The sequence below is a fragment of the Nelumbo nucifera genome, chromosome 8, assembly GCF_055504915.1.
Source record: "Nelumbo nucifera cultivar China Antique chromosome 8, China Antique-T2T, whole genome shotgun sequence".
Classification (NCBI taxonomy): Eukaryota; Viridiplantae; Streptophyta; class Magnoliopsida; order Proteales; family Nelumbonaceae; genus Nelumbo; species Nelumbo nucifera.
Genome location: NC_142656.1, coordinates 4,214,280 through 4,286,368, shown reverse-complemented (window position 1 = coordinate 4,286,368; position 72,089 = coordinate 4,214,280). Strand labels below are relative to the sequence as shown.

General features: G+C 39.0%; 4 protein-coding genes across 36 annotated transcripts; 2 read left to right on the top strand and 2 right to left on the bottom strand.

The window, feature by feature from the left end:
- The first annotated feature begins 11,187 nt into the window (after positions 1-11,187).
- LOC104600650 (protein C-terminal S-isoprenylcysteine carboxyl O-methyltransferase) lies at positions 11,188-17,256 on the top strand. Of its 7 annotated transcripts, none has more exons than XM_088893517.1 (5): positions 11,188-11,357; positions 11,464-11,573; positions 13,300-13,400; positions 15,635-15,706; positions 15,802-17,256. In XM_088893517.1, the coding sequence occupies exon 5, from the start codon at positions 15,825-15,827 to the stop codon at positions 17,067-17,069; it is 1,245 nt and encodes a 414-aa protein (XP_088749643.1). In that variant the 5' UTR covers positions 11,188-11,357; positions 11,464-11,573; positions 13,300-13,400; positions 15,635-15,706; positions 15,802-15,824; the 3' UTR covers positions 17,070-17,256. The 7 variants fall into 7 exon arrangements, with proteins under 7 accessions (XP_088749643.1, XP_010262025.1, XP_088749644.1 ...); XM_088893518.1 differs by having other exon boundaries at positions 11,216-11,357; positions 13,288-13,400; XM_088893516.1 differs by having other exon boundaries at positions 11,217-11,357; positions 11,438-11,573.
- Positions 17,257-30,092: 12,836 nt separating this feature from the next.
- LOC104600648 (26S proteasome non-ATPase regulatory subunit 2 homolog A-like) lies at positions 30,093-41,093 on the top strand. 19 transcript variants are annotated; one of them, XM_088892828.1, is made up of 12 exons: positions 30,093-30,119; positions 30,718-30,807; positions 37,789-37,855; positions 37,970-38,029; positions 38,133-38,184; positions 38,302-39,138; positions 39,213-39,280; positions 39,397-39,632; positions 39,736-39,787; positions 39,905-39,990; positions 40,144-40,260; positions 40,388-41,093. In XM_088892828.1, exons 8-12 carry the CDS (start codon positions 39,577-39,579, stop codon positions 40,494-40,496), a joined length of 420 nt encoding a protein of 139 aa, XP_088748954.1. In that variant the 5' UTR covers positions 30,093-30,119; positions 30,718-30,807; positions 37,789-37,855; positions 37,970-38,029; positions 38,133-38,184; positions 38,302-39,138; positions 39,213-39,280; positions 39,397-39,576; the 3' UTR covers positions 40,497-41,093. The 19 variants fall into 19 exon arrangements, with proteins under 19 accessions (XP_088748954.1, XP_088748957.1, XP_088748951.1 ...); XM_088892831.1 differs by having other exon boundaries at positions 30,103-30,597; positions 40,144-40,265; XM_088892825.1 differs by lacking the exon at positions 30,093-30,119 and adding an exon at positions 30,176-30,597.
- Positions 41,094-44,884: 3,791 nt separating this feature from the next.
- On the bottom strand, positions 44,885-47,279 carry LOC104600647 (protein ANTAGONIST OF LIKE HETEROCHROMATIN PROTEIN 1). Its single transcript, XM_010263718.3, has one exon. It carries the CDS (start codon positions 46,716-46,718, stop codon positions 45,135-45,137), a length of 1,584 nt encoding a protein of 527 aa, XP_010262020.1. The 5' UTR covers positions 46,719-47,279; the 3' UTR covers positions 44,885-45,134.
- Positions 47,280-54,334: 7,055 nt separating this feature from the next.
- Positions 54,335-62,586, bottom strand: LOC104600646 (large ribosomal subunit protein uL10c-like). Of its 9 annotated transcripts, none has more exons than XR_735706.3 (5): positions 61,721-62,586; positions 59,539-59,786; positions 58,616-58,684; positions 58,350-58,398; positions 54,335-56,205 (listed from the first exon to the last, which is right to left on the bottom strand). XR_735706.3 is itself a non-coding variant. In XM_010263717.3 (2 exons), the coding sequence occupies exon 1, from the start codon at positions 62,431-62,433 to the stop codon at positions 61,747-61,749; it is 687 nt and encodes a 228-aa protein (XP_010262019.1). In that variant the 5' UTR covers positions 62,434-62,586; the 3' UTR covers positions 54,335-56,205; positions 61,721-61,746. The 9 variants fall into 9 exon arrangements, 1 of the variants encoding a protein (XP_010262019.1); XR_016079169.1 differs by lacking the exon at positions 54,335-56,205 and adding an exon at positions 56,315-57,386; XR_016079170.1 differs by lacking the exon at positions 58,350-58,398.
- Between the last annotated feature and the right edge of the window lie 9,503 nt (positions 62,587-72,089).

The window sequence follows — 72,089 nt, the reverse complement described above, 5'->3', positions numbered from 1 at the left end:
TATGTTCATTTACTGGTTTATTTATTTATTTTTGCTAGATTTTCCATTTTTTCCTTTTGTCATTTTTAAGGGTTCTACTATATTTTTCCTTATTTATCATATTCTAACCTAGAAAATTGCTACAAATTAAGCCAACCTCTCGACCTAGGCAAACCTATCACTACAAATTTCTAATATTGCTATTTCTCTTTTATGTTTGTCTTGCTTCATGTTTTATATATTTTATTTTTTCTCTCTATTTTTTTTCATGATTCTACTATCTATTATTATCATTATTTTATTATTATACCTACCTCACTAACCAACTCTTTCCTCTTTTTGTTAGCCTATTTATTAAGAAATTAATTCAGCTTCTCTTATCTTTCTAATACCTATTTCTCTCCTTATTTAAATCTTAATATCACATATCATAGATACAAAGCATTCACTATAGCAATTCAGGGCAAATCCGAAGAGAATTCAAAATTTCAATCTATATGCAAGAGCATATATATAATTTAGAACTAGCCAAAAATGAAATATAAAAATTAATAATAAACAGTTCAACTTTTGGGTTAAAATGTGTTAACCTTTAATGTAATTAATAAATAATAAAATTTAATAAAATATAAAAATACATAAGTTTTGCATCATTCAGGCACATGTATAATATCATATATTTATCATATTAAATAAAAAAGTAAGTGTGATATACTATAATTATTTTTACACACAAAAATACAAAAAAAAAATGTAGAAAAAATTGAGCACATCTATAATTCTATATTTACACTATTATTAAAAATATGAATAAGATTGTGGTTTGACTAAAATACTTATTTTTGAATTTAGTCCATATTTAATTATAAGGTTTAAATTATAAATTAAACTACTAATTTTCACCTCATTCAATTTCTTCTATTTAAATTTTACATTTTGTAATAAATGAGTAGAAGAAAAATGATCAATCAAAAAGATAAAACACTACAAAATGAACTGTCTAGCCAAGTAGGTAGGATTGTCAATGATACTTGAAACTTTACAACTTGATATAATTATCACATATTTGGATGAGGTGTTTATTAATCAGATTTGGATTTTGCAATCTCCATCCAATTACTAATAGAAAAACAATACATAAAAATTTATAAAATAATTTTGATATATTATCACTAACTTAAAATTACCACGTGCAAAGCACGTGCATGCTTACTAGTTTTTCATAAATGTATTAAAATATTAATGTTTAAGTTAAAACTTTTCTTTTAAACAATTTAATTCAAAACTAAAATATTGAAATAAACTAGTAAAAAATAAAAAATAAGAGATATAATGAAAGCAAAGCAATAGAATTTAATAATTCATAAAAAAAATCTTATTATAATTATAAAAAATATTTTAATATTAAGCGAATACTATATCAAGATGGGTTGAGAAAATATAAATTATTCTTTACCAATTTGAATAGATCTTGATTGATCCATTTTGATATGCCAAATTTTCTCTCTCTCTCTATATATATATATATGTGTGTGTGTGTATATAGAAAATATGTCTTGAAAACTAAATAATATAAACACTATTAATTAATATGTTTTTGTTAAAATATTAAATTTACTATTGATTAAATTTTGAATAAACTGTTTTTTCTATTATTTTTTGTTAAAATTTCACTATTTTTTCATAGATTATGTGAAAATTTCACTGGTAATTTTATAAAAATATTATTAGTATTTTTTAATTAATAGAAAATATTAATAAAATAAGGATTATTAAAACAAATAAAAAATAACAAGAAATTAGAAACTTAATTTTTTAAATTAACAAGTAAAATAAGAGAAAATTTTACTCAAACTAATAGATTTTTTTAATATATATTAGAAGTATTATTTATTGAGAAAATATTAAAATTTTGTGAGTAACAAAAAATATCTGAAATACTAATAAGAGAAAATAGATGATACAATAAAAGAAATAATAAAAGTAAAGCAATAAAAATTAATAATTAATAAAAAATATTATTATAATAATAAACAATATTTTAATATTGGCAATGTAAAATCGATCTCTCCATGGAATGTTTTGGGCCCCACACAACACTATTTGTATGATTCCAAAATTTGGTGAACATTATAGCAAGAAGATTGGTCTAGAAAAAATAAATTTTTAGTTACCAAATTGAGCAAATCTTGATTGGTTTGGTTTGGTCTACCAAATCTACTATATAAATTTTTAGAAAATATGTCTTTCAAACAAATATAAAAAACATTATTAATGAGCATATTTGTATTAAAATATTAATTTTGTGATAAATTAAATTTTGTATAAAAATATTTTTCGTTATATTTTCACTATTTTTGTTAAAAATTCATTATTTTTCTATAAATTTATGTGAAAAGTTCACTACTAATTTTTCTAAAAATATTTTTCTACGAACATGAATTGTCTCTTTTGTTTTATAGCTTCATTGCATTGAACTTAAGTTTTAGATTAAATTGCTTCCTCAACCGTGCTAATTTCTTAGGGAAAGAAAAAATGAACTAGGGGCCTACAATTCACTATGCATCAAGAAGATGAAGTTTATGGGCCAGGTTATTTGAATATCTGAAACCGTTTGACTCGCTAGCTTCAATTACTTGTCATACTAAAGTGGACCGATTTGGGTTTATTAGTTTGATTAATTATGCAATTTTGAAAATAAAAGGAGCAAATAAGATATTTTTATTTAAAAGTAATTCTATTATTCATAAAAATATCAGAAAAAACAAAGAAATAAGGGAAGATAATAGAAAAAAATTATTAATAACTTTGTTAATTAATAAAAACCTGATAAAAATGGGAACCCTTTTTTGGGAAATAAAAAAATAACAAGAAATAGAAGTTTAATTTTTAATTAATTGGTAAAATAAGAAATTTTCACTAAAAATAATATAAAAATTTTAATATTTTACAAGCATTATTTATCAAGGAAATATTAAAAATTAGAAAGTAACAAAAAATGTTAATAAGAGAAAAGTTAAAATCAGCATCTTACTTTAATTTTATAAAAATGTTAAATGATTAATGAAAAAATAACATAACTAAAACAGTACAAACTTGTTAACTTACTATAAATATAGTAAAATTAATTTTATAAAAATGTTAAATGATTAATGAAAAATTAACATAACTAAAACAGTACAAACTTAGCAAAAATTATTTTATTAGTTAATATTGATACAGATTAACGAAAACATAATTTAAATTATATATATATATATATATATATATATAGTTTAGCCTAATAAAAAAGTAACTCTTCTTTTCCCTAATCTCTTCAAGATCTCCCTTTTTGTAATTCATTAGACAATACATAAACTAAGAATAATATTAAGATGGATAGGGTTGAGCTTGGTCCAATTAAAAATATTCCAAGACTCCTACTTAAATGTCGCTTAACAATGCCTATCCATAACATTTATAACATTTAAGAATAATAAAATGTAATAAAATTAATAAAATTAAGATCAATAATAAAAACAACACAATTTTATTTAACATGTAATCCAAAAAGTGGTTTGGGTTGGACTTGATACCATGGTTTTTGAACTACCGTTGACAAATGATTGGACCATTCAACTTGAGAACCGTTTAGGCACCGAATTCTGTTTTACCCCAAACCTAGCCCTTAATGAAAAACTGTTGAATAGGTTAATGACCCATTGGTCCAGGTGATCGAACCGTCGACCCGTTTGACCCATTCATCAATTTTGATCGTTTTTAAATTTTAATTATTTTTTAATTTATTTTGTCAAAACAGGCCACTCGTTCGGACTGGACGGTCGAATCGTTGACCCAAAAACCGGTGGCCATAATGGTTCCAGTTTTGGGTCATTTTTAAAAACATTGCTTAATACTGCTTTACCCAATTGATATTGTCATGAGGCTTGTACCATAATATTTTAACAACACTTGTGCATGACATGAGGCCCGAACTGGTATATGTATACAAACAATAGTAATATAAAATTATGCGTATGCCTCATTGCACAAATAACGTGGGTGTTTGGTATTGATGTCATTTTCTAAGAAAATGGCGCCAGGTAGGTGCCACATCAGAGAAAGCGGTGCTTTAAACAACATCCTTTTGTTTGGTACTGTTTTATAGAAAAAGCGTTGCTCTATACCACACATTGGAAATTGGGAAAGTATGGTATGGAGCAATGCCAAATTCAATGTTTCCTGAGAAAACGACGCATTGCTGCCAGTAGTGCAATGATGTGGCATCATCTTGGACGTTGGATAATATAGATCAATGTTGAAAACATTGCTGCCAGCATTGGTACCAAACAAAACCAATACTGTTTTCTCGGAAAATGTCAATGTGGCAGCACTGGTTCCAAACAAAAAATAGGTTTTTACAACTTTATATGCCTAGTACCATTTTTATGAGAAATTGGTGCAATATTCCTAGCACTAGTGCCAAACACCTACAACATCTCTACGCATGAGGTAGAGATGGTACATATCTATCCCAACCCAATCCAACTCTCAAACCCGAGTTGAAGAATGTACACATATCAGACTTGGGCTTGTGGGCCAAGTTAATTCAACAGAGCCCGCCCAAATTACACTCCAAGTTGATTTTATGATTGGATTGGGTAAGTGTTATGAACCTATCAATACGTCAAGCTAGGTTGTGGTTGTAACCCTAGAGCGAACACTTTCAACTAATATTGAGATGAGAGCTCGACAACAATTCACCGGTCCAATGGTACTCAATCGGTAGAGGTGTAAATCAGGTCGGGCCGTGGGAGGTGTAAATTGAGCCCTGACATAACGGCATGTGGGCGAGATCAACTTTTATCAGGGCAAATTCGTGCCCACACCATTCTAACAACCTTTTGCAAACTTACATTGGGAATATCTCCCCATGAAATAAAGCACACAAGTATAGAGATATTCTCAATGCATGGCATTAAAAGCTGCTTGAATGGGCTTTGCCCTGACTGAAGTCGAACTCCATGCGGGTTGTGCCAGGCCCGACACGACAGTCTGGGCCATGTTGGGCCTGGGGTTTTAAGTCCGCGGGCCGGGCCAACACGGCCTATATATATTATTTATATATAATATCATATAAATTATAATTATATAATAATATATAGTATATAATATATTAGTAAAATAAACAATTGTTTTCACTTTTATTATACTAATTTATTTAATTATTGTATATATAAGCAATTGTATACATCAAAATTCATATAAAATTAAATTTTAAGTTTTTTTATCAATTTTTTAAATAAATAGCTCTGGTCCGGCCCATGACCCAACTTGGCCCACGAACTAACTCGGTCCGCGGCACTGCACAAGCCAGCACAGGCTTGAGTCGTAGGCCGTGCCAGGGCCGACCCCCCAAGTTATCCTAGGGGAGGGCGACACGACCCATTTTACACCTCTACTAATTGACCATGATGTCTGCAAGGGGACTTGGGGTTGAATACAAAACCATATTCGTACTATCCTGTAGGGGTGCAAGTCGGGCGGGTTGGACTGGCTTTATGGTCAACCCAGGCCTGGCTCTACAATTTGGGCTTAAGGCTCGAGCTCGAGGTCAAGCCCAATTTTCCCAACACAAGCCCAACCCACCCTGTAATTTGATGCACTCGAGTTGGGTTCGGGGCTGGGTTGGGCTTGGGTTGGTCAATGAACCTTCTCTAAAATTACACATATATAAATGTATTTATGCAAATATATATTCATATATTTATGTATGTATATAAATATGTATGAAAAATATCTATACAAATGTTATATATACAAATATGCATGTAGGGGTGAGCAAAAAAAATCGAAAAACCAAAATGACCAAAAAACTAACCAAAACCAAACAAAAAAACCGGTTAACCGAACTAGTCGATTCAGTTTCGGTTCAACGTTTTCAAAAAACCGACAATTTCGGTTAACCATTTAAAAAAATGGCAATTAACTGAATCGACCGATATATACAATAATATATATTTACATAGTATTATATATTATATAGTATTATATTAATATTATATATTATATTTTGCTTTATTTTATTTTTGAAAATCTAATAAATGCAAATTGAGAGTTTTCAGTTCGCCAGTCTAGCAATCGCGGACTGGCGAAGTCGAACAACCATTTTTTGGCTTTTTCCTTTCTTAATCTTTCCCTCTCTCTCTGAGCTTTCTCAACTCTCACTCTCAGTCTCTCTAAGACTCCCACTCTTTAGTCTCTCCCAGTCCTAGTTCTTCCCCAATGAACCAATGGGCGACGGCCTTCGGCACTCCGATCAAGTCATTGACAGCCTTCGGTGATCCCTCCTTCGACGACACTGGCGAATGGCGATCCTTCCTGCTTCCACAACAACCTGACACATTTCCCTCTCTCTCTCTCTCTCTCTTTCGGATTCTCACTCTCTCAAACTCACACTCTCCCAGTTCTCTTCGTTCTTCCCCAATAGACCGACACCGACAGCCTTTGACACTTCACCCTCCGACGTCGGAGGTGATCCCTCCTGCTTTAGCAACATTCTCTCAGATTCCCCCTCTTCCTGTCTCGTAGTTCCTTTTTTTTATTTTGAGAGCATAAAAATTTGAAAAATCGAACCACGGTTAACTGGTCCACCGATCGGCCGATTAACCGATTCCATTGATTCGATTAAATGTAAAAACCAAACAAATTGGTCCGGTCCAAAAAATTACCCCATGGTTCGGTTTCGATTAATCGAACCATGAGCACCCCTATATGTATGTATGTATACACACACACACATATATATGTATAAATGTATGTAATTGGGCTGGGTTCGGACCAGGTTAGGGCTACCTAAGGACTAGGGTTGAGCCTGACCCAAAAAATAAAAAAAATCTGACTTCTTGGGCTCGAGCCCATCCCGAGGACTGAAAATCCAAGCCCAACCCATGTAAAATTCTGGATTGGGCCAGTTCAGGCTCGGATTGGGCCTGCCCAAGTTGCACCAGCCCGAACTGGGCTTGCCCAAGTTGCACCCCAACTGTCATGTCACTTGCAATTATGAATTGGGAATACCTCTATAAATAAAAAGCATACAAATAATAAAAACATATAAAGATGCTTCCAAGTTTGTATTATTTTTTATTACTTTTTGAAGGAGTATACAACGGGGTACCCCATCCCCCAACCTAGGTGAAGGAGGGATTTGATTCCAAGTGTCTGCTATAGTGAGCACTTTATAGGACTATTAAAAGTTGTCTTCAATCTTTTTCAATGATAGGTTGGGGGTATTTCAAGGGGGAGGTGTCAAAAAAATTTGAAAATGTTCATTTAATATGCTTATAATGGCGAACCTACCTAATTCGGATATGGGTGCAAATGGACCAGATCTTCGAATCACCCCTGTTCGGATCTTTGGATCGGATAAGATAATGTGATTCAATAAAAAATTGGATCTGATTCGGATCACCCCCTATCTGATCCGAGAATATTCAATCCGATTATATAATACATATATATATATATATATATATATGTATGCTATTTATTTATAAATATATTTTTATAAATTTGTTATATTATTTATTTTTTATAAAAATATGTATATATATGACGAAAATAATTTAAAAATACTTGTATTTTTTGTTTCTACTTTATTTAAATTAGTATAATTTTATTTTTCTTTCAATAATTTATTAATTTTTTTTCAAAAAAAAACAAGTTGGATTGGATCATATTAGAATATCCGACTTACCGATAGGATTCAAATTCAAATCAAATCCTATCAGATCCGATCGAATCTTTGGATCAAATAGGATCCGACATTAACTTTTTGAAGGGGGTGCTCCAGAGCCAAATTCTTTCATATGCATTAGGGTGTACATTGATAAATGATTAAGTGAGGTCATCGGCCGACTCATTTACAATGAAAGATGGAAGCAAGGTTCAAAATATTGACACAGGCCGGGTGTATCAACTTGTATAAGTGTTTTTTTTATGTTTCATTTGTTTTTTTTTCCAAAATTGATTTAGAGGGATTGGTTTAAGTCCCAACTACCCTTTAAACCATGGTCTGACCTAATACAACCCCTGTAGGGGCGTATCAGAAAGCCATTGGCACGATACGCATCGACACTTTGAACCTTGTATAGGAGATAATTCAACGAAGATGCATAAATTGGAAATAACTAAAGCCTTTCTCCATTATTCAATAATTATTCAAGGGTCAAAGAACTGAGGTCATGTCTCAACTAACTCTGCAACTCTCGTATTCATTCTTCACATGTCATGTGTGATACGGAAAAAAAGTCAAGGGCATGTTTGATTGCACTGCAAATTCATTTGCACAAGGAATGACATTGTACAAATTGTCCTATTCATTTCCGAACTCGTCTATGTATCCCTAATTCCAAATCCATCCAAAATTTATCTAACTTTTTCTCTCAATTTTCCAAACCCGTCCCATACCACCCATTAAACCCTCTGATTCAACGTTTTATACTAAAAACAAGTCTATTAATGCTTATAATGTGACTTGATACCAAATCAATTTATAATAACATTAAATCTCTTAGCATTACTTTAAGCCACCAAGTCATCTCGCCTTTTGTATCATTTAATGAAATAAAATGTATGATTAACAATTCTAACTTAAAGTTAAAAGAAATAATATTTAAAATTAGCATTTTATAACTAAACAAAATAAACAATCTATCAAATCCAAATTTACATCTAATGATGATTTTAATCCCAATAAATTTATACAAATAGAATATTAATAATAGAATAATTATCTTAGTACTTAATATTTATAAATTTGTTCATGATATATAATATAATAGGTTCATATTTATGTATCCCAGGTATCGGGTATTAGATACCCTAAAGTCAAAACCCAAACCCGTACCAAACCATATAGGGTTTTAATCTAAAATCCCAAATCCTACAATTTTTAATAAATGAGTCCTATTAGGGTCAAAATGGGCTAGATACCCAAAAATTCCTACAAAATTGTCATCCCTAATTTGCACTGATGCAAGACTATTGTAGTGCAAATGATTGGGCTGCAAATTTTGATTTATTTTTATTTCAAATTTTACTTTACTTTATTTGACTGCATTAAAAATGAAGCAAAATAAGACCTAAAGTAGAATAAAATCAAAATCAAAATAAAATTAAACCAAAATTTACATTTTTTTCATTTATACTCTCTCATACATTTGTACCAATGCAAATAAAATTACGTTGCAACCAAACACAGCGAAATTAAAATAAACAAATGTGAAGTGGTTCGGTTACATTGACCTCGCAATTTGCACAATTTATATATTTGAAAGCAAACTCGGTCCCCAAGTCACTAGCTAGACCGAGTGAAACAAGTTCATAATATTCATTACTAGAATATTGTACCGCTACTACATGGATATATAAGATAAACATCTCATGAACCTTGAAAGCATAAATTCAATTATGGGTATGTTTGGTTGCACACACATTGAAAGAAGATCAATGATCATTTACTTGAAAAATAATATTCAATAGAAAAATGACTTATATTTCTAATTTTTGTGGTACTTCATACAACTTAAAATGGTTGATTAATACATGAATATTGCAATATATGAACCAAATTTGGTCTTTAAAAATTATAACTTGTAGAATAAAATAAAGGAATTCATAAACCTGCAATGAGTACTTGCTTCATTATCTTTTAATCACATTCAACCAACACCATTACAGTAAAATTTTTTAAGGCTGTGTTTGGTTGCAGTGCAATTTTATTTGCACTAATACAAATATATGGAAATGCAAATGAAAAAATACAAATTCTTTTGAAATTTTGTTTTGGGTTTTACTTTATTCTGTTTCATGTCTTAATTTACTTCATTTGTATTGCAATCAAACAAAATAAGCTAAAATCTGAAACAAAAATAAGTCGGAATTTACACTCAAATCATTTGCACGGTCATAATTTTGCATCAGTGCAAATTCATTTGCATTGCAACCAAACACAACCTAAAAAAATTATTTATACAAATATAAATACAAGTATATACAGTATAAATATATACAAAAAAAATACAAGGATTTGTATTTGTACTTCTTCCAAACCAAGCCTTATTTTCATTGAAAGTGCTCTCAAATGCATGCTACATCTAAGAATATGTATAGAAGATGAAAATGTATAGAGGTTGACAAGTGAAAAAACTAGACCAATTGGGTTCAGGTTGGGTCAAGTTTCGGGTTAGGTTGTCAAATGCCAGACCCTAACCTTAAATGTTCGAGTTAGAATTGACCCATGGCTTATCATCCCAAAATAATTGAAATTTAAAAACATAAAAAAAATACATGAAAAACACCAAAATTAAAAGAATTAATCTTAAAATTCCAAATATAAAATAAAAACTTGAACATGTAACAATTCAAAAAATAAACAATAAAAAATTAAAGAATAAAAATTTCTAACAATACATAAATAATCCCAATTAGAACTGACAATCAACGGATTAACCCACGGCTTAGCGGATGCGAGCTCATGGATTTCACCCTTTCTCACATTCTTCCTTCCAAGGCCACTCAATATTGTAAGACGGCTTCGTTTTTGACACCTGGCAACCAAGAATATATGATTCAACTCATATTGACACGGTTTGGTGCAAAATTAAATTGACAACTCAACAGTCATATAACATGGATCTTGGATAGACTGGGACGCAGGTGACACGACTTGATGGATCCGGTCAGTCCATTTAATAGAGCCTCCAGTGCAGTTTATCCATTCAGAGCGAAGATGAGTCCTTTGCCACGTGGCAGGTGATTATTGAGCTTGTGGATTACTGAATACGTGGAGAATCTCGTAGTCATACGGTCATACCCCCAATTTTATCTCTTTTAACCAATCCGAATTTACTTCTCACAGTCACAGAGTCGGTGAAAAATCGGCTAACAGCCCGAGTCGGTGCAATGGCTCGGACTCCTTTCACCCCGCCCACAGCAGAACATATATGCCACGTCAGAGAATGGCTGGGCCCAGGACTCACTAAGTGGGCGACGTATGTCCTACACGAGTGAGAGTAGGGGTATCAATGGATCGATTTCGGGTTGAACCCCGTCCAAATCGGAAGTGTTATGGACGGACTGAATAGTCTTAAAAATGATATAGATTCGGACCGATTCGAATATGAATCGTTTATGCATAAAATGGACCGAAAGTGGACAAAGCCGATTAGTTCGAATAAGTCCGCTGGTTCGTAATCCGTTCATTTCGTTTGAAGCGGAAACTTTCGAAGGCAGTGCGACACTATCACTCCATCCTCAGAGTCTAAAGATGAACGAACTTCTGTGGTAGTCTGTTTTTCTTCGGCGATATTCTCCCAACTCCGGTGGTAGTCCAGATGGTATTTCTCTCTCTCCAGCGATTTATCATTGTTTATTTTTCCTCGCCCTCTCACTTTCTCCAACGATAGCACTCCTCCAGTGACAGCCCCCTTTTCTTAGCGACAGCACTCCGGTGGTAGTCTCGGTGGTATTTTGGTCCATTTTTCTCTTACATCTGTCTCTCAAGCGATAGGCTGCTTTGACCTCTGACCTCTGCGATTATTAGGTTCATTCAGGTATTTTCTCTCTTGTTCATTTCTCTCTTCCCTAGACTCTTATTTTTTGTTTTAGTTGTAGAAGATTCTAGGATACAGAGATTTATTTTGAATAATTCAATCTATAGTTTTAGAGCTCTGTTTTAATTCCTATAAATATTTGACATTTTGATACGCAGCAAGCTATAGAGGTTCCAAACTTCCAATTAAATTGGACAGTTAGGTTCTTTACTTTAATATCAACTGATATTATGTTTTTGAATTATATTCTTGCTTGGTTTCACAATAGGTGAAATTTCCCATTTAGATTGCTTGTTAAAACCCCCGAAACCCTTAAAAATTGCAGACACCTCTTGTTCACTAAGTGTATGTTATGCATTACTGATTACATAAAGACAAAATTGGTGCCCTCGTCATTGTTCATGCAGAGGATGACGGATCCCATATCATCATACTGAGTTTTGAGGGAAAGCCTTAATCTATTCAAGATGTGTAACCCTGAATTATAGAGCATAGTTATCAAACACATAACCTGCCTTCATTTTCTTTGCTTTAAAGTGGGAACTAGATCATTCTACTTCCCATTTTACTTCTCAAAAACAAAGAAAATGATGCAGTCATGAAAACAAGGAAAGCTTTTCTTCATTTTCATGTAAATTCTTTATACATGCCTTAGTAGCAAACAGTTGGAAACTGCTAGTGTTTGAAGCTTGAACTTGGTTGAAGATTTGATAGCAGCAAAAAGTTGCACTGTTGACTGTAGTCACTGTAATTCTCCAAGCTTCAAAGTCACTTTCCTGTGTTTCAAAATCAGGCTTTAACCAACAAAGGCCACAAAGATAAGGATTAACTATGAGTTCAAGGAGACTAAGCCCATAGATCAGAAAATGTTTAAGAATTACATGATATTATGAGTTGGCCAGATTTAAATTCCTGTCAACCAGCTTGGCAAGCCTGCCCCACCTATGCCTCCTGGTTGATGTGTTCACTGACTAGCCAACAATCACAAATGGGGCCTCCAATGTTGCTCCTACAGTGATTACCTAGCCATTTTTTTTGCAACCTCTAATCTATGCATAGCATGCCAAGATTTTTTTGTTTCTTCCCTGTTGATTCTATGTTTAGGATCAAGAATAAGGCTTTGTACGTCTATGTACTGTTGCACCTTCATTTTACTTGATGAAATGCATGTTTTCATTGCTGATAGAAAATTACGTTGTGAATCTAATTGACAGAAATATTCTCTGTTTCTTTGTACTGATTCCCTTTCTGTTTGGTATGTGGGGACTTGACATTCATAACAGCAAGGGGGATTTCCTTAATGTATCATGTAGAACTTAATAAATATATGTGGTCCTATATTGGATTGAACTGAAATCCTAGAGATTTGTATACAAAGATCTGTACAACAATGTTTTGAATAAATACATATAATAAATATATGTATTTCCATAAAAGTAGCATCTCTATTAAATATAACACTATTCTTGATAGAATTTACTTGATGCCTCCAACATTTTTGTAACATCTCTATTAAATATAACAGAAAGGGTAGGGTTAGGAGCTGCTCATGCTGTCATCCCTGTATCTCTGTGTTGGGTGATAAAATAGAAAATACTGCTGCACCTTAACCCTTTCTTGAATTGAAGCACGCCTAAATCTTAGTTCAGATGCCCCACAATATTTCCTTTACATCTTCATTGAATTTTGTGACCTACTTCTTACATGCTAGTAGTTACTTGTGCAGAGAAACAGAGAAACGAAGTTTATTACTTTTGACAGAGAAACAGAAAACAGCCTACATTTAGCATCCCTCATGTGATTGACTGATTGGTGACTGGTGAAGCGGTGAGAGGAGCTGCCTAGAACCAAAATGCTCTTTTGCATCAAATAATGGAAGCCCAATAGCCCACTAAGAATCTGGGATTATAGACTGTAGGCTTTCATTTAAGATGAATTAAATCTTTTGCATAGAAAATGCTCTTTTCAGTATGTTGTTTGAGCATGGATAATGGTACTTGGAATTATCAGTAAGCTTGATATTATGCTTATTGGTGACTAAAACTAGAAGTTGGATTGAATCAAACGTTTTATTAGATGTAAGTGTTGGTTATTTCTTGTAACTTTGTGGTTTAATTGGCTGATAGAGTAGTCAATCTAGGATGAAGTAGACCTTTCTAACGTTTAGAGTTTAGAGTAAGCACCAAGAAGCAAGGCTTTAATGCGAGGCTCACGATGGGAATTTGTGGAGTCTGATAGTCTGAGACGAGTTCGTTCAGTCTCACTTGTCAAGGTTTTGCCTGGTAAGTGGTACCTGCCCAGCCACAGAGATTCACTGAGATGGCCCAAGTCCAATTGCAGTGATGCCGTGATGGGTCTATTCACAAACAGTCTAATCCCAATTGTGAAGATTTTAGTATACTTCTACATTTTTTTTCTATATTTTTGGGCTTTCATGTAATTTTCAAACTTCATTTAGTTTGGACTGGATTGGGTCCAATCCGGTCCATTTGCATTTCGATTGGACTGGACTGGATCCGGTTTGTATAGGGTTTGGACCGGGGACCAATGTTGGATTGGATCGGATTGGACCAAATCCAGTCCAATTGACAGCCCTAGTCATAGATGGGGAACTCATTTTGTTGAGTTGTAAGCCTGTAATGCTTACATTAAGTAGGTAGACTCTATAAAGTGTGAATGCCCGTCTATAGATAAACTCTCTTATCTCTTTGTTAATTGTTAATATATATCTAAATGTAGACACTCACAGGATTGTCCTGTTAAGCATGTTAAAAATCTGATATTTTTTTGGTCTAAAGAGCCTCCCCAATAGATGGTAGCCCTGTCTATTATATTTTGGCTTAATTATGAATGAATGGTTTCTTTTACCATGCAAAAAAAACCATTAATTCAGTCAAAAACATCAGACTGGAATTCATTGGGTAACCAATAGTTTCTTTTACCAATCCACTGGAATTCATTCAAATTCACATGGATTTCTGACTATAAAATAATTTTCTTGTATCACAGGAATTATCCATTTGAACATATATGGAGTTGGTTACATGAATCCCATTTTTCCATTTAATTTTATTAACTAAAGCTTGAAATCGAATCTTGGAAACATGTTTGTTTTGCTCCTCTGAAATTGTAGATATAATTTAATGGCAAATTCATGGCAATGTACATTACAATTTTTGTACTGGTAGAACAATCTTTTTCATGGATTTAGTAAACTAAGGCAAACCCATGGTTTCACTTCAACTGGTCAATCAATTTAAATTAAAATATATGCAATTAATTGTTTCTATTAATATCATAGCAACTTGGTGTAGGTTTCCTTCCTTTATTGCAGACCATGTGGAAACCACCCACCAGTCACTACTTTAAAGGGACACTACTTCCTCCATCAACATCCAACTGTCAACTACATGAATTGTTTTAGTGATATTGTACCCTGAAATTGTCGGTTTCATTGAGGAAGAGAAAGACCAGTTCCCCTCTGTTGAAGTTCAATATGTTTTTAATTCTCCACCCGAACTTGTCGTGTTGGCTCAATAAATATTGACACAAAATGGGCCATTTGGACTGCTGAAAATTGGCTTATGGCATTTAGTGGAAGCCCTCCTCTGTTTGGTACCTGTTCATTAATCTTTAGGGGGGCTTTCTTGACAATCCAAAAACAAGCAGTATAGGTCTTTGTTTAAATAAATCAAGCATGGAATTGATTTAATGTAGGGTCTCTCAAACCTAACACTGGCACATTAACCTATAGCCTCTATGATAAAAGCCAACTTTGTTTTTTTCCTTCTCATCCATGTTAATCTTGTTGCCATTTGCTTACCTTTTAATCCCCTTTTTACATGTGGGTTTACTTCAGCAGTTCAGCTGGTTCCATTAGTTTTCTTTTTTCTTATTTTTTGATGGCTTAATACTGAACTCTAATATTTATGATGGTGTGGTTTTATTCATATTGGATTGATTTAGTTCACATAAACTCAGGGGTTTACTGGGTCTTTATGGGGTTGTAGATGTTTCTAACTTAATACTCCTAGTATGATAAATTCTGACTTAATACTCAGGCTTGCACCTGAAGCACATCTGTTGGATGGTCATCTTTCTAGTGGACTGAGCGCTCCGCCCAGCATTGCACGGTATGAAATAAGCAGATTGTTATGTCTCCATATTTCACCTTTTAGGTTATGTTTCTTTTTTCAAATAATTGGGTTAACATCTATCATTTCTGCAGGGCTTCTCTTTCTTCAATCTATTATGGAGGCCACTTCAGTTTTCCTTCACTCGAAAGCAATCCCGTTTGGTTTCTCTTTCGCAAAAACCAATCGGTTCTCTCTCAGACAACGAAATAAACACCTACAAGCTCATCTTCTTAATGAACGCTCTTGGAACTTGAGGAATTTTGGAATCATCAAAACCCCTTTGGAATGCTCGTACTCATGTATATCTCAAAATTCATTAAGCAAAATCCTGATAAATCCTGTTTTTTTATCACCATTATCAACGAAAAAGACAGGGGGAAGAAACGAATCCTTTTATCCTCTTAAATGCTCTTATTCCGACAACTCTGAATTCCAAAACCCATTAGCCAGAACCCTCAAGAACCTTTCTGTTTCTTCGTTGAAGAGTACCATTTCTAATCTTACCCCTCTGGACGTCTGCAAATGGTCTGCTATTCTCTCCATCTCCATTGCAGCAACAAAATGGACTGTAAATCTCCTATTGAATCCTTTCTTCTGGATGTATTTCAGCTGGACCTGGCTTTTCTGGCCTTGGTTCCTAGCCATCAGTCTTGCACTCTATGGACTTTATTGCCTACGAAAACACTTTCATGGTGAAGCAAACATCTTCGAACAGCTAGTCATAGTGACCTCAACATTTACTTGGCTCACTCTTGTTCCACCCGCCCATTTTAACGGCTATCTGGAAGGTTGGCCATTTGTTTTCTTCTTTGTTTACCACTATTTTTTTTTCTTCAATGTCAGTGTCAGGAAACGCCTGTATGGCGACTACTATCCTCGATCCCATGATCCCAAATGGGATGTTAGTCCACCTAATTCTCATCGGCTTGGGTTTTGTGTTGGAGTTATGGCTAGCCACTGGCTGGCAGCATCTGAAGGACTGGCATTGCATCTCACGCCTGGAGGATGGAGTAATCTCGGGATTTGGATTTTGATCATGTCGACACTATTTATGCAGTATCACTCCACATTGTACCTTGCAAAGTATTCAGAGAAGGTGGTGGTGCCAACTTCTGTTGTGCAATTTGGGCCATATAGATGGGTCCGCCATCCGATATATGCATCCACAGTGCTTCTCTTTTCAACTTACTGTGTTGCACTCCGGGCGCCACTCAGCTTTCTATTTATGGTAGTGGTTTGTTTGTTGTATTATGGATACAAGGCCAAATCGGAGGAGGAGTTGATGGTGGAGACTTTTGGAGAAAGATATATGGAATACATGAGTAAAGTTAGGTACAAATTGATTCCTTTTGTCTATTAGTCTGCTATTTAACAAACTTTGTTTGCTATGCAACAAAACTGAAATTTGTAGGATTCATTAATTGAATCAATTGATTAAGCTTTAGCACCAATGCCTTATATAAAAAATGTGATGCGTTAGATTGGGCTTAACAGAGCGTTTTGTTTTCATGGTCCTCAATTCTGTTATGCCTTTTATGATTCTCAATTTGGTGTCTTCTGCATTCTCTTATGTTGCCTAAGTTGGTGACATGCTTATTTCTTATGTGGCTTCGTCAATTTGTGTTTGTTTATATTTGCCGCCAACATCATCGGAACCTTGATAAGCTGCACGCTAGTGATTTTTCATCCATCACTTATACTACTTCATTTGTGATGAGTCTTTGTATTGTAATCATTTTGGTTCGTCATTCTTAGAATATCAGATACTTAATTGAAACTTCTACAGGTTATGCTGTGCTCCAGGCCTAAGTGCTTGCTAATTTGTTCAAAAAATTTCTCTAAGTTGAAATCCTTTATCATGGCTCGTTTGCAAGCTGTCATCCACCTGAAAGACAAATAAAGATCAAAAACTGCTTACATTCATGCTACCCATTTCTGTTTTTTCTCTTCTATTTTATTTTTGTCTAATTGTCTCACCAGAAATTCACATGAAATATCTACCAAAAATCTTTAAGGTATTTGCATGGTTTAAAGATTGTTGAGATATACAATTTTGGTAAATGGTAATCTGTGCCATCTAAACTATTCACCATTTAGTTTGAACCAAGTTATGTCTGCTGTATGGACTAACAACATATATTCTGTTTGGTCACTGCCAAGTCCTATCCACAATTCTACTGAATGAAAGCTGAACAACATGTTCTTATCTCCTGCTTGGACTTTCAAAATTCAATATATGTTGTTTGAAGCATAATTGGTATTGCTGGAGACACCTCAATTAGATGTTTCCACTGGTGCTTACTACTATTAACTGCTCTAAACATGTGGTCAATCTAGAGAACTATTTACCTAGCGGCTTGGCCAGAAAATGAAAATACCTGCATTAGGCTGAAAAGGGATAGGTTGCGCAACAAAGGATATGCGCAACCTGATTTGGATTCATAGGCAGGTCGCGAGGGAGATTAGATGCTTATCAGAAGAGATTGGTGTAATTGTTAGATGGGTTAGAAGATCATTAAAGTATTGTATTAATTTGTAAGATCAGGTAATAAATACAAGCCATGAGGCTTGAAACAAAAGGCGAATCTGGGGCAGGTTGTGTTTAGAGAAGTTGCCCGTGCATAATATACAGAAACCATCATTTTTGATAATAAATAAAAGAGAAATTTCATTAAATAAAGAAGATACACTAACAAATAGTGTGTTGAGATAGCTTGACAATCCAAAAAGAAGGTGCAGACAACAAAAGACAGCACTCATATTTTAATTCAGATTACAACATCAAATTTCAATTCAAGAGTCTCCAGAAACTTGAACCAAAGGAAGGTTTATCCGCCCCTGAGAATTCCAGCAGTACCAAAACCCAATTCACAATCATATCCTCGTCATAATAAAAGGAAATCTGTTATGGATGCATTCGTGGGAAAGATTTACCGCCTCCGGCAGCAGCAATAAGGAGGGCCCACACGACAACTCATCATGGGTTTACACTTATCTTGCCACGATAGTTTTTCTTGCCAACTCGCCACCTACTTACCTTATCCCTTATCCCATCTATCCTTATCGAGCTGTGAATTGGAATAAAGTCATTCAGTTTTCCAGTTAAGAGAAGAGTGAGGAGAGTTCGGGTGGTCTTTTGGACAAATCACCCATTCGGTTGCCACAATAGGGTCTGCACGCAAGGGAAGGCGCAAGGGGAAGCAAGAGGTTCTCCCCGTGAACCGACCCGTGACGAGATCCTACGCCCGGGCCCATAACATTCTGGTATCAGAGCCTACCGTCATGGGGGAACAGGAGCCGCTGTCATCCAGGGTCCACGAACTAGAACATAGGCTCGCAGAGACCAGCATGGAGGTTCGTGAAGTCAAGGATGATGTCCGGGAACTGCGACGCCTGCTGGAAGCGTTCCTCTACAAAGAAAGAAGTTCTGAGGGGACCGCCACCACCAACAGTCACCGTCCGGACTAGGCAAAGACGTCCAACGAACAGCAGATCGCTGCGCTGACAGCCGCAGTTATTCCCAAGTATAGCCGGTTGGAATTTCCGTCTTACAACGGCACCGGAGACCCGTTAGGATGGTTGTATCGCTGCGAACAGTTCTTCCATAATCAGCGCACTGATGACAAAGACAAGGTCAGTCTGGCCGCCTTCCACCTATTGGAAGAGGCACAGTTCTGGTTCTATTGTCTGGAGCAGGAAGAACCCGGGCTCAGTTGGGGGCAATTTAAATCCTATTGCCTCCTCAGGTTTGGACCCCCGTTGACAAGCAACCCGCTGGGCGAGTTAATCAACCTCAAGCAAACTGGAACCGTGGCAGAATACCAACATCAGTTCCAAACCCTCCTCGCCAGAGCAACCTCGGTTCGCGCAGATCAGCAAGTCGATATGTTTACAACAGGGTTAGTAGAACCCCTACAAGTGGACGTAGAGATGCAACACCCTCCTAACCTGGTCACAGCAATGAACCTCGCCCGCGCCTTCGAACGGAAGATGCAGCTCTCCCACGGAAACCTCAGTATAGGTTGGCTGGCAACGACCTGGGCACCTTCGAAGACAGCAGGAGTGTCTCATTCTTCGACCGCCAGCAGGGAACAGAGGCCCCCTGCCGGTAACCCTTCCAGATCGGCATCAAGTATAGGGAGTAGCAGGACAACACCCCCCATTAGACGACTGTCCCGAGCCGAGATGGCAGAACGGCGCGCAAGAGGGCAGTGCTTCAACTGCGACAATCTGTACTCCTCTGGGCACAGGTGCAAGAAACTATTCTGTCTGCTGGTAGACGAACTCGAAGAAGACGAGGATGAACTTGCAGCATCTGAACCAGAGATCTCCCTCCACGCCATCACAGGGATCAAAACATCACAGACCATGCAACTAAGGGCATTGGTAGCAGGGCAACCAGTTCGCATTCTCGTAGACTCCGGAAGCACCCACAACTTCGTCAGTGAACAGGCTGCCCATCAGTTAGCGTTACCGATGGAAATCAGGCCGCAGTTACAGGTAGCCGTGGCCAACGGGGAAAGAGTTCACAACCCCGGTATCTGCAAGGACACCGAGATTCAGGTCAGATTGGAATCCTTCCATGCTGATTTATTTGTACACTCCTTGGATGAATTCGACATCGTCCTAGGAGTCAAGTGGTTGATCACTCTAGGGCCCATCCTATGGGATTTCAGTGCCCTGACAATGACTTTCCACCTGGATGGGAAACCGGTTACATGGCAGGGAACCAGAATAAGAACAAAAACACAGCTACATACACTCCAAGGTGAGAACTCGCGCGCAACATATATGGAGAGGCTCCTCACGGATTTCTCTACAGTATTCAAAGAACCCAAGGGGCTCCCACCTTCCAGAGCCTGCGATCATCGGATCCCTCTGATAGCCGGATCGGATCCCGTTGTCGTCCGACCCTATCGCTACCCACACCGACAAAAGGATGAAATAGAAAAACAGTGCGTGGACATGTTACAGTAGGGGATCATCCGTCCCAGCCGCTCCCCCTTCTCATCTCCGGTTCTGTTGGTACCCAAGCAAGATGGGACTTGGAGATTTTGTGTGGACTACAGAGAACTTAACAACTGGACGGTCAAGGATAAATTTCCTATTCCCGTCGTAGATGAGCTATTGGACGAGCTCCATGGCGCACAGTACTTCTCAAAATTAGACCTCTGATCGGGTTACTTCCAGGTTCGAATGACTCCCAAAGATGTAGAGAAAACAACCTTCAGAACACACCATGGCCATTTTGAATTCCTGTTATGCCATTCGGCCTCAGCAACGCTCCCTCCACGTTCCAGGCCCTGATGAACGAGGTGTTCCACTCCCACCTCCGCAGATTCGTCTTGGTATTCTTTGACGACATCCTAGTCTATAGCAAGTCGTGGGTAGAACACATGCAACATCTACGGGTCGTTCTTGAACTCCTGCAACAACATCAACTCGTCCTTAAGCGATCCAAGTGCTCCTTTGGGGAACGCCGGGTCCTTTACTTAGGACATGTGATCAGCGGGCAAGGGGTCACTGTGGATGACTCCAAGATTCAGGCGATCAAAGAATGGCCCAGACCACAATCCGCCAAGGCTCTCTGCGGGTTCCTAGGGCTGACAGGTTACTACCGCAAGTTCGTACAAAATTATGGACTTTTGGCGGCCCCACTAACCAATTTGCTCAAGAAAAAAGCCTTCCATTGGGATAGTACAGCCGAGGAGGCCTTTGTAAATTTAAGAGAAGCCCTCTCCTCCACGTCAGTTCTACAGTTACCAAACTTTGATCTCGAGTTTACAGTAGAATGCGATGCATCCGACACTGGCATCGGCACCATACTACAGCAGCAAGGGCATCCGGTAGCCTTCTTCAGCCGCAAACTGGCCGACCGCCACCTTAAGTTACCCGCCTATGAACGTGAACTGATTGGGCTGGCAAAGGCAGTGCAGCACCAGAGGCCGTACCTATGGGGAAGGTCCTTCGTGGTCAAGACGGACCACTACAACCTCAAATATTTGTTGGAACAACGACTTACCACCTCGCCACAATAGCATTGGGTCAGCAAACTTCTTGGCTTCGATTTTCGGGTGGACTACAAGGTGGGAACCTTGAATCGTGCCGCAGATGCCTTGTCTTGCAGAGAGGAAGACAATATGCTCCTCCATGCGATCTCACAGCCCCGAGCCACCCTATTGGAGGACATTCGGAACATACTGCCACAATCACTAGAGTGGAACGATCTTGTCCAGAGAATACAAGCCAGAACGACCAACCCAAACTGGTCCATGCACAGCGGATTGGCACTATACAAGGGACGGATTTATCTCCCAATCGACTGTTCCTTAATCCCCTCCGTCATCTCTAGCATACACAACTCTACGCATGAAGGTGTACAGAAGACTTTGCACCGCATCCACGCTGATTTCCACTGGCAGGGTATGAAGGCTGCGATGCGGGACTTCATTCAGAACTGCTCTATGTGCCAACAACAAAAGTGGGAAAACTTGCACCCAGCTGGCCTTCTCCAACCACTTTCACTTCCAACTCAGATCTGGGCAGATATTTCCATGGACTTCATCGAGGGCCTACCCAAGGTTGGCGGAAAGTTGGTCTTATTTGTGGTAGTGGACCATTTTTCCAAATATGCTCATTTCCTTCCCTTATCCCACCCTTATAGCGCGGTTTCAGTGGCCCACACCTTCTTCACCCACATCTTCCGATTGCATGGGCTACCTGAATCCATCGTAAGTGACAGAGACTCGATCTTTACTAGCACCTTCTGGAAGGAGCTATTTTGACTGCAGGGAACAACCTTGGCCTTCTCCTCCGCCTACCATCCGCAGACTGACGGCCAAACGGAGGTGGTAAACCGAACAATAGAGATGTACCTCCGCTGTTTTGTGGGAGACCAGCCCCGACGCTGGGTGGAGTACCTTCCGTGGGCCGAATACTGTTACAGCACGTCTTATCACTCCTCTCTTGGCATGACTCCCTTCCGGGTCGTTTATGGTCGGGACCCTCCCCGTCTATTGTCTTACGAACCCGGTTCAACACGGTTGGAAGAAGTTGATCGCAACCTACAAGATCGCAATGCCCTCTTGGCCGAAGTCTCCCAACGCTTACAGCAGGCTCAGGCACGCATGAAGAACGCCTATGATCAGCGCCACCGAGAGTTAACCTTCGAGCCAGGACAGTTCGTTTGGCTGAAGCTCCAACCCTATCGGCAGCTCTCCCTCAGACGCAGAGCCTTCCCTAAACTGGCCCCCAAGTTCTACAGGCCCTTCAAGATCTTGCGGCAGATCGGGAAGGTTGCGTTATCAGCTCAAGCTACCATAACACAACAGACTACATGATACCTTCCACGTGTCCTTCCTGAAGCCTTTTACAGGGATTCCTCCTGATCAAGTACCTTCCCTACCCCCTTGAAGGACGGCAGACCCATTCTCCAACCTCGAGCACTTGTCCGGTCTCGCGTCAATTGGGGTACCTTAGAAGTCCTCGTGGAGTGGGATGGCCTACCATCAGCTGAGGCCACCTGGATTCCCTGGTCTTATCTTCACAACGCCTATCCAGATCTCGAGCTTGGGGACAAACTCGTTGCCCAGGAGGGGTGTGATGTTATGGATGCATTCGTGGGAAAGACTTACCGCCGCCGGCAACAGCAATAAGGAGGGCCCACACGACAGCTCATCAGGGGTCCACACTTATCTTGCCACGACAGCTCTTCTTGCCAACTCGCCACCTACTTACCTTATCCCTTATCCCATCTATCCTTATCTTATCTTCTGTTCTTAGTAGGAGTTTTGTTACCATTAGAAGTAGGAGTTTGATTTAAAGTTGGATTATCCTAGCCTAGTCGAATACAATAAGGACTTCCCTCTTGTAATCTCCTATTTAAGGAGCTGTGAATTGGAATAAAGTCATTCAGTTTTCCAGTTAAGAGAAGAGTGAGGAGAGTTCGGGTGGTCTCTTGGACAAATCACCCATTCGGTTGCCACAATAGGGTCTGCACGCAAGGGAAGGCGCAGGGGGAAGCAAGAGGTTCTCCCTGTGGACCGACCCGTGACGAGATCCTACGCCCGGGCCCATAACAAAATCCACCACACTGCAAGAATAAATGCCTCATGTCTTCATACCATTATTGATTATTGAACATGTATAATAAACTCATAGTCTTCACGTTCCTCTTCTTTAAATGAGAAATGTCTGTTTTTTTTTTCTTTACTACAAAATTTAAATTGATGAGTTAGGGTTTCTTCTTAATGACTTGAATTCTGTTCTACACTTTGACTATGACAATTCTTTGGATATTTTAACTCTGAAATGAGACTAGTTGAATTCAACTATTTGGCTAGAGAGAGGATTTTTGGGCAGTGATTTAAAAAGGTGCACCTAGGCACACAGGTGAGATGCATTTTAAGGTATATGCCTTGCCTAAGCCCTAGGCACAACAATTTCATTGTACAGGGGCCCTATTGTTTTTTGGTCTTTTGATAAATGATATCAAGGCTTAGTTTGAAAGGAGTACAAATACAAATATGTACTATGCAAATACATAGAAAATAATACAAAATATAAGGTTTTGCACTCTACAAATGTATTTGTACTCCTTCCAAACCGACCCATTTATATAATTTGTAGAGTTTGGTTTTGGAAGTACAAATACAAGGTTTTGGGTAGTTCTTAGGCTCAGTTTGGAACGGATTGGAAGGAGTACAAATGCATGGAACTACACAAACTGAGCCTAAGGCTGCCCAAAATATAAGGTTTTCTATGCAAATACATAGAAAATAATACAAAATATAGGGTTTTGCACTATGCAAATGCTGACTTCTCTGTATCCTGAGAATCAGTGTCACAAACATGAACTCATTTTTTTAATAAAATAATCTGCTTGTGTAGTTCCATGAAGCAGTTCTTGTTAGCCAAAATAAAAAAAGAGCCCACGATCATTGGTTATACACTTCTACCCAAACTTGTCAAAGGAGTAGCGACCAATTAATTAAAATTTCCATCCTCAAGATAAATTTTGTGAGCTTTGAGATCAGACATTATTTATTAGAATTGATGCTTGTCAGTTTCTCTATCTCTGATAGCTTTGATTGAGTTGTCGTTTGCTGGGTGTTGTTAGTAAAAACTACTGAGGAGTTTCAAAATTTGAATCATCTGGGCTATTTAATAGCTATATTTAATTCACACCGAGTACTGAGTTACCGACCGGGCTGTTGGAGTCTCGAACGGATCAAGCAAGCACAGAAAAAGTTCAACAATGTGGTTTGAACTTTGATGTTGCAGGTTAATTTCCCACCTGTACTGTCCCTTGTAAAAGGCAAGCCAAACCGTTCAAGAATCTACAAAGATTAACAGCTTTTATTTGTTTTCATGAAAACGTTGAAGAAAAATGAGTAAAAACCAGGAATTATTCAGGCCATGTCTGAAAACATTTTGTGGTGTTTCAATGTGTGATCCTCATTACATATTCACTGCTACATGTATTATTCAAAACTTTGTATTGTTTCTTCACCTTCTCGTCTCGTAGTTGGCTTTGAAACAAGTCTGCCTTACTTTCTTGGTTTTCCCTGTAATCTTCAACTGCGGTAGTTTTCTCTATAAGCTCCATACCCAATTTCTATTTCCATCCACAAATTCAACAGGTAGTAAGCATTCTTCGTAGAAAAACAAAATGGTAAAAGGGGGAAAATGCTGAAAGAAACTTAGTTTAGAAGCAAATTAGTAATGAAATGAGAAAAAATACAGTAATCAAGCAAATTGGTTTTTTATGTTGCTGTTTTTCAGGGGCATTTTGTCCTTTCCATGGTTTCCACTCTCCAGTGCTTATGGAGTTTCATGATTACTGTGTTTCATGAATACCGACTCAGGATATTGATTAAGAGAGTCCACAGAAGATGACTCAGATGGAACAGTACAGCAGCCACTGTAATGAATATGATTTAGAGATTGTGTGATTGTGATTGTTCATACTAAAGATAAGATGACCTGGAATTCTCTCCATCATTTGAAGAGTCTATGCCTATAATAAAACAGGTAGTATCATTTCTATGCCTGCCTAAAGTTAAGATGATCTGGAATTTACTGTTCCAAGTAAATAAGACAGATGGGTTAGATAATCAAAGAATTGTAAATACGGTTAGGAATCAGCAAAAACTAATGAGCATAACTATCTACTTTTGCCTTATTATTTGGACAGTGCAAAGCTTTGACTCTATATGAAATGCTATATATAGATCATATGGTTGGTAAATGCATGTTAAAAATTAAAAAGAAAATAGTTGAGATGAGACTGCTAAGATGGATGCATGACAAGGTTTAAAAAGTCAAGAAAAAAGTGTTATAGAAGTAGCCCCAATTGGTGACAACATGACAGTTGATATACAATCAATCTATAAATTCAACTATAGTCGGTTTACAAATTGTAGTTCTCTAATGCAAGGTTCAAAATATCGATATGTCTGGTGCATCGGACGAATCAATACTATTTTCTTGTAGTTTTTTTTTTTAATTTTTTTCTGAAACCGGTTCAGAGGGGCCGTTTTAAGTCTCCTCCATCCCCTGGACCGGTCAGACTTCCGATGCACCCACTATAAGGGTATATCGGTAGGGTTCTGGAATGATATATCGGCTGATATGGGCAGATTATTGGAGTTTGACAAGTTGAAATTGGTTTGAAACTTGGAGAATTACACTAAAATAGATAACTCTTATAAGTTGATATGCAATCCCGTTAGCTGAGTTCAAATCTGTGCCTCACGACCGGGCGCCCCACAAACTCCCCAGACAATCGGAAGGCACCAAGTGTCCTCTCGCACGATTTCCTCCCTTAGCGTGCGTGGAGCTAACGAGACGGCTGTTGGCTCCAAATTCCCGCTACTCTCGACTCTCGACCTGGCCTCCTCTATCTAATTTTGACCCTCCCCTACACTCCTACATCCGAGCTAACAGCAAGAACTCCGGCGACGAAGACCGTTCCGGAAGACACACTGGAGGTATTCCTCGTTTGCCAGTAGTCTCCACTTCTCTCCTCCGACCTTCTATTCATCAATCGCTCTTTTTCTTCTTTTGCTCCAGGAAGGAACTATTTATTTTCGATGGCCACATTGGACGGGGCCAAGAAGCTAAAGACGCCGAACTATCTCCGGTATGTTGAATCCTTGGCGGTTCTACACTTCGACTATCCAGCGACGGGAAGATTTTGCATTCGCATGCTGTACTCTTCGGGGAAGCGCTTGCTTCGGAGGAGAATGATCTGGTGTTCCCTAGTGAGAGTTCTCTCGCCATGCTCTGGTTCCATCACCAATGTAGGTGAGCGTCAATTGATCTACGCGAGTCGGAGTATTGGATCACTAGAAATCTATATTTTGGTGCGTTACTTGAATATGGGTGTTCTTCTTCTTCTTCTTTTTTTTTTTTTTTCACAAAATAGGATTCATCTTATTAGAACAAGAACAAAATTTGAGGCGTTCATTGAATATGGATATTCTTAATTTTGAATGTGGGTGTTTTTACATAGAATTCACTTTTTCTATTTTTTTAGAAAATCCAAGTTTTGATAAGATGAATAGGGAAATCTGAACCTGTATAATGGTCGGGTGGTCGCCGGTGATCTCCCTTCCCTTTTGTGTTTTATATTGAAAAAAAAAGATAAAAAATAACTCAGTAAAACATGTAAAGGATGCTAGAGAGGGATGAGATGAGAGGACGGGGAGTGGTGTATTTGTCGGATTGGTCGTCTTTAACGGAGTTCTCGCCATTAGTTCAGATGGAGGAGTGCAAGGATCAAGAGACGAGGCCAGGTCAAGAGTTGAGAGTAGCGGGAATTTGGAGGTAACGGGACGAGCTAACGTTCGTCCTGTTAGCTCCACACGCGCTGAGGGGGAAATCGTGTGGAAGGACACTTGGCACTTTTCGATTGTGTGGGGCGTCCGGCCGTGAGGCGCAGATTTGAACTCCCATCAGCTCCACGCACACACACGCTATGGCAGTAAATCGTGCGAGAGGCGCCTTCCGATTGTGTGGGGCGCAGATTTGAATTCGCGTGTGGCCATCTGTCCTCCCGCACAAACTGCACCCCTAACGCACTCTCCGGCTGAGACCTGTATACTTCTCAATCCGATCCGAGCTCGAAATCCACGCACTCCGATGCCGACGACTGTTCCGGCAGTTTCACCGTCCGGAGGTACTCCCCGTCTATCTCATCTCATCTCTCTTTTACATCCATTACGATTAGGGTTTGATATTAATTTTTATATATATATTTTTTATTTTCAATTAAAAATAATGGAGGGGAAGTTATTCACCCACCACCGGCCATCTCCGGCGACCACTAGCAACAGTAAACAGGTGGTGCGTTTTTTTCCCTCTTCCATCTGTTCTGTGGCATCCCATATACACCCCACAATGGCATCCCATACTATCGATATGGGACTAATGAATCGTAACGTTCCATCACGCTCTGCAGTCCCGGCGTTCATACAGGCTGGCTTTGCATTAGTCCCCCTAGTCCCGGCCTAACACTGCAATACCGGCGTCACCACTTGCGTCGCACGATTGCAACAAGGAGGCATAGTATAGGCTTTGATACCAAAATGTCACGGATCTCTTCTCCCGAGAAGGCAGGCTAGGGTTACCCCGAGCTATGGTGGCGACGCCGCTCGAAGGGGAAAACTCTAGAGAGAGAAGACGAAAGAAAAGAAAAAGGAAAACAAATGTAAGTTGTAATAATAACTCGCGTTGTTATTCCTCTCGGCCTCCATTTATAACAGTGGATTTGTCATACAAGCATTGCCACGTCAGCATTCGAAACAACCTCATAACAACCTAATGATGACAATCATAACAGACCATGATTACCTTCTAACGACCTGTAACAGAGAATATTCGGCTTCAGAGGGGCGTACGTAGGGAACGTGACATATTTGCTCTTCAGGAATGCGGATTGTCGTTAGAGTTGTAGAGCAACAAACTTTTGTTTTCTCAGATCGAAGAAGTTCCGGACCTGAAATATAGGTATTTTAAGCTGTAAAATTATAACTAAGCATTTCCAATACAGTGTTAAATGCGTCCTTTGATGGTCCGGTGCTATGCTTTTTTCTTTGAACTGACAAAAGAATTGATCTTTAATTAAGTTGTGCTAAGCTCGAAGCCTCGAACTGTCTAGATTTCTACAAGGAAAGAAACCGATTACCATGGATGTTTAAATCTGGGTTTTATTATATATGTTTATATGAACGAACGTGTTTTGGAACTGTCGAACTGATGAGGCTGAAAAGAAATAAATGAATGTTTTTGGGGTGCTTGTTTGTAAGTTGGATCTTTAATGTTTTCATAACAAGGCATTTGAGCGGGAATCCTGCATTTCGTTTAGGACTTCAGTTGATTTTCTCAGTCTCTTTTGGTCTGATTCTAGAAGCAGAATCCCAGTTACATCTTTCAGGCTCGCGTTATCTGTTTACATTCTCTTGCAAAGATTTTCAGCCAATGGAGTCTACAACAAAGCCTGTTAAACCTTCTTCTAACATTTCAGACATTGTCTAAAGATTTGCTGGGGAAAATGCAAATGAAAAAAAAAAAACAGAGTAGATGGAAGAGGGAAAAAAGCGCACCACCTGTTTACTGTTGCTGGTAGTCGCCGGAGATGGCCGGTGGTGGTTGAACAACCTCCCCCTTGTCTATTTGAATTGAAAAAAAGAAAATATCAAACCCTAATCATAATGAATGTGAGAGAGAGAGATGAGATGAGAGAGACCGGAAGTACCTGGTCGCAAAGTTGATGATACTGCAGAGATGGTGACAACAATGTTTGTGGTGGTAAAGGTGCTGCAGGGGATGATGCTTACTGCAATTGTGCTTGCAAGGTGTTTCGAGCTTGTGATTAGTTAATGTTCTGAATATTGTAATTGTATTGTAAATCGTAGTGAAGCTTGAGTTGAATTGTGAATCATATAAGTTTACCGCTTTTACTTCAGAAGCTTGAGATGATATAATCAGGTTTGTTTTGAATGTCAATTAACACACAAATATGATGGGAGATAAGCTCAAAGATGTCTTTAAATAGGTATTTAGATAATAAACAAGTCTTACTCTATTAAGGGTTTAAAATAAAAAAAGAAAAGAAAAGAAATAAGTAGAGAACTCGGATGCATATATTCGGAAAAGTATTCAAATAGGAATCCTTGGAATTCATGATTTGAATCATGGATTGTATTTTAAATCATAAGATTTTGATCACTATGTTTAGGGTTAGCAATAATTCAGGTTAAAAATCATCATCATCATCACCAAATGGGGTTGACTACATGAATCCTGTTTTGCGATTCCATTTTGTTTAGTTCCATACCATTATTAAAGTATGAGTGCTTAAATCATTTTTACTACTTCAACCCATCTTCAACCCATATCCTTTTTGGTATGCTCCTAGCCCTTCTAGCAAACTTCCAACATATTGCTTCTTCTTATGGGTGCTGAATGGTTCATCTTAAAAATGCTGAACTAAAACCTTACTGATCAATATTGGCTTGAATACATTAACCTGAATGAGGCAACAATGTAAATTTCTAGATTTCATCTGGCAAAACGTCCGCAAATCCTGTATAACCAGAAAGGATTTTTCTTAGACTGGTTAAACTTTTAGGTCAGGGTGAACCTCAAGATATTCACTCTGGTGGCAGTGCAGCACTGTGGGTATTCTCTATTATTAGTGTGGCAGGTGGTAGTTTCTAGAACGTGTTAGGGCTCGATATGTTCTTGATTTTCAAAAGCAATTAAACTTTTTTCCTTCATTCCACTTTCGGATTTTTTTTTTTTTTGGATCAGATGAGAAGTTGCTTTCCCCTTCTCTGTGTACATTTAAGAACATTTTGATTCTTCACATGTAGAACTTTCAGGTTTTGCTCCTCTATCTTTAGCTTATGTAATTATTGTGGAGCCCCTTCAATTGTTTCTTGAATTTTTGGTCGCTTTTGCAGGCAGCACCAGTTAATATTGTTGTTGGTTCTCATGTATAGGTTGAAGATCTTGTATTGGCTTGGATTGATGGAGAAGTTTCACGAATCAATGGTCACGAGATCCATATTACCACTACAAATGGGGAAAAGGTATTTACTTACATTTTAATTTTTAGTTTTCCTCTCATTTTTTTCCTGATTGTTCCTTCTTAGTTCTTGAAAAAATTTGTATTATTGATGAAATGAGCTTTTTAACGCTGAAAACCATCTATTTCATTCTAATACATGGAAGCTCAATTCTGTACAAAACATAAACACTTTGGCAGTTCAGTAGGCGTTTTATGGATGGGCTAAACATTTGGCTTTTTCTTGTGATAAAGAATCAGCCAATTTTCTATGTACTAATCAATCTCAGACGATAGGCCGTGTAATTGTGATATCCAGATTGGAGCACTCTATGGCAAGTTTCTTCTGCTTGAATAAGCTATGGGTCACTTTCAATGGTTAGGCACCTGCTAGGAATGATCATGGGCGCCGGAAAATGCGTAGATTCCGAGCTCAGATCGGATGGAGGAGTACATAGGTCTTTGAGAGCGAGTTTTGGAGCTAACGGAATGAGCTATTGTCCGTCCTGTTAGATCCGCACATGTTAGGGGTGCAGTTTGTGTGGGAGGACAGATGGCCGCATGCGATTGTTTGGGGTGCCTGTGGGGCGTTGATGCAAACTCCGAAGTAGGGGGACTGTGATGAATAGCCAAAAGATGGAGGTGAGTTGAGTTGCAGTAGGGGAACACACGAGTGTTGAGTCACAAAAGGTAGGGGATTCAAAGGCGACATTGCACCTCACGCCACAGGAACAAAGGATCGGAGCCAAAGGAGTTCATCGCAGCAGAGAGGTTCGCCAGCCAGTCAACAAGGGCTATTTTTATGTTTAGTGGCTCTGGTGGCTTATGGGATGGTGGAAGGGCGTTTGGGTGTGTAGATACCTATTCTGAGAACTCTTGAGGTCGTCGCCCATCTGAATAACAAGGTAAGTTCTGCTGTTCTGGTCCTTCTCTCAATATTTCCCCTTCGATGAGGTTGGGAGCTCTTTCTGAGGGAGAGAATGGTCAGGAATTCTGTGGCTGGAGAAGGGGAAGGAAGAAGGGTTAGAACAAATAGGAAAATCGCTGAGTAAGGTGGCAAGGATGGCATCAACAGAAAAAGAAAAGGGCTTCGGGTCAGAAGGAGGTAGGGATTGAGGTTGAAGGAGGGGTTGCGGTTGCCCAGGAAGAAGCGAAAGAAACAGGAGGGAGAAAAAAGAGAGGACGGAAGGGAACGAAGATGATGAGAACTTAGGAGAAGGAAATTACAATAAAGGGAGGTTGAACATTGAACGTTTTGGACAGACAAGTGGAGGTGGGGATGTCATTGGGGATATTCTTCTTGGGTGGGAAGAGGGTGGTGAGGAAAGCAATCTAACAATTTGAATTGAAAAGAAGTTAGTGGGGAAGGGGAGTGTGAGAGGAAGGGGAATACAAGGATCTAGGAATTGTTGATTAAAAGTAAAATGATTTTCTGAAGTTTTAAAAGAAAAAAAGAAGGGGAGGGGTGAGGAGGGGGAATAAGGAGAAGGGATGGAACAGAAGCTGGTAGGAGTAGAGCGAAGGGGCTGTTTGCAGAAAAGAAGGAAGGATGGTGGAGGGTGAAATTGGATATGAGGTGGCATTAAAGGAATATCAGGGTTTGAAAGATCGAAGAAGGGTTTGGGTAAGGAGTGTGGTAAGAATTTTCAAGGTGGAAGAATATATTAGCAGTCATGCTGAAGTGAAGGTTTGGAATTGATTTGGTTAGTGGCATTTGTGGGTTTTTCTACTGCTGGCTGGATCATGGTAATGTCTGAATTGATCAAGTCAAGAAAAGGAAGATAGATAGAGAAGTTAAAAACACACTCGTCTTTTGTGATGTTTCAGCTAAGCAACTCGGTTACACTATGGACTTATGGCAGTGTTGCGGTGGTTTGAGGTAGAGTCCGGCTTGCATGTAAACTTGCACAAAAGTGAATTGGTTGCGGTGAGAGAAGTGCCAAAGCTCGATAGGTGGGAGGAGGAATGGGGATGTAGAACAGGTAAATTACCTCTGAAATATCTTGGGATGCCTTTAGGTGCGAGGTGCAACTCCAAATTGATTTAGGAGCCTATTGTGGAGAGATTAAACAAGAGATTGGCCTCTTGGAAAACCAGGTATTTATCATATGGATGTAAATTGTTTTTTTCTGAAAAGTGTCTTATCTTCTCTCCCTTTGCATATGCTCTCTCTGTATCCAATTCCTGCTGGGATGGCTAGGTCTTTAGAGAGGAAGATGCGAGATTTTCTGTGGAGAGGCTGGAGGGATGAGAAGAAAAAATACATGCTGGAGGGATGAGAAGAAGAAGCTTGCCCAACAAGCCACTTATGAATAGAAGCTACATTAGACAAAATCTGCCCCAAACAATTACAAATATAAAGCAAAACAAAGTGAGATTACTAGACTAAAATCTGTTTCCAAACATAACCCACTAAACATGCAAAATTACAAAAGTACCCTTGCTATCAAGAAATGTAAGAAAACCAAATAAGTCCTATCCAACAGCAAGCTCAACCACACAAAGAGCATCTTAAGGTGGATTGAAGACTCTAGGGTCTTCCCAAGTTGATTCACTAATAACCCAACTCCCATGTGGACCCCCCGTCTTCATAACAATGCCAAATGAGCATAAGAGCAGCTTTGGTTCTCTTTTATGCCTTAAGTTGATCCCCATCATCTTTCCCCAGCTTGAAAAAACTCAGCTCCGTTGAGTAAAAGGAAAGGTACCTCTCATACATATCACAATTCAAGCATTGGACTCATTAACAGTGATTCAAGTGCAATCGGAGTGAGGACAACATTTTCATTTGATAAGAAACTTGCAATATCCCCCATGTCGTGTTGAAACAATTTGATCATCAATAACATCTTTAGTCTCTTCCTTGGAAGTGGGGGCTTGTGGCAAGCGGCCTACGAATTGGTTCATATTGGTCGTATTACCATGATACAATGTTAATTCCTCCACATTGAACACATTACTCATACCCATATCCTTCGACAAATCAAATATGTAAGCATTAGAGCTGATTTTCTTCTTGATTTTAAAAGGACCCGAGCTTCTTGAATGGAGCTTCTTATAAATATCTTTAGGGAAACGTTCAGGCCTGATTCATACCATTAGCATGTCCCCTTCTTTAAAATCAGTAAACCTGCATCGTAGGTGTTAAGTCCTTAAGTTTGTTGGACTGGGAGCAGGTTATTAAGATACTCCCAGAGACAACTTAAAAAATAATAATAAAGAAGAAAAAGGGCTTTCTAATAAGCCCAATTAGTCCTATTGGTGGGCTCAAACATTTTAGTAAAGAAAGGGGCCTGCAATCTAGTTTAGTGAACAACAGGCCCCAAGTTAATATAGAGGAGGGAGGTGGTTAAGTAACTCCCCACTCATCTCTTCTTAGAGCGTCAAGTGTCACCCCACTTAAAATGAGTTAAGGAGGGAATCTTGATTTCTTCCTACACCCCTTCAATATGATACTCCTTGTGCTTCCCACATGAGATGGAAGACCATATTCTTTCTATTCCTCTCATTCCTTCCTTTCTTCCTTTTTTTCTTTTCTTTTCTTCCTTGTTTCATATTGAAATGCATGTAAGGAGATAACCATCTATAGCCTTGTCTATGAAACTTAGCTAATTATGGTTCCTTACTTCATTTTGATCCTGAAAATCATTACTTTATGTAAGGGAGAACCATCTACAACCTTGTTCATGAAACTTGACTAATTATGGTTCCTCATAGCATGATAATGCACATAACTACAATTTAAAGGTCATTTGCAGCCTTATTGATGAAATATGATTATTTATGATACCTATTTACTTGTTATGTATAAAAGTTTGTTTATTTATTTGCTGGTTTTCTGTCAAACAAAGAGGGAATATATACCAGAATAGTCTATTCATTTGTACTTGTTATTTATTTGCTTGTTATGATACTTAGTTTAGTCTATTCATTTGTACTTCTGAATCAGAATCAAAAGGTTTTCTCTGCCCCTTACAAAGATGTAATTAAGGGAATATCTATGTGATTTTTTTTATCAATAACTGTGGATTGAATTAATATTAAAAATATGAGAATTACAGGGCAAGGGGGCTAAACAATCTTAGCTCCCAAGAACAACCATTAAGCATCAAAAGAACAAAAATTACAAGACAGCCCAAAAAATAGAATGTTTGTTCACCCCTTGTCTAGCTAGACCATCTGCCAAAGAGTTCGCACTTCTTTTTACCTATTTGTATTGGATTTCCATGTCCTTAGTCAGCCACTTGAATTTCCTCTTTTCATTACTATAATTCCGAAGTCTAAGACTATCCTTTTTCAGCCAGTTTATCACCACTTCAGAATCTCCTTCTATGATCAACTTGTTAATATGCATATCTTTGATTCTTTGTACCCCTTAAAGAGCTACAAGAATCTCAACTCTCAAAGAATCTCCCACCCCAACTGGTCCAGAATACATAGCTAACAGCTTCCCTTGTTCATCTCTTATTACTCCTCCTATTCCGGATGGCCCTGGATTGCCCAAGCTGCTGCCATCAAAGTTCAGTTTAACAAAGTCATGGGGTGGGGGGATCCAACAAACATTTGAGGCCTTCCTCATTGGAACAAGTTCTGCTATCACCTTCCACTTTCTTTGCAGTTCATCAACTAAGAATTCTGCAAACAGAGCCAAGGTTTTCAACCAGTGTGTAACCCTAATGTGGATGACCTCCATCATTGCTTCCAAACTTCTCTCCTTATCTGTAAATATTCGTGAATTTCTCTCCACCCAAATAGTCCAACAGACTGCAGCCCTCATACACCACATAAACTTGGCCCTTTTTGTTGGCCGAAACGGCATACATGTGAAAAGGCTTTGCACATTTGAAGGGGGGGTCCACCTGCACCCAAACAAAGTACACCACTCCCAAATGATGTTAGTGAACCAACAAGAGATTAGTAAGTGATATCCAGACTCACCATCAGCTTTACAGAGGACACACCAGTGAGGACAAAAACAACTATTGGGTCTTTTTCTTTGAAGTAAATCTACTGTGTTAACTCTTTCTAGAAAGGCTTCCCAACAGAAACTCCCAACCTTAGGAGGTATAGGATGACACCACACCTCTTTAACAGGGAAAGGCAAGCCTGTAGAAGAAGAATGTGTGAGAGTGCTAAAGAAAGAGGCACAAGTGAAAGAACCAGAGGGGACTATATGCCTTTGTTGGCTCTAGGAACACCCCTTCAAGAATGGATAACAGTGATGAGATACCATCAAGCTCTGTGTCCCTGATATCTCTTTGCAGGCCCAAGTTCCAGCCGACCCCAGAAATAGAATTAGAAGGAACAATGAATGAAGACACCGGTTCATTTTTAAAAGTGGAAAGGGCAAAAAGGCTTGGGAATTGGTCTTTTAGGGAGGAGTCCCCAATCCAAACATGTTCCAAAAAATTAATGAGATTGCCTGAGTGCAAGTCATACCTAATTCATGGAGAGAACAAAGGTAGAATAGCTTGAATAGCTTTCCAAGGAGATGCTCTTGTACTCCTTTCCAGAATCCCAGAGTCACATCCATTTGCTGCAACCCCATGAATACTTTCCACTATCTTCACCCAAAGTTTGTCCTTCTCCAATGAGAACCTCCAAAGCCATTTCCCCAGAAGAGCCAAGTTCCTATTCCTTAAATTCCCGATACCCAAACCTCCCTCCCTCTTACTCCTACAAACCATCTCCCACCCCACCCTATGGTCCTTCTCCTCCCCCGACTCCCAGAGAAAGTCTCTCATTAGTTTTTCTAATCTACTAGCCACCTTTGTCAGAATCTTGAAGATTGACAAAAAGTAAATAGGAAGGTTAGCTAAAGTAGACCTGATTAGAGTGGTTCTCCCTCCAAGAGACATAGTTTTTCTTCCAAGTTGCTAATTTCTTTTCAAACCTCTCCACAACTGGAACCCAAAACTCATCTTTCTAAGGGTTATCACCCAATGGCAAACCAAGGTAATTAAGGAGTCAGTTTGCTATTGGGGCTTACTCAAATAACAAAAAAAAACCTAATTATTAGTCTAATTGGGTGAATTATGTTATGTGAGAAATTATACTAAAAAAATTTTTAGTAACAGTAGGTTAGCATGGAACTTGTAGGCTTCATTGTTGGTTGCAATCTTCCTCCTAACCACATCATGGATCCCCTTGATGTGGTTAGCAAAATCTTTTGCATCTGCACTTGGTCTTGCTTCTAATAGCAAAGGCACTAGGTCTATAGGCTTCTTAGGTTGAATTCCCATCACTATCTCAAAGGGGTTGTGACATGTAATTCTGTTCACAGAGCTATTGTAGGCAAATTCAGCTATAGGCAACACCAAATCCCATTTTGAAACATGATCACTCACCAAACATCGTAGTAAATCTCCCAAACTTCTATTCACAACTTTAATTTGCCCATCAGTTAGGGGATGAACTTCAACTTAGTATTCAACATATGCCAAAGAGTCCTCCGAAAGTAACTCATAAATTTGGCATCTCTATCTGAAACAATAGTACTAGGTAGACTATGCAAACACACAACTTCGTTAAAGAATAGTTATGCAATGTGAACAGCATCAGATGTCTTGCTACAAGGGTTGAAATGAGCCATTTTGGAGAAGCGATCAACCACAACATAGATGGAATCATGCCTCCATAGAGTTTTAGGAGGCCTAGCACAAAATCCATGGTAAGGTATTTCCAAGGAGAATGTGGAACAGGGAGTGGAGTGTACAAACCAGCATCATGTGTTCCTTCCCTTTGCTAGTTGACATACACAACACTACTTGATAACCTTAGCTACATCTCTTTTGAGTCTTGACCAATAGAAACGATCTTCAACCATGGCAATGGTTTTGTCCCTTCCAAAATGACCTGTTACACCCCCTACATGTAGTTCCCAGATTATTTCTTCCCTAAGTGAGGTATTGGGTAAACACTTCTTTTGAAGCCAGTCATTTCTCTATTGTTGTTGTTATCCTTGTTATTCTTTTTAGTTTCTAAAATGGATTTGGAACATCTTCAGGCATTGGCACTTCTTGGAGAATGTACCGGTGAAGACGATTCAAGTGTTCGCATTGGAGCAGTAATGAGTAATGGCCTTGCATACGCTAGAGCCCAGAATAAGCCACTCTAACCAGCTTCCTCCATGATCATTTGTAGAGCTATTTCTTCTCAACCTGTTTGTGATTGGATATTCTTGGTAGGTCAATGTCTTGGGCGCACAAGGGAGATTCATCTGTGGTAAAGATTCAAAAGTGGCATAGGTATGTTCTTGTTGTAGAATGTTTGCAATCCAATCTCTTGTTATTTCTGCAAGACAATGTTTGTCGGTTATGGAGGTGGCCATAATATTCTTGGGTCTTATAGGTACAGGCATTAGGAATGCTCGAATTGCGAGCATGCTGTGGAACCGCTCGAGGTATTACCATAAAGCAGCCAGTCCACTCTTTGGCGAAAGCTTCCCATTTCTATGCTTCATTTGGCTTTCTCTTATGGTTTTCCCGGTGTCACTAATTTGCTAATGATATATGTGCAGCTACGGATTGCTCAAGGTCTTGCTCATTTCGAGAAGGGCTTGCTGACTCTTGCGCCTTACCATCGTTCTGGTCCTCGGTGACATTGTAAGTATAGGACACATCACATGCTTATTGGACTTCTGTTTTCTTTTCATTCCGTAGGATAAGTGGCTAACAGTTCCTCATGAAGCTTTAAGTGGTGGCACGATCGGAAGTTGGCCGACGTTCAAGATAGGGCTGTCAGCGGGTGGGGTCTGGGTCGAGTCTAAGTAGAAGCACTCTTGAATCGATTAGTAATCAGGACAATCACAGACCCAAAACTATTGATAAAAAAAAAAAAAACAATCACAGACCCAAAACCGTCGTTGTTAACATAAAATTTATGTTTAAACAATAACTTACAATAAAAACTGAACCAATTAATTGATAAAAAAAACTGAACCTGTTAAACTAAAAACTATGTTCTTTTTTAAATGGTAACTTAAAATTTAAATTTTGATCATATAACGCTAATAAAATTTGTAGATAAAAACTAAATTACTTGTATGTTAGAATGCTAAACACCTTTAACTATCTATCAAACTTGAGGCCTTAAACATATAATATGATAGTAATTATAAGAAAATGAAGGAAATATTATATATACCTAACAAAACAATCGATTTTGGGTATGAATCGGTTCGGGACAAGTGAGAATAGGAACCGACCCAATATTTCTCCGACATAATCAAGACACCAGAACCATTATAATTAGCTTGGTCTGTTCGGGCCCGTCAAATAGACCTGAACCGTTGATAGCTAGTGTTGTAGCAGGGTTGGTATCTCTTTCTCTTCCCCATCGGAATCCGCTCTTCTCGGTAAGGACCTCTCCAACACATACTCGATGTTCAAACTTCTGCTATTGTGGCGTATGATTCTAAAGCAATTTCAGTCATGTCATTGCAAGCGCATTCCTAGGAGTTCGCATTGCCAGTGTGGCATTGGGAATGACTGAACCACGTAAGCCAATGTTGTTTCTATATGCTAGAAATCTTTTAAAGCCCATCATTTCTTTATTATTGCTGTTATCCTTGTTATTCTTTTTAGTATACCAAACTGATCTGGAACATCTTTAGGATTGAAACTTCTTGGAGAATGCGCCAGCAAAGACGATTCAAGTGTTCGAATTGGAGCAGTAATGAGCAACGGCCTCGCATACGCTGGAGCCCAGAATAAGCCACTCTAACCATCTTCCTCCATGATCATTTCTAGAGTTATTTCTTCTACACCTGTTTGTGACTATTCTTGGCAGGTGAATGCCATGGTCGCACAAGGGAGACACATCCGTGATACAGATTCAGGAGTGGCACAAGTATGTTCTTGTTGTACAATGTCTGAAATCCAATCTCGCATTATTTCTACAAGATAGTGTTTGCTGGTTATGGAGGCGGCCATAAAATTCTTGGGTCTTATAGGTGCAGGCACCAAGAATGCTCAAATTGCAGGCATGTTGCGCAACCGCTCGAGGTATTACCATAAAGAAGCCGGTCCACTCTTTGGTGTAAGCTTTTCATTTCTAGGCTTCATTTGGCTTTCTCTTGTGGTTTTCCGAGTGTCACTAATTTTCTTAGGGTATATGTGAAGCTGCAGATTGCTCAAGGTCTTGTTCATTTCGGGAATGGCTTGTTGACTCTTGCATCTTTTCATCGTTTCTGGTCCTCGATGACACTGTAAGTAGAGGACACATTGCATGTTTAATGGACTTCCGGTCATAGATCCATCTTTTAGCTTTTTGCATGAAAATGTTCCATGTTTCTAGTGTACTGATTAGTTGGAGATTTATTTACATTTATTTGAACTTTGAAATTTGGGGCCTGTTGCAGGTTTGATCGCAAGGATTCTCGCAACAAGGGAAGCCCTGTTTCCGGAGTGATCACATTGTTCCTCTGTTTAGAAAGGATACCAGAGTCGTTGAGTTTACGAGATCCAACAGCTCCCCAGTATGGTAAACCCATGAAATGAGATTTGCATATTTGAAGTTTGAACCTTAGACATGCTACATTGTTGTAAAGTTTCAACTCAATACACACGCACTCTCTCACTTCATATGCCTAAATGATCTGGCAGATCTCATGTTCTCCAGCATCAAACCATGGAGCAGACAGAAAGATGGAAAGGACCACCTTCACCCGCTTGCTTGATCCAAATTGATCTTTCTATGATTATTGCTTGTTAGTGGTAGACTGCTAACTCCTAGGCAGTAGGAACAGTTCAGCCTTTATCGCCCTTGGCAGTGGCAGTCTGGCAGAGCGGTCTACTTACGGTCATCTGGAGGAGCCACTGCGTGCATAGAAGCTTAAGTTTTGCTAACCACCACGTTGCTGTTGAGACATTTTCACTGCAGTTGTCGTGACAAGACCAACTCAAATGTCATGATGCAGAGTCCAGATCACAACTTGTCAACAATCAAGTTACTATCACCGATTAGTTGTTTTTGTTTTGAGAAGAAAAACTGATGGAGAAATATATCCGGCTTTCCTAATTTTGTAGTGAAGAAGATCAGAATCATTCATGTTGACCCCAGAAGTTCAAACCAACTGTTAGAGCCCACCAAGTGTATGGTTGGGTGGAACTGGAATCCTATTTACTAGTGGAATGGCATTCCCCCATTTGAGGGAATGGCCATTTCTTAACGAAATTCTATTCCAGTTGGTTTTAATTCCCATTCTGATTCCTGTCTGAACCAAATAGATTGAGAATAGATCATTATGATTCCAACTGTGAACCAAATGCACACTTAATTGAATACAATAAATCTCCAGGATTTTTATCATTGCTCTTTTATTTTTGAGGTTTTAAAAGGTGGCTGAGTTATAGGGGGAAGAAGTGGTATATTTATTAGAAGTTGAAGGGATCAGAGTTAAAGGCCAAAACGAACATGGGTCCAAGTAGTGAAAATGACTTTAAGGGTTCATAATTTAGCAATGGATATGATACCAAACAGGACGAAATGACATAACAGGATTTATATAGCTGACCTTGTATAAGACCAATAATTGAAAAAAAAAGATTAATACTGCAATCAGAAGCTAAGCTCTGATTTTGTTTTTGGGATTAGACTTTCTCCTGGTTTTGGATGAATGTGGGGATTGTACTATAACCACTTAAAATAACAATAATATGTGGGTAATGATTTCCAACCTTTGAGCTTTAATTAATTAAGAATTGGTGTAGGTTACAAATTGTGAACGAATTTCCTAATTGATTAAGGAATAATAAGTGATGCCAAGTTTGTTGTTTGTATGACTTTTTTCTCATCTGAGTAGTTCAACTTAATTTGTATCTGGTGCATGTGCCAAAAACCTCAATATTCTAGGCTGTTGTAGCGATGGACCAACCCTTGAAATAATTATGTTTAGGCAATCATGATGGACGACCTTGGGTTCTAATTTTTTTATAGAGTATGACTATTACAAATAATCATTTGTTAACAATTTCCTACTTGATTTGCCAGTTATGGAATAGGCTGTGTTTGGTTGCATAGAAAATAGAGGAAAACCAATGATATTTAATGGAAAAACTGTTGTTAAAAACCAACCCGGAATCAGAACTACTTTGGCCACCGCTTGTCGGTCAATGGTTTGCCCATCTGGTCCAAATGGATGGCTCATTACAACTTAAAAAATAATAAAAAAAAAACTGTCAAAAAAATGTTGTCTGGGTCCAACAGGTTGATGGTTTGACGATCTAGGTCAGTGGATCATTAACCAAATCAATGGTTTTTAGCAAAAGAGCAGTTCAGGGGTGAAACTTAACCAGTTGCCTGGACAGTTTCCAGGCCGAATGGTCTGGCCGTCTGGATCAATGACGGTTCAAAAGCATGGAAAAATCAAACTACATAAGCTTGTAGTCACTTATTCACAGTAACCGTGGTAAATATGAAAATAAACTAGCTTGAATTCCAATTGAATAAATTACATTAAATAATTAGAACAGGAATACTTCCCTAAAAGGCACCACAAATTGAGCTAAAAACTTGAAATTACAGACTCGATGATTAAACTACTAATTAAAAGCTTGACAGAACTAGAGTTAACAGCAATCTGAGAGAAGAAAAATAATAACATAAAACCAAGCCTTAGGTAGATAAAGCCCCATAGGAAAGGTGAGAATGTTAGCATGGCTTGAAAGATTGACGCTTCAAATCAATGAATTGCCCTGTTAATCCATAAAATCATTTTTCAACTCCTGTGGATCTTTTTCCTCGAAAGATAACCCAACTTTGTAGATAGGTACTGTTTTTGTTGCCAAGAATCTGATATTTTCTTGATTGTTACTAAGCAAGGTTGAAAGCATACTCTGGAGAAAGATCTGAAAAATCTAGACATTAGCTTCTCAACTCTGATTATCATTAGCTTTAGAGGTTCTCTGTTTTTGTTTCTATTAAGTCTGAATTTGATCCAAGGTTGAAAGCATAATCTGGAGAGCAATCTATATAATTAAAAATGCAGTCAAATATCTGAAAAACTCAGTCCATGTGGCAATTAATCAACAATTGGTGGCATGAGACAACTTTAACGAACTAACAGTGCCTTTTGTTTATGACAATAGAAGAAACGACTTTCAGTCAACTGTAACACAAATGAGGAGCTGCTCTGAAAATCCTAGTAAACTGCCGCACTGTGCAGCCTCTATCATTCAGTGTCACATATGCCTGTACCTGTGACTAACAATTTAAGATAGAATCATAGAAAAACAGACTTCTACCTGCCAATGTATGTAGATCCTATGCATCCTGTTGTGCTTGTCATGAAGAGAAAGTATGTGTGCTTGGAATGAGAGTTTTTCTTTTCAGGAATTCCTTTTAGAAACAACTTACCACTTAACAACAGGTATATTATTAATTTACTCCTAATTTTATCCAGGAATTTCCAGAAAACTTCCATATATTTTATTTCATTTGGATGCTTCAGGAAATACCCATATAACAAAATTTCTGATGTCCTTAAAAAATATGAACGAATTAAAGTTTGAGTTTTCATGCTTTGTAAGATAGTTCAAATTCCAAAATAATAGAAACACAGATATATCTTTTCTGCACTGTACAAATACGAATATGTAGAGGCCCCCAAATCCTCCATTAAAGAGGCCCCCAAATCCTAACCCCCATCACATCTCTATATCTATTAACAAGACTCAGTTTGGAAAGAGTACAAATACAAATACGTAGAGTGCAAAAGCTTGTATTTTGCATCATTTTGTATGTATTTGCACTGTACATATTTGTATTTGTACTCTTTCCAAACTTCCAAACTGAGCCTAAGGAACTTATGGAAAGCACAGTCAGCTCAGAAACTTGCTGACTTATTTTCAGTGGGTACAATTAGAAGAACATATCTTGCACTCTCATTTGAATTGAATGGTGAAACAGGATTCATGTAGCCAACCCCATATAGTTGGTAATTGGGATAAGACTTAGATGATGATGATGGTATCTTGTGCTTTCATTTCCACGAGTAAGAATTGTGTTGTTTACAATGCCACCAATTGTAATATCATTACATCAGGATTTATTTGTCATCAATTAGATGGTAAATCACTTACTAGTCTTTGAGATTCATTTAATGAACCTCGATTACTAGTTGTTGGTCCTAGCTATCTAGGGTCTTGGTAGGGATGCACTGGACACGGACTGATCCTCAGCATTTTTTTGCACAAGTGTCCGTTCTCAGATTTGAACATGTGTTTTCATACTTGTCACACTGAGAGTTTACTATTGCACCAACCACCAAGTAATGGCCCCTAAATTTCTCATCCCTCTATAGTTAGTAGGCACTTCCCAATTCCCATCTGTTGTCAATGACTACTTTCCTGTATCACATGCTTGGCTGTTTTTCTCTGTTAATCAGTCTTCAAATGCTACCCAAAGTATTTGCCAAAAAAAATAGCTACCCAGAGTACAATGAGATACAAATTGAACTCAGGGAAAACAGAAGACCAAAGAATAGTGGGGGATAAAATAGATTTTGATTCAATGATGACGCAGGAAAAATGACTGGTCATGATATCATCGGCTCCATTGACCATGTAAATCTGGTTCCCAGTAATTGCTATATTCATTTTCATTTATTAAAACTGCAAACCTATTTGGATATAGTCAACACAGGATTTTTACGACTACAGGACTCTTCTGGAGACGAGTCACTTCCAATCATATAACAAGAAATAGGAACTTTATTACATGGGACATTACACTAACCAATGAAATCAACCCATCCAACTTTGTTTGCACCCATGACCAACCAACGATGCAGGAGGTGCTCCAAAGTACTATCCACTGAAGTAAGCCTTGATATGCATTCAGTTAGAGACAGATCAAACAGTTTCTAAACATAGACATTTCTTCTCAAAATCTAAGATAATAGAAAACAAGGGGCTTTTAGGTCTTAGAGTTGGATCAACTGACATGCAAGAAGTGTTTAATTATGCTATATCTCATTCTCATTGTACAGAGTGATTAAGAGTTCTGTTATTATCCCCAAAAAAACCATTAGAAAGTAAACATATAAAGCAACTGTTACAAGAACATCCAGAAGCAATAATCCATGGGAAAAAAGGATCACATACCATGAAAAGTATATTGGATTCTCAAATCTCTTTAAATGGTAATTTAGTATGGGAACTAAGTTACATGATATACCAGCTAAAAATATCATCCATCTATTTGTAGGAGGTGCAAATGAATCCTTTACAAAAAACCTCTTCAACAAATGATAATGGATTATAATTGAATTATTCTAAGACACGACTCTAAAAGCCGTATCCTAAAGAATTGCAATCTCAAAGGACCAAAACAAAGAGGGGAGACCTTTAACTATTGGAAAAATGTGGTGCCCGCAAGGCCATGGTGTAGGAGGTTGTGAGCAATGTTATCCCTAGCCTGCATTGAACTCACTGATCTGAGTCTGCTTTCAGGGACCATTTCATCATCAATAAGCTCAAACCTGAGATCAGGACCCATTACTTCGTTCCTCATCTCACAGATGTTGTGTAATACACAGCATGCCCCAAGAACCACTGGCAAGTCCTGGAGTTTCACCTCTGTCCGTTTCTGCAGGCAACTCCACCTCCCCTTCAATCTGGTGAATGCCTCCTTAGCAACGCATTGAATCTCCCCAATTTTCTCATTGAAGGCGTGTTGCGTCCAAGTGAGATGTTGGTGGGTATAGGGAACCAAGACCCAATCCATTAGAGGGTAGCCTGAACTCCCGACAATCCAATCACCCTTCAACAATCCTCCATTTGCCCGCTGATAGAGCGCGGACTTCTCCAGAACTTGGTCATCAGGCATCGAACCAGGCCAACCAATGCAAACGTCCGTAAACACCCCTCTTGGGTCGACAACTCCCTGAACTGTAATCGTGTAAGAAGTCTTCTGGTTACGCTCTGTGTGCCGCCTATTGAAATAGGCCGCCACACTGATCTTTGGAGCTATAATTGGGACATGGGTGGTGTACATGGAACCAACAACATTGGGTATTCCAGAAATGGATTCAAACTCATTCCTAATATTCTTCAGTTTTTCCTCATCAGGCCATTGAAGAAATTTGGGCATGAGAACAGTCTTTATGGCCGAACAGACTTCAAGAACAAGCTTGTGACAAGTTGATATACCCAAACCAAATCGCTTAGAGACAAGGCGAAGAGGCTCACCCGTGGCTAATCTCCAGATGCAGACAGCGACCCTTTGTCGAACGGGAATCGCAGCACGAAGCATGGTATCCTCCTTGGCAACAACGGAATTAAGCTCTTCGCAAATCATGTCGAAAGTAGCCCGCCCCATCCGAAACGCCCGCTGGAACTCTTCTTCCGGGAAATCAGGATGGTTACAGCGATCCCACCACGCTCGCGACCTATCCTTGACCCATAACCGGCGGTGGTGACCAGTGGCGGCACCACCACCAGCTCGAATTGTGGCATCGGAAGTGGACGCAACAGCGGCAGCAGCAACAGCAGAAGCAGAGAGACGGGAACGCTTGGTCCTCAGCTGGTCATCTGACTCCTCCAAATCAGAGTAATAACCCTGCAAATTGTTATAATAATCGAGCATGGCTTGACTCCTCTGTTTGTAATTGGACTCAATAATCTGTCTCTCCTGCTGATAATCATTGCTCCACTCTTGTTGATCCAATTTTTCTTGCTCCTCCAATAAAAGATAAGAAGAAAGAATCTCTTTAACCCTATTCTTGTTGTTGGGCGTCGTTATTTCCTCTTCATCAGCGCTATCCCCTTCACTCACTTTCCTTTTCCTCCAATTGTCACCGACATTTCTTCCAGTGGTGGTTGCCGCCGTGGGGTTGGTGTTCATTTCGTTGAGAACGTCTTGAAATAAGCTGAAGAAATAAGAGTAGTCCTCTTGGGCTGGGAGAGGCAGAGAACCTACATTTATTTCATTCATATACTACTTGGTGGGGAGGAGAGAGAGAGGGATTGTTGTCAATGTGTGTTGTATGGATAATCTGTGAATGTGAACGCAAGAATGGCAAGGGGCTGAACATATATAAAAAGGGTGTGGCCTGGGGAGAATAGAATTGAGGAAGGGTCAAGGGTGTACAAGTGTGAACGCGGTTCCAGGGAAGAAAGCGTCTGGTTACCGGTAGGTGGGTACGAAGGTCAGAATTCAGAACTCAGAAGGTGTCCTTGATTGTAACGACGCACAAACAAAAACGCTGTTACTACTCGCTCGCTTATTAGTTATTACATCCTCTCTCTCTCTCTCTCTCTCTCGATCTCAATCTCGGTGATCTAACTGACAACAGAACAGAAAAGAAAAACGTTTTTCAAAAAACAAAGAAAACAGTTCAAGTTCAACGTTTTGACTTTTGATTATGGAGGAGGACTGAGGAGCAACCGCGTAACACGAGGAGGTGCGAGCTGCGAACTGGCGTAGCGAAGGGATCTACCTATCTTCTGCTCTTCTACGTCTACGGGGAAATGAGGAAGAAAATGGATGTCAATGGAACCGAGATGATCCGGGTCAGGGTCTAAATAAAGTAATTTTCAAGAAATCCTTTTACATTTTACATTTTTATTTATTTTTGAAAAGAACCCTGTCGGCGCCAATATTTTAAACATTTGTCCTTGTCCTGATAGCTACTCGTCCAATCCACTCTCGCTTGTGGTACCGCGGTTGACGCGGTACGGTTTACGGTCACGTGGTTGCTGCTGACACGAAAATATTAGGGAGGGACCCTCTACCCACTGGTCGCTGCTGACTGCTGAGTTCTGACGATTTGACGGTCGAATTCCGTCGTAACTCGTAACACAGAAGCCCCGTTCGTTTCATCTTATTTGATTTTTAGGATTTTGAAGGTAAATAATAAAATGATGTTTTATCCATGAAAAGTAATTCTTAAAATGAGTAAAATAGTCTGGTTTGATTTTATAAAAATTATAGGTGGAAAAGTTATTTATCCACTTAGAAGATGGATAAATTTTAGGTAGGAAAATAAAGATATTTTTAATGTAGGGTACATTGTTTAATGCAAAAAAAAAAACATGGAAAAATTGATCCATTAACCAACTTTCACTTGCATATTTATCTGCAAATGAATCAGTCCAGAAAAGAAATAAAAATAGTATGGAATGTAATATCAGTCAAAATTTAGGGAGAATATCCGGTCAACCCAGTTCAGAATTCTTTAACCTTATTGATGCCAAATCCTCCACGAACAGGATGCGATTTATGGGGCTATTGGTAAATTATGTGAGTTGCAGAGTATTTTTCCCCCAAATTTTATGATATATTATTGCCAAGCCACACATCCGAAATATCTCAACACTTATAATTGAGGCGTTTAGAAGGGTTTTCATGCAGTGGCTTATAACTTTAGGAGGATTTCCAACAGACTACGACTCATGTTTGGTAAAACTCCCAAATTGACTTTCTAAGCCAAAAACCTTTGAAAGCAGTTCAGTGAAAGCAGCTGAAACAATGCTTCAGTACTAAAAAGACTTTTTTAACCTTCCCATACTTTCCCTACTCTTTCCTTAAAACCAAACACAGCTTTATTAAAAATGATGATAACTAGATCAAAAAGAGGTCAGGACTCAAGAGCCATGCCTATCTGATGATGCAGAAGAAAAGAATTCCAATTTGTGAATACTAGTTTCTAATTGGCATGCAATTTGGGGTTCATCAAAGTCTTACTACTTCACTTCGAATTTCTTTTGACCGAAAGAAAGAAAATGAAATGCATATTTTTCAACAAATCCCATCCATTCCATTAGAAAATTTTGTTGTGCAGATGTCAACCATTATATTGGGCTGTTCTGTGTTCGGTTTGATACAAGACAAAAATAAAACAATTTTTAAGGAATTTTGTGAAAATTTTTAGAAGGTGACAGCGTACAATGCACAATGTTTACAATAAATGATGCTGAATTGTACGTGATGGTGACTGTTTATACGTAGTAGTTTTCAGAATTTGGATTTAGTTAACGTGATGGCTGTGTAATGGGCCGTGGTGGAATCAATGATAAGGCCTCACATCAGCTATAAATGCTAAGTGAGAGATTGAATGGTGGTAGGTCATACGCATTTTATGAATGGTATGGGCCATTATCATTGATTCCACAGCCTTCTACATAGCCATCGCATTGAATTAATCCAATCTAAATTTTCAGCTTTACAGCCCATTTTACACCATCCCAAGGTGTGCATGATTTAAAGGGACAATCCGTTTGGATTAAATGAAAATTTTTAAATTTCAATAATTGAATTAGGACATCTCTACGACGGATATTATCATATTATTCGTCAAAAGTGGCCACATGTCCTAACTCCAATACCTAATATATAAGTGGGTTCAAAGACCATATATTAATGTATGAACTCGGATTTCCTACCCATAATACAATCTAGGCACATATCTCATAATTCAAGATGGCGATGTGTAACTGTAATTCATGACGGGTAGATTGTGGGTAGAGAGTAGTGAACAAGAAGTTTGTGTAACTGTATAATATACACATATATTTTGACCTTGAACCAAACCCTCCCCCCTCTTCTCAAAAAAAAAAAAAAGAAATAGAAAAGTATGGATAGGCCCAATGCAAATTTCTGAATTCCACTGCGAAACTATAAACATCTAGAATGTCAAAAACCCAAACTTCATACACCAATGTCCACCCATGAATTGACATCAATTTCGAGTTGGCACCCACCCCAATTGTACTTTAACCTAAAAGTTCTTACCCTGGACTAAACCATCATTCTCCCAAAAAAAAGAATAAATTAAAGATTTGGGCAATTCAATATATAAACATTTGATTGGATCTTGATTGACTCCCAATTAAACAAGGTGTTTCATGGATTAGGTCTGTGCCTTCTCAAAACAACTAAATTAAGGAACCTTTTTCGCTGTTCAAACATGAAAATTAGATTACAACAAGGTAATTCAACTTGGGTAAAAAGAACTGGTGTCCTCACCAAAAAAAACATATTTGTTAGACATGACAATAACTCATGATTCAGCGTTGACACCTGCATGTAATGGTTGAATATATATCTTGTGGATTTGGCTAAATTCATTGTTCACGATGAAGAAATCTTTTTATTTTGATGGGTGATTAGGAATTATATTTATAAAATTTATTTGATGTCTTCATATAGGCTTGAGTACTGTTTTTGTTTTTGACATAAGACTATGAAAGACTTCCGATTTTACCTATATAGGGTTTTGTTTTGATGTATTGTTTTTCTTTATTTTGTCTTGTGGGTTGGGTTGAGAGGGTGAGGTTGTATTATTTATATTTGGATTTTGGGGCACGACGGATTACGTCTTGTCTTCCCCTTTATTAATCTTTCTCGCTTATAATGGTTGATTAATAAAATAAAATTTTAAGATGAACGCCCCTCCACCTGGAATAAATTAAGTTAGGGGTATTAAATTTATTTTATATTTGACTTTATAAATTTATGTTAGTTTCATATAATATTTACAGATATTTTAATTAAATTGAATTTGGATTTTATCATAGGAGACTCATGTCACCTCTATTCAAATTCGATCTAATTCATTTGTAGCCCTATACATAAGTAACACAACAGCTAATGCCTTAGGGTTTAAGGGCTCATTTTGGGAATGCTGAAGCCTTTGGATTGCTTTCTTCTAGTTCTAGCTGCTTTGAAGAAGACAAAAAGTATTTTTTGGCTGAATTATAGCGAAAACAATTCTTAATTTCTTATATGCTATCTGGATGACTATAAAAATCCATCTAGAATATTTTTTATTCTATTTATATGTAAAATATATATAATAGATTTTTAGTAGCGTTTCAACCGCTTTTTTTCTTCATTCTTTCTTCTTTCTTTTTAAGGTGAATCAAACTGTATTTGATTGATCCAATATCACAATTTTGATACCGTCACTATAGCCATTGCCCCGGAATCGGATCTACTCCTCACACTTGGGTGTCTCACATGCACATTCACCGTGCATTGGGAATATCTCCCGTGAATAATAACTTAAAAGTACAGGAAATATTCCCAATACATGTGAGGCACGTGTGAGGCGCCCTTTATGGCGTATGCCCCCTAAAGTGGCAAGTTAAAACCCTCCCGAACAACCGAATGGGCACTAAGGGTCATGGGGTCCCCCCACTTGGGTGTCCCCTTGGTGCCCTGTAGTTCTTATTTATTTAGAAATATGAAGGAAAGAGTTAAAGTTTGCCTAATTGACTTTTACATTTGAAAAAGAGATACGGGATTGGCAATGGAAAAACTTTAGCTGTTGAGAGAATTTCTGGGAATGCCACGTTACCCTGAGAATGGGTAAATTAGTAATTACACCTTAATTTATTTTTACTAAAAACCAAATTATGGGCGTAAATAGGTGAACTGCCCAGAATGTGCCCAGCCCAGAAACTGTCTCAACAGCCTATGCTGTTTGGCCCCAACAGCCAAAGTTAGCCCATAGGCAATGGATTATAGAACTGTTCATGCGCTCTAGATGTCCCTATCCTACAGCTGTGCCCACTTTGCTTTGTCCACATCAGCACTATATGCTACAGACAAGCCTTACGATAATTAGGACTGCCAAGTGCCAATGTATTGAGTCTGGATTGGCTGGAGACAAAATCATGCACAACGGGTTGGGTAATCTATTACAAGTGAATATACCATAGTTTCGTATGTATAAGGTGTAGGCCCCATTTGAATAGGTGTGAGCATTATTTGGTTAAAATCGAATTAACCGAACTTTATTATATATATATATATATTAAAATATATAATTTATTATATATATTGTATTAATATATAGTGTTGACATTCAGTTTTAACCAAAAACCAAATCGAAAATTTCAGTTTCGATTGTTTCGGTTTTTCAATATTTCGACTTCAGTTCAGTTTTTCATTTAAAATTTTGGTTTATTTGATTTGGTTTTTAGCCAAATAGACCATTTGCTCACCCCTACATCTGGGCCCCATGTGTACAAAACGTGGCGTGTTCGCTCCTAATAAGTTGCCTAGACCACTCTGCATGATTTTATCTCCAATCTGATTTGCAATGTCTCAGGTCTGAACGAGATCAAGGTAGAATTGGTTCTGACCCAATAAGATAAATACATAGAACTGATCTGAACTAAAAAACTATAGGGTTTGCAAGTACTAGACCTAGAACTTACCCTATTACTAATTAGTCTAGAGGTTGGAAATTTCATAATAAACATGTAATATCTCTCGTTTTTTCTTATCAAAATATCTTATATACTCCTTTTAAAATTATACTCTCAGGTTATATATTTGTTGCACTTAAATTAAAATTTCAGTTAATCACATTTAAGACATTACATAATCTATTTATTTTTCATTGATTCATACCAAGGTTTAAAGTATCAATACATCCCGATACGACAGAAAGGGTGTATAAATACTTTAAATCCCACATGAGGGTTAATTTAAGGCATGCCCATCCCCTGAATAGGTTTTGACCCCAAAAGACCTGGATTTTGCATATCAATAGATGACTGATACAATACAATATGCATGATACAACGCATATTGTGTCGAAAATGTACTTTCACATTTTACAAGATGTACTTACCATTAGGCTATGTTTGATTTTAAAGAAAATAAGAGAAAGATAGAAAGTTGAGGGAAAGATCTTAATAGGTTTTGTGAGATTCTTTCAGAACAATTTCCTTCAACTTTCTTTCTCTCGTTTTTTTCAACCAAAACAAACATAAAGAAATAGAACGTTGAGGGAAAGTTCTCATTTCTCAACAAAATTTATGAAATTGTTGAAGAACTTTCCCTCTCAACTTTATGTTTCCCTTTTGTTTTCTATTAAACCAAATACAGCCTTAAAGACTTCAACAGCTTAATATGACATATCGCTTTTTCACTCGTTTGTTTACGCTTTAGTTGTTTTGCAGGCAAATACCTATAAAGAATTATATAATATGTTTAAATGTTAAATGAATAATTGCATTGTATGCGTGTTTGTATATATACACTTCTGTAATGTTTGGTCTGGTTCAAAAAACTCAGAAAATTACAGTCTAATAAATTCTTAGATCAAACTACATCATTTTTAAGATCAGACCAATTGTTCCGATTTGGTAGTCTATATTAGGGGTGTCAATGGACTGGTTTTGGGTTGGATCCCGTCCAAACCAAAATCAATTTAGATGGATTGGATGGACCAACAAGAGATATTGAATTAGACAAATCCGGACTTAATGGTCCATGGTATTTATTGGATTGGATTGGACTTGGTCCATCTATAATGAATTCATATTGGATTGGGTTGGATTGAGTCATTATCTGATCTATTGATATAACATATAAAATACGAATATAAGTGTCAATAGACCATGTTTGAGTTAGAACCAATCTAAATTAAAACGAATTTGAACAGATTGGATGAAACATGAAATTGGATTGCTCCAAAATATTCATTAGATTGGATTGGACCTGGTCCATTTGTAATAGATTCACCTTGGACTAGATCATCTTGGACCAAATCCTATCCAATTGATAACCATACTCTAGACCATATAATAAACCCTCCTAATTGGCGCTGGTATTCATCAAAATTCACTAGGGAAACAAAGTTCTGATTGGTCAAAATTCTTTGGGTATAATACCTTTCTGGCACCATAGATATATGTGGAGAAAAGGAAACTAGCATATTGGATCTACTTTTGCAACTTTATGGCTAATGAAGCCCACATATTACATATGCTTTTAAATGGGTGGTGGAGACCCCTTTAAAGCATTTCCCGTATCATGTCTTTCCGACAGCATAGATTTTTCCTTTTATCTAAAACGAGATCGGCTTCAATGCCCATAAGACCATGTTCACACCATTTTGCACAGTCCCTTGCAGTCTTGCATTAGGAATAACTACTCCCTATAAAAAAAGCATACAAATGCAGAGATATTTCCAATGCAAGGCTGCAAGGGACCTTATTAAAAGTGTGAGCACAGTCTTGCGAGCATGAAGCCGATTTCATCTAAAAGTGAGGAGACATGCCTGGATTTGCACGTGTTTTGGTTTCTGACACGGTTCAGACCTGAGACACACCCGGTCAGATCCGGTTCTGCATTTGGGTATGAGTATGGAGTAGGGAGTTGGGAAGGCTCTTCCAACAACAATTACAGCTCGAATTCTCTCCGGCTTATCCACCAGCCGGACCTCTTCTACGCAGATGGTCAAGGTTTTCCAAGATCAAACGCAGTCTAACGCTGTGCTTGATGACGTTGCTTGTATGATGCTTGGATGCACCAGGTCGAGTCTCAACTCTCAATGTGACCGCTGCGGCGAAGGAGGTTGTCGTCGGTTAGAACTTGGAAGGCTCATTTGTAGTATAATGTCGTATGACAGTGCGAATCTGATCACACCTGATATCAAGTGGTTAGGGCGACTTGGACCAAGCATTATAAATAGGGTAAATTACAAAGATCTCTCCGTACTATGGGGTTTTTTATAAAAACTCTCTATACTTTATTTTGTGATAAAAAGCTCCCTTATACTATAACCGTGAGACAAAGCCCCCTTCTGTTAGTTTTCCGTTAAAATTCACCATTTTAATTCCCATGCTACCCTCTTAATAAATATTCAAATAATTGGAAGAAAAGCATTGTTCATCTTCCCCCAACCACACTGTACACGAACAGCAGCAGCGATAATCCCCTTTCTCTCCCCGCTTCCCTATGTTTTCCGTTCCTCTCAGTCACAGCCGCCAACTCATTGTCGAGATGCTCAGCCGACAAGCAGTTTCTGAGTTTCAGTAAACAACAGTTATGAGTAGTGAGTGAAAACGGTAAAGTTCACGGCCTTCGATTGACTTAAACAGTTCTGAGGCAATGCTTTCTCTTCTCCCGAGTTCATCGTCGTCTCTGAAGGTGTTAATCCCTCTTTGAACCAAAGCGCTGTAGAGATGATCAGAGAAGTTTTATACGAGTGCCTTCGCCTCTGAAACTCAAGAGTCAAGAAGACATCATAATTCCAACGAGTAGTACTAGTAGGGGAAGGAGACCATGGAAAAGCTACCCGTGTTCTCTCCGCCATGGAAGCACGAAAGTAGCTCCTGGAGATCAAGCAACGTCTTCAGACCCAAATCCACTGGATGGTGGATGCTTCTCGATTCTGAAATTTGATCCAAGTAGGGATGCAGTGGATTGGGTTAAGTGGTGAGTCCGCCTTGCTCCGATCGGATGTCAGGTTGGTTTAATCAAATCAATCTTCGGTAAATCCATCTTGATTTCCCAATTCCTATGTAGCTCCAGGAATTCAGAACAACCAAAAGTTACGGATAGTGATCTTCTCTTCAAAAGGAAAGAGCTGCTCTAGCTGGTGTTCACCTGAGCTTAAAGAGCTTACCCTGCTTGATCTGTGGCCGTCAGCAGAAGCCGACTTTTTCTGCTTCTTAGGATCTGTTTTCAGCTGCTTTGAACGACTAACAGCCGGCTGACGTTGCAAGAGTCAACCACCATTCACCAATATCAAATTCACCATAATCACCAAAGCCGAAGCCGACAATGCCCCTTCTTTGTCGCCGCTGCTGTTTGTATCGTGAGATCGGGGAAGATGAACAGTGCTTTTCTCCATATTTTTTATAAGGGTAGTATGGGAATTAAAACGGTAAATTTCAACGGAAAACGGAAGGAGGTTTTTGTGTCACGGTCATAGTACAAAAGCGTCTTTATCCCAAAACAAAGTATAGGAGGTCTTTGTCTAATTTACCCTTATAAATAAAATACCTGAACAATGTAGGTTGCCCATGCAAGAGCAAGATATTAAGACTGATTAGAGGAAGATTTTGTGAAGAAAAACAGACTACTGGCGTTGAGTTAATTTGGCTTTCAGTACTTGTCTCAAGTGTACGTATCTGCCACTGAAGCTACAATGGAAAGATTGCTTATGACTGTGGGAAAAACAGACTACTGGCTCTTGCTTTACTTGGTCTCCTATTGTAGGAGAAATAAAAAATCATTAGTGATATTTCTGTCTGTTGCAATAGAAGTGTGAGTATCGATTTCCATTGCTGTCATTCTACTTGGTTTTTCAATGTAAGGACCAGGGGATGGATTGGTTGTTTATGTCCTGTTTAGTAAAACAGATCATACGGACCAGAGGATGGATATACAGAAAGACATCTCAAAGTAGTGCTGTTTTGCATTCAAGAATTCTTCCTTATCATGCATGTCCTTGATAACTGCAGTACTTTGCGTCTGGCATATGGAAAAAAGGTTCCAATTTATAATATCCATAAGATGTTTGCAATGCTATTCATCAATGGGAGTCTAGTTCTTAGTCCCAATCTAATGCTTTGAACATAATCCTCAACAGAACCAATTAGCCTCTTCATTCATTCATCATCATCATCATCGTCATCATCTAAGCTTTGTCCCAATTATATTCCTTCATTCCATCCTGTTCAGTACCATATCCATTGTTAAACTAACCTCTTCATTACGACCTTAATCAACAGTAAAATGCAACTTATTGCTGATAGAAAAGATACTAGATCAATAAATGCAAATTAGAATTTTTATTGGCAACTCGATCTGGCCTTTGGAATACCTTAAACTGCAGAATTACATGCATAACAACACATCAAGCGGCAATTCGATCTATGAGAGATGGTGTGCAGTGCATCTTGAACTCTCAGGGTTCCAGCCCCTAGTTTCAGGAAAACCACACTGACTTTGATGGTGGCGCCTTATCAATAATACAGGTTGGATTTTCCCTAGGCTATTTTTGGCCACACTGCACACTTATGCAGAATTTGATACGGTTTAAACATATAAACAAATTATGATGGCAAAGCATGCATCACAATCACAATGCCTTTCTTTCTAGTTTATTTTATATATGCAAGATTTTGTTTGACTGTCTAGCTACAGTTGCACATGCACTGCTAAAACATTAGTCACAAAGATGATACTTTGTCAATTAATTTTCTCATGCTAATAATGGACGCTCTAAAGAGCACAAACAACAATATACAGTCTGCATTCTGTCATTAAGTGTTTCTCTTTCATTGCCTTCCAGTATTTACATCATCACTGAGTATTTTAACAGATTTTTTATGGGCTTTATTGGGATTTCAATAGCCTGGGTCTTCAAGCCAATGATGCTGTACTGTAAGAAAAGGCTGCATAAATGTTTTCCCTAAACATGCCAATAAATTATTTATTTTACTTATAAAATATAAAATGGAAAAATTGTTTGCAAACCGCTCTTATTCATCCATCTTCTGGAAACCTTAAAACATGTATTTATTTCTCCTATTGAGTTTGATAAGATGATTGGTCCTTGAATCACTTGGATTTTTTTTTTTCTTTTGTTCTTCATTCTTCAAAGCCCTGGCTAATCACTTGGATTTTTTTTCTTTTGTTATAGCTTGGCTTACAACAGGGAAGGTGTCAATAATACTGATCTAGACTGGAGGATGCTAACATGCAATTTTGCCAGCTTCTTCATTATTTGTTTGGCCAGCTAAACAGCTGTTGGTGATGGCAGGCCTACATCATTTGGAGAGTAGACACTGTACTCTCTTTTTTCAATCTTCAGTAAAGCATTGTCTCTGTTGCTGATGAACAAAGCGCTCACTAAACATTAAAATTCAGAGAGATGTTAATAGGAAAATTTTGGATGCATTCATTTATATCAGCTACCTTTTGGGGAAAACAGAAAAAATATATATATATATTGCATAAGGGTGTGTTTAGGGACTGTTGTTGCATGATGCTGACCATCTACTCTGTGCCCACCTGTTATTTTCACTTGAGCTAAGGTGTTAACAGTATTGCAAGAATTAAGGATGGCAAAATTCCTCAACTATAATAATCTTTGTGGTGGAGGGAGATTCTAAGTCTAAGGTGGTGGTGGTGGTGGAATGGATTAAAAACAAAGGACCTTGGATGTACAGGCACATCATAAGGTAATGCAGCTGGCTAGGGAAATAGGAACATATTCACTTGGGTTAAGAGATCAGCCAATGGATTGGCTTACACCTTAGCTAGGCAAGAGGCTCTTCGACAAGAATTACATTGTGGCTGGGTTTCTCATAGAGATAGAACTGTACCTTGAAAGATAACATCTGGAAGGGGGATAGGTAATCTGGATAATTGGACTAACCTACCAAAGAAGGATTCATTGGGAAAAGGCGACTTTTTGGGGTTCTCTTCAAGTGGATCAGGAGAACAGCTAATGGTTTAGCTGACTCGCTGGCAAAGCAAGGAACTGCTAGGGAAAATCTGTTTTGGGCTGTGCTGTAATTTGTGAATTAATTGTGGAGTCCATGGGGTCAGCATTCCAGTAGTGAGTGCTTGACAGTTGTACTCTATCTTTTTCAGTAATGAAAGCTACCCATTTCAAATAAAAAAAGACCTTGAGAAATTTCTAAATATGGGAAATTGGGAGGTAGTGTAGCAGAGAAGAATAAAAATAACGGTCCATTTGGTTGCCGAGAAATAGTGGGATGAGAAGAAATGAGATGAGAAAGGATGGGATAAGAAAGAAAAATTTTATTTTCTTATTTTTGGTCACTATGTTTGTTTGCTGAGACTTACTATCCTACAGAATCTGCTTCCAACGTTTGGTTGATGAGAGCTGGCAGATCTGCAAGAGAAGTTTATGTTGTTAGGACAAATAAATCGTGAAAAAATAAATAAATTCATATTAGATTTGTAACAAAACACTTTTGGTTTAGTAGATCTATACAATGAATAGGGGTTTATAGCAACAAAAAAATAAAAGGGTTTTAGATCTAGCAACCCAATAGCAAAGGGTTAGCAAATGGAAAAGATATGGGAAGAAGATGAGGATGAAAACTGACCTTCGTAGAAGATGAGGATGAGAACTCCGGTCTCCAAAGATGAACCCGTGCTCCTTGTCCGCTAAGCACCTGAAACACATGGAAGGAAAAAATGTTCTTGATAAAAAGTGCAAAAAAAAAAACGTGAATGATGTGTGAAACGGAATCCTATCTCCTTGCCGTCTGAGAAGACGAAGACAAGGTTACCTTCACCGGAGAGAGGAAGTGGAGTGAGATTGCTAGTTGCACCCAGACCAAAACAGGAATGAATTTGTCTTGGACCCCTCCACCAGCTGGTTTCTTAAAACTAAACTTTGATGAGAGTAGTAGAGGGAATCCTGGACACTCGGGAATTGGGAGTGTGTTTAGGGATGAGAATGGGATTGTTTCAGCCATCTTCTCAGGCCCAATTGGAGTGGGTGATTCTCTCGGAACCGAGATCTATGCAGTTATGGAAAGAGTCCAGAGAGCTAAGGAGATGAGTATAAGAAAACTTACAACTGAAGGGGACTCAGAGGTGGTGGTAGGGTGGCTGAATAAAGATAATAGTGGGTTATGGAATTACAACAATGAGAGGAGGAAATTTAGGTGGTTGGTTCAAGAGATGGAAGTCAAGATCAGTTGGGTGAAAAGATCAGCTAACTCTTTTGCTGATGGGTTAGCTAAACAAGGGGTGGAGAGGGATTCTAAGCTTTGGGCTCAGTTGTAACTCTTTTTTCCTTTCTTGGGGGCTCAAGCCTCAGCTGGAAGATAAGAAAGTTTATCTTCCCCTTTGTAATTATTTTTCTGATTAATTAATTAAATGTGTTATTGATCAAGAAGACAAAGACGATATCTTGTCTCCTTGTCGTTTGAGATCTGAGATCGAAGTTGATGGAGGAAGAGAAGGGTATTTTTGGTGGAATAAAACACCAAATAGCGTGAAATGGAATGTGAGTACTTACCGGAGGCCGTAAACCTCGCCAGAGATGAAAGATAGGGTGGTTGGAGTTCGGACCGTTGCAGAGGTGGGAGATGAGAATAGTCCACCCTCTACAAAATTTTCTCACACTCGTCACGCAACTTTCGTTTCTCACTAGGGTCACACCTATTTGGTGAGACCCCGCGTCCCTTATTTTGAGAACACTAATCCCATCTCATCACATCATATCTCTCGAAACAAACATGATCCACGTCGCGCGAACCAAACAGACTGTAAAGGTGAACCTTTTGCTAGTATTGTTAGAAGCATTGGATATAGATCTAATCAATAGAATTTATTAGTGAGAAAAATACCTTACAAATGATTTAATGAGAGAAAATGAGAGCTAATACCTTGAATATAAAAGTTAATGATAGAAAATATAATGAGGTGAAATCCTTTTGCTGATTATTAAGTTTAAATCTTTAATTATTAATGAAACCCTTTTGCTGATAAAAAAATAGAATGAGGTGAAAAGTAGTAGTTCAAATTACACTATCTGCCCTCACAACCAGAGAGAGACCAAATTCAAAAATAGGGGTATTTTAGTCATGAAGAAAGTTTCACACCCTTGTTTATACTTTATAGTAGTATAAATATAAAGATTATAAGTTATTTGGTTATCTATCCAATCAGACCAATCCCCCCCACACACACACACAAAAAAATAATCCAATAACAAATTACGGTCATTTTAAGTAACATGGTTTAAGAATGTGACAAGATTAGAAAGTTTTTATGTTTAGGTTTGTCTTTAAGCATATTTGAGTAGGGGCCTTTACTTGGCACCCCTCTCAATATAGAGAAGTGGGATCAAACCCACATATTTGTAGGCTCTCAATGGTAAGTATATCTGACTTAATAGCTTTTATCTTTTACAATTTTTGTACCATGTGCTTATGGTATCAAGTTCAAGAATGCTGATCATTTGTCACTCAATTAAGTCAGAACATGCATTGTAGGAATAGATACAGAATACTCAAGAAAGGAAGATTGGTTCCATCAGATTGGTAGTAAAATTATGTAAATGTTGCTTTTTTGAAATACTCTATAGCATTATAATAAAAAAATATTGCATCAGCACTTATGTACACCAGGAGACTGCATAATGGGAATACATGAATGTGAAGAAAGAACTCATGTGTGTGCAAAAAGACTATAAGCATTGAAGTAACAGCTATGGGGTACTCCCCTAAATTTGTTGTAGATTGCCAACCATTAGTGAAGGGTGCCGCTGACTTTCCCTTGTAGCTCTCTTCTAGAAGGCAGACTTTGTTTTCTAAAAATATGAGAACTCCTATCTCCCCAGATTATCCAAATGATAACCCTTTTGGTTATAGCTCTTGGAAACCAACCATAAAGTGGGTTGACCAAGCCACGATCTCAATCTCTATTCCCTGTTCCATATTTTTCTGCAACAATTTGTCTCCAAAGTTCACCTTTGTTAGTGTTGGGTCTCCAAAACTAGTTAATGTTGACATCTATCAGCCTTCTTATTCCTAACTCACCTGGATTTCTAGGAGAATACACATTTTTCCAATTGATTATATGGAACTTTAAATTATTTCTAGAAGTATGGCTACACCTTGATGAGAGGTGCTTTGCCTCCTTCAGATATTTCTAAGTAGACAGCTTCCTTAAGATAGGCACTTGGTCTCTAATGGATTGTGAAATGCATTTGCTCTCAAGGGTAAGCCTAAGTATTTAGAAGGAAGTTTGTCTATGTTACAACGTAGCATTCCAGATTTATCACATCAATACTGATTTGCAGGATTTCTATTTCCTAGCCTTTTATTTTCAGTTTAAGGGATGGGGATCACAATAAAGCCCATTATCACAGGTACCAAAAAACAGAAGAGATCAATAATATCGTTATATCCCAAAGGTGTAGCCCAAGTAGAGCCAAAAACGGGGATAAAGTGGTTCCATACCTTTGCAAGGCTCTCTGACATCTATGACTTAAAAATTAAAATTGCTCAACGGTTTGATGACCCTTTTCAGGTTTCATCCAAGAGATAAAATAATTGATCACAAAGTGTGTGTGAATTGTACAATGAAAACTGAGAACCATAGAATTACAATCTTCTGGTTGAAGTTTAGCTAAAAAAATAGAGAATTTACCATCAACCAACACATACAGACGTACAAAAATGAGAAAAACTTACAGCTCCATAAAAAGCGCCTGATGCTTCTATTGCCCACCATCCTCTTCCAACTTCTGAACATATGCTTTTAAAGTCATCACCAAATCCCTCGCCGGCGCCTGGAGCGTACCAACCAATGCCGATGCAGGGCTTTGAAGCGAACCCAACAACTTGGCATAAATCTCAGCCCTCGTCGGCATTGTCTCTAGAGCCTTGAAATCAAAGGGCCCATAAAACTTTCCCTCAAACACCGCCCCCGTGAAATCATTGTCTTCCAACTTCTTCTCTTTCTGGAAACTTCTGTACGGTTTCAGCGCTTCAGGAATTTCCTCAGTGTGAACAAACATCCAGGCACTCATGCCCTTCATGCAAGGCTTCAGAGCCTCCCACGGCGTACCTTCGACAGCTTTGCCGACAAGCGTGTTCTTGGCGACGACGAGCTTGACGGATTCCGGAAAACTCCGCCTGAGCTCTTGAAATTGCTTCACTGTGAAGCCCTTGTACTTGATTCCAGCGACAAGGTAACAGTTCTCTAGCTGTTTCTTAACGTTTTCCACCGTTTCTTCCTTCTTGGTTCGGCTGATAGCGGCGCGGATTGAAGGGAAATGAGAGGTTCTGTGGGTTGTCGGAAAAGCTGTTTTGGGCTTAAAGACTGTTGTTGTGAAACCGTTCAGCGTTAGCTGCTGAGAGGAAGGTGCCTTCGAGGAGGGGAATGCACAGAGAGAAACTTCCATTGCGGAGGAAAGGGTGACCTATAGACCATACACCTTATCTTCTCGAGTGCGGGATGGAAGAACGCGAAAAATGAAAGGAGAGTATCGTTAGCACCTTGCTCGCACATGGCATTCAAAAGAGCATGTACATATGCACTACTTGGTGCGTCCCTTGCTTGGCCTACGCTCACATGTAAGCTGCAAATTCTTCTTTATCAGACGCATAGATATATTTTAAGAGATGTATCACCATCTTTATCAGACGCATAGATATATTTCGAAACATTATAAATATTTTAATAAATTATAAAAATATATAATAATAGTAAATATAAAATCTAAATTAGGTGTATATATATATATATATATTAAATTAATATATTTTAATGGTTTTATGAAAAAATATATTATAGTTAATTATAATTTTGTTAAAATTCCTTTACTTAACTATAATTTATAAATTATAATTCTTAATTTTTAATGTTTAATGGGATGGAAAAAAACCAGCTCTCTTATCCAACCATAAAATATGCATTAACACTACTTCTAAGTGAAAATATACTTAATAATTATTTATTATTTCAATAATTATTATTTATTGTTTATTTTCAAAAAATATAAAAAAATAAATAAACATTACATAATATATTCAAAAAATATTTATTAGAGAAAAAATTTCAATTGCCTTGCGGAATATATGATAGATGATCCATAGAATTATAATATATTCAATCATTGTGATCAAATGATAAAATATAATTAGTTAATTATTTATTTTTAATTCTATAAATATAAAAATAAAAAAATATTAAAGAAGAAATTTCAATTGCTCTATGAATATGATAGATAAATCTATAGATCTAAAACATATTTAGTGTTTATATGCAGAGAAAAAAATTATATTTTCAAATTTTTTGTTAATTTATATTTTCCCCAAATATCTCATGAAATTTCCATAAATCTATAGATAACATAAAAAATGTGATTTTGGATGTAAGAAATGTAGATTAACATAAATTTATACATTAAAGAAAAAATAAATGATAAGATATTATAAAAAAGTGAAAACAATTACTTATTTTTTACCATATTTTCTCAAAATTTGAAAAATCTTCAAAAAAAAAAAGCGATTCACACTTGTTTCTTGTAAAATTTTGCAAATCTATCACTCTAGGAATAAGGTTTGGAGTTTTAGAGTCATTTGGGGATGAAAGAATCTTACTTTTTTCCTTTATTTTTTTTTCGGTTTTTTGCCGTATCTTTTTCGTCGATACGCTACCGATACACCTCCTATACGCCCCGATATGGGTCCGATACACATGAAAAAAAAACGATACACACGATTTCTATACATATCCTGTGTCTATTTTTAAAAGATATTAGTAGGTGTGTCGTATCAAAATTTTAAACCTTGGTCTTATTAATTTCCAAAAGCTGTTTTAGTGTGCAAATAAGATATTACACGTGTCAAAATATTAATGTAGTTAGTTACCTTTTAAAACACAAGTGGCATACTCGGTGTTCGGTATCTATAAATACTCAATTAATGAATTGTTTCGCTTGTCTTGTGCATTTCATTCAAAGCTTAGATGGTATTAGAGCTGCAGGTGTTAGCTCCTTTAACATCCCTTTTTGCTTTTCAGACAGTCTTGTTTTTTCGGTAAGTCAGTTCGGTTGCTCGTGCTCTCAGATCTAATGAATCGATTGATCTGAGAAACAACTCGTCTTCAGTTTATCATTCTAGTGCTTTTTCTTTATCCGCCTTCGGATTTAAAAAATGACAATACAAGGGTTTATTTGGCAAGTCTTTTTGAGAAGATCTTTTTGTAATTCTGACAATAAAAAATGCATTGAGCTTTTGACATAAGATCTAGACAGTTCAAAGACCGTTTGGCAGATACATGTCTTTTTGTGTTTTCTTATGCGAGCATAAAACGCAAAAGACACGAAAAACTCCATTTGGAGCTTCCCAATATCAGCCCAAAATGGGCTTTTTGCATCTTTTGGTGGCTAAATCCAAACGGAAATAGACCGAATTTCGGTCTACTCGGCTTATAAACAACCGAAAGACCGCACGAAAAGACACACCAAACACCCCCAAAGTTTTCTTTCAAATTCTTTTGATTTCTACTTCAGTCCTGCACCCTATTTCTTCATATCAGTACTCTATTTCTCTTTACCAGCAACAATTAGTTATCCGTTCTTGACCAGCTCATCATGTCCACCGAAGGAAATACTGATAACTTCACCGATCCTTCCTCACCCTACTATCTTCACCCCTCAGACAGTCCTGGAACTGTCTTGATTTCTTGTTTGATGAATGGTGACAATTATCAGACTTTGAGGAGAGCAATGATCAATGTTCTTTGTGCAAAGAACAAGATGGGATTCATTGATAGAACAACCGTCAAACCTAATCAATCCAAGGTTTCAGATCTGCTTGCATGGAAAAAATGTAATTCCATGGTATATATCATGGATATTCAATGCTCTGGCTCGTGATATGCACGACAATATAGCTTACATTAACACAGCGCAAGAAATTTGGCGAGACCTAGAGGAACATTTTTTTCAAGGCAACGCACCAAGAGTGTTCCGTTCTAACATCCTTGGAATGGATCCCTTACCAAGTGTGGCCACGATTTATGCCTTGATCCTGCAAGAAGAGAAGCATCAGCTCGTTGCCAGTCATCATGCACCAGCTATTGAAGCAGCTGCACTTCAAGTAGCCACTGGTTCTTCCAAAGGAAATTCCAAGAATTCTAAAGACTCCAAAGATCGATTCCGATGTCATGCTCTCACTGTAACAAAACTGGTCACACTAAAGATTGATGTTACGAACTGGTTGGGTATCCACCGTCATGGGATACAAAGGGAAAATCCGGTGCTAAATCCTCTGTTAATGGTTCAAATTCTGCAGTAGGTTTCAAACCACCATCGTCTTCACCTTCTCTTGCTGCTGTTGTCGACAATTCATCTCCTATAGCTGGATTAACAACTAAGCAGTATCAGCAATTGCTTTCCTTGCTCAATGTTGACAAACAAACATCTGATGTGGCTAATTTTGCTGGTAAGGCCTCCAACCACCATTTGGATTATGAACTCTAATGTTTGGATTCTTGATAGCGGTGCCTTAGATCACATGGCACCCACTGATTTAGCATTTTAAGTCTGTCCAATTTCCAAATAGAAATTTAATACCTGTCCTGTTCACCGGTCATATACCTCTCACACCAAATGTCCTGCTACGGGATGTTCTCTTTGTTCCTAGTTTTAAATGCAATATTCTTTCCATCAGCAAACTTATTGCTGCCTTAAATTGTGTTGTGCATTTCTTTCCATCCTTTTGTGTACTGCAAGACCTGACCTCCAACATCCTGATTGGATTGGGCACTATGCGTGATAGGCTCTATTACTTCCAACCCATTCAGCCATCATTTGCTTCAGATGTTGCCTCACGATCACTCGCCCCGAGATTACATATTTAGTTCATGTTCTCAGCCAATTTCTTCATGATGATCCACGGCAAGAACATCTTGATGTTGCAATGCATGTATTGCGTTACTTGAAATATTCACTAGATCATGGGATTCTTCTGCCTACAGCGAGTGATCTTTCAATACGAGCTTACAGTGACTCTAATTGGGCTGGGTGCACAACCACTCACAAATCTACTTTGTGACTCTTGGTGCTTCTCCATTATCATGGAAAACCGAAAAGCAACCCACCGTGGCGTGATCTTCCGCAGAGGCAGAGTGTCGCTCCATGGCTGCAGCCACCTATGAACTCCTCCGGCTGAAACGTTTTTTCTCAGATTTGGTCTTAACTCACCCTCAACCTATGTGTATATTTTGTGACAATAATGCAGCTCTCCACATTGCTGCCAATCCACTGTTTCACGAGCGCATAAAGCACAATGAGCTTGACTGCCATTTCATTCAGGAGCATCTGCAGCCCAACACCATTAACACTGCTCATCTTTCTTCTAAACTACAACCTGCAAACATTTTCAGTAAAGCTCTTGGACGGGATCACTTTTAGGCCCTTCTACCCAAGTTGGGCATTGTTACACCTCCTGCTCCAACTTGAGGGGGAGTATTACACATGTCAAAAGATTTATGTAGTTAGTTACCTTGTAAACACAAGTGGCATAGGCGGTGTTCTGTATATATAAATACTCAATTAATGAATTGTTTCGCTTGTCTTGGACATTTCATCCAAAGTTTAGATAGGATGGTAATTTCTACCCTATCCAGTGGTATGGTAATTTCTAAACCTAATCGGTAGTACTAGTTTTCGAAATTTGGTGATTGAAATTGAATGGAAGCCGATCCGTAAATCAGTTGATCAATTTGGTTCATTGGTTTTTCAGTTTTTGATTTGTATAATATTATAAATCAATATAAAATATATAAATATATATAATTTACATGGATATATTTAATATATATAATTTATATAAATACATTTAATATATATGCTAGTCGGTTCAGTTAACTACCGTTTTTTTTTTTATCTTGGTTAACTGAAACTAAACTGGTATCTTTAGTTCTTTGAAAATACTAAATTGATCGATTCAATTAACTAAATTTTTTTTGTTCGATCTTATCAATTTGGTTTTGATGAGGGCAAATTTGGCCCTCCAGTGAAATTGCGACACGTGGTACCTCGTGACAACCAGGCAAACACCCAGGCAACAACTTACCAAGTTGGTGTCCCACCCGGGCACCGGTCTGGCTGGCCTGGCGCGACCTGCACGCGGCCTGGCGCGGCCTGCGCGCGACCTGGCGCGGCCTGCCCGCGGCCCGTGCGCGACCTGGCCGACCTGGATCGGCCTGGCACATGATCCGACCTGGCCGACCTAGCCGCCCATAGGACGCCCACCGATAAACTCGGCATGCATACCCCACGAGCTCGGTATCTCACCAAAGAGCTCGCCAAGGAGCCAGGCAGGCTCGACAGAGCTTGCCACAAGCAGCTCAGTAGAGCCCCCCCGGGCAGCTCGCCACTTGTAGGGTAGCTCGGTAAAGGAGTAGTTTGGCATATCATAGGAAGATCTCCTGCCTGAACCTGGCCTAGACACCGACCCACCGACTAACACAGGCACCGACCTGACAACCTGGCCTAGACACCGACACAGGCGCCGACCTGGCAACCTGGCCCAGACACCGACCCATCGACTGACGTAGGCGCCGACCTGGCCGCCTGACACAAGTGCCATCCTGACGACCTCGAGGAGTTCACCACCGTACCCCGGTTCTGACGGGATGTGACGAGTTTTACCGTTTGGAGGCTTTTCATCCACCTAACCCGCGAGGACTCCGATATATAAAGACCCCACCACCCAAAGGGGTGGGGGATGGGGAAAAAAGGATGGTAACCCCTGCTCTCTAGCTCTCTCATTTCTCTCCAAGCTCTCTGTAATCAGAAGGCTAACTTAGGCATCGGAGAGTCCTCGTCGGGAAAATACCCCCGGGTCCTCTGATTCAGTTCTCGCAGGTCCCTCAGCTCTCGCCGCCTACAAAGGAGAGGAAATCACCTCACGCAAAGGGTAGTCGGGTTGCGCTGCACTGGGGAGCTCCACCATCCTTTGAGTTGAAGGCCGCCTAGGAGAAGGTCAAATGACGAGTCCACAAGGGAGTTCGCCACCAGGGAGTTCACCACCAGGGAGCTCGCCACCAGGGAGCTCACCACCAGGCAGTTCACCACTGGGCAGTTCGCCACCGGGCAGTTTGCCACCAGGGAGCTCGCCACCAGGCAGTTCGCCACCAGGTAGTTTGCCACCAGGCAGTTCGCCACTAGGCAGTTCTCCACCAGGGAGTTTGCCACCAAGCAGTTCGTCACCAAGTAGCTCGCCACCAGGGAGCTCGCCACCAGGCGGTTCTCCACCAGGGAGTTCGCTACCAAGTAGCTCATCACCAAGGCACGTCACCACCGGGTCAAATAACGAGGTACTTGGCCAAAAAAAATTATACATCACAAAAAATGGTATGTGACCAGAAACGGTTACATCAATTGGCGCCATCTGTGGGAACACGCTACAAAAAGCTAAGTTCTCATCCTACTAAAGCTAAGTTCTCATCTTACCAAAGCCAAGTCCTCACTTTTTAGAAATTGAAGCTATCGCTTTATAGTTTACATTTTTTATGAACTCAAAGACTATGCAGGGAGCTAACAGACTAAGTAGCTCTACCAACCTTACATTCAATTCAGATAATGCCTCATCAGTTCTCTCCGCAAGGTCCCCCCTACAAAGATGAGCTCTTCGTGGCTTCCACGGGAGTTGGCGGCCAATAGACTACATAGGCGCCCTTACCGGTCGAGCCTTCCAAGGCTCCCGTGTGAGCTAGCAACCTAAAGTTAGTAGTGCTGCCCCCGAAGGTCGAGCTCCTAGTAGCTTCTTGTAGGAGTGGGTGACCGGCATTACGAAGCTGATGCAGCACAATCATAGCTCGGCACCTCACAGGCAAAGCCTACGGGCCACATTACTGCTTAAGACCCAATCGCCTCTCCGACACGGGCAAAGTAAAAAAAGAGTAGACTACAAGTCACTCCCAAATCCTATGGGCCACATTACTGCTTAAGACCCGGTCGCCTCTCCAACACGGGCAAAAGTCAAAGAAGAGTAGACTACGAGTCACTCCCAAAGCCTACGGGCCACACTATTGCTAAATATCCAGTCGCTTCCTCAGCAGGAGCAAAATCTGCAAAAGTGAACTATAAGTTGCCCCAGAGCCTAAGGGCTACACTACTGAACTGGTGGAGACCCCCTCGCCTTACTGGCAGCTCGCCACATACAGGCAGCTCCCAAAGCCTAAAGGAATTGGATCAGCACTTACTACCTCGTCGACTTACGGGCCGAAAGAAATCTACTCCCTTTGCTGAGTTACTCTCAGCTCGGGAGTGGGGGGCAATTGATGAGGGCAAATTTGGCCCTCCAGTGAAATTGCGACACGTGGCACCTCGTGACAACCAGGCAAACACCCAGGCAACAACTTACCAAGTTGGTGTCCCACCCGGGCACCGGTCTGGCCGGCTTGGCGCGACCTGCACGCGGCCTGGCGTGGCCTGCACGTGACCTGGCGCTGACCTGGCACGGCCTGCACGCGGCCTGCGCGACCTGGCCGACCTGGATCGGCCTGGCACATGATCCGACCTAGCTGCCCATAGGACGCCCACCGATAAACTCGGCATGCATACCCCACGAGCTCGGTATCTCACCAAGGAGCTCACCAAAGAGCTCGCCAAGGAGCTAGGCAACTTGGCAGAGCTCACCACAAGCAGCTCGACAGAGCCCCCCGGGCAGCTCGCCACTTGTAGGGTAGCTCGGTAAAGGATTAGTTTGGCGTATCGTAGGAAGATCTCCTGCCTGAACCTGGCCTAGACACCGACCCACCGACTGACACAGGCGCCGACCTGACAACCTGGCCTAGAAACCGACCCACCGACTGACACAGGCGCCGACCTGACAACCTGGCCTAGACACCGACCCGCCGACCAACACAGGTGCCGACCTGACAAGCTGGCCCAGACACCGACCCACCGACTGAACTAGGTGCCGCCCTGACAACCTGGCCCAAGCGCCGACCTGGCCACCTGACACAAGTGCCATCATGACGACCTCGAGGAGTTCACCACCGTACCCCGGTTCTGACGGGATGTGACGAGTCTTACCACTCGGAGGCTTTTCATCCACCTAACCCGCGAGGACTCCGATATATAAAGACCTCACCACCCAAAGGGGTGGGGGATGGGGAAAAAAGGATGGTAACCCCTGCTCTCTAGCTCTCTCATTTCTCTCCAAGCTCTCTGTAATCAGAAGGCTAGCTTAGGCATTGGAGAGTCCCCGCTGGGAAAATACCCTTGGGTCCTCTGATTCAGTTCTCGCAGGTCCCTCAGCTCCCGCCGCCTACAAAGGAGAGGGAATCACCTCACGCAGAGGGTAGTCGGGTTGCGCTGCACCAGGGAGCTCCACCATCCTTTGAGTTGAAGGCCGCCTAGGAGAAGGTCAAATGATGAGTCCACAAGGGAGTTCGCCACCAGGGAGTTCGCCACCAGGGAGCTCGCCACCAGGGAGCTCACCACCAGGTAGTTCACCACCGGGCAGTTCGCCACCGGGCAGTTTGCCACCGGGCAGTTTGCCACCAGGCAGTTCGCCACCAGGGAGCTCGCCACCAGGCAGTTTGCCACCAGGCAGTTCGCAACTAGGCAGTTCGCCACCAGGCAGTTCTCCACCATGGAGTTCGCCACCAAGCAGTTCGTCACCAAGTAGCTCTCCACCAAGGAGCTCGCCACCAGGGAGTTCACCACCAAGTAGCTCATCACCAAGGCACGTCACCACCAGGTCAAATAATGAGGTACTTGGCCAAAAAAAATTATACATCACAAAAAATGGTACGTGACCAGAAACGGTTACATCAGGTTCAATTTTCAGTTTTTCATAATTACCCCTACCTGGAGGGTATATTCCCTACCCGCCTCAATGGGGTGGTTTTTTTGTTTGAAAGATGGATTTTGGGATGAGAATAGGTTCCAGGATTCTACAACCCGTTCAGGTACAAATAGGGCACGATGTTAGGATAAACATGACCCACTTTGACCTGTATATTGTTGAAAAACATATGAACTTTTATGTATTAGCTATGGAATTTAATACTATTTTGAATTTTATGGTAAGGATAATTTATATTTTATGTATTTTTTTACATGTCTAAATCAAATAATTAGAATTTTTGTTGTTAATGTTATTTTGTTTATTTATTGCTTATGTATAACAAAAAATAATAAGAAATTAGGTGCGAATTCTAAACACAACCTGCCTTACCCTTGAATGCGAGAAGGGTAAGGTCCGAAAAGAGGGTTAATCCAACCTGTTATGGATTTTGGGACAAATATAGGTTGAGAGGTGGGTACGATTTAGAATTTACAATACATTATTTTAACTTTAGGCCCTGTTTTATATGTTTTACCTTTTATAATCCACCTTTTTGGATTTTTTTCCTTTAATTTTAAGCATAATAAGAATGCTTATCTTGAATAGATATTGTGCATATATATATATATACATATTTATGTATGCATATATGTATCCATACATGTAATTATATGGCCCCGTTTGTTCGTCGATATTAGCAAGGGCTAAGTTAATCAAATGGGCAATTTACCACAATCCCTGCATTTTGTATATTGCTATATTGGGTCCCATAGTAAGTCAAGACATTAAAGAGTATCAATTACCTAGGTCCCCAATATCCTCATGGGAGGTGGGTAAGTAACTTATCGGCATGACTAACATACTATTTTTCCCACCTCTCTCTTTACCTAGATAACGTTGGAACCTCTCTCTTTACATGGAAGGTGTATTTGTACAAGAAGTTGGAAACCTCACTTACATGGGGCAAGTAAAACCTGGGAAACACTTGTCCAAATAAATATGATTACCTAGGTAAGTGAAATCAAATGGAGCCTATATGTGTAAAGTCACATAGGAGTTGGACCACCTAAGGGGTATACTTCAGCCTGGTCCAAATAAAAAATACTGATTTTGGGCTCAAACCTAACCTGAGGATGAAAAATCTAACCCATCCCATATAAAAATTGTAGAATGGGTTAATCCAGCCTTCCAAGTTTTATTTATTTATTTATTTATTTTTTTGCTACTAATGAAGTGAGAGTAT

Excerpts from the sequence above, each read along its gene's own strand:
- LOC104600650 (XM_010263723.3), top strand. The coding sequence starts at position 15,825 with ATGGAGGCCACTTCAGTTTTCCTTCACTCGAAAGCAATCCCGTTTGGT.
- LOC104600648 (XM_088892828.1), top strand. The coding sequence starts at position 39,577 with ATGCCATGGTCGCACAAGGGAGACACATCCGTGATACAGATTCAGGAG. Across the intron at positions 39,991-40,143 it reads TTCTGGTCCTCGATGACACT|GTTTGATCGCAAGGATTCTC; the intron begins GTAAGTAGAGGA and ends GGCCTGTTGCAG. Across the intron at positions 40,261-40,387 it reads CGAGATCCAACAGCTCCCCA|ATCTCATGTTCTCCAGCATC; the intron begins GTATGGTAAACC and ends ATGATCTGGCAG.
- LOC104600647 (XM_010263718.3), bottom strand. The coding sequence starts at position 46,718 with ATGAATGAAATAAATGTAGGTTCTCTGCCTCTCCCAGCCCAAGAGGAC.
- LOC104600646 (XM_010263717.3), bottom strand. The coding sequence starts at position 62,433 with ATGGAAGTTTCTCTCTGTGCATTCCCCTCCTCGAAGGCACCTTCCTCT.